Raw genomic sequence first — 72,089 nt, 5'->3', positions numbered from 1 at the left:
ACTCACAGTACACATTTTTTGAGACTTTTCTATTTTCTTGTTTTTAAGATTTTCCACTGAACGATTTGGATTAAGGTCTATAACATTTCGTGCTGTGTACATGAAAAATCTCAGACAGGTCTCAGTTAATTTAGAAAGTTTATTTTGCCAAAGATGAGGATGCACACTCATGACGTAGCCTCAGGAGACCCTGATGGTAGGTACACATTTTGGTTTTATACAATTTAAGGAGAAGAGACATCAATCAACATATGTAAGATGAACATTGGTTCAGTCTGAAAAGATAAGAAAACTTGATGCTAAGAGGGGGCTTCCAGAGCATAGGTTGATAAGAGACAAATGGTTGCATTCTTTCGAGTTTCTGATTAGCCTCTCCAAAGGAGGCAATCAGGTATGCATTTATCTCAGTGAGCAGAGGGTGACTGAATAGAATGGGAGTCAGGTTTGCCCTAAGCAGTTCTCAGCATGACTTTTCCCTTTAGTTTAGTGAGTTTGGGGGTCCAAGATATTTTCTTTTCACATTTTCCCCTTTCTCTTTTTAAAAATCTTTTGAAGAAAACATTTTAGAAGAAAACGAGTCTTTTGTCTCAGTTTTCATCTGATTCTCATGGCTAGGATCATTTATTCCTAAACCCTTAGTTTCACATGCCAACCTCTTCAGCGATAGTCCCTGGGTCTTGAAGGGTTGAAAAGCTTTCATTTCCAACTCTGTGTCCCAGGAACGCCCTTTATTTTGATTGGCATCCTCTATCAGACCTGAAGATGAGGCTTTAATTGTTGTCTGTGTTTAAGATTTAGCAGACTTTGGTGTCCTTTTTAGACCCAGGAGTCAAAGCCCTGGAACTCAATGTCACAGGGACTTTAAAAGCACATACAGGAAGATAAATGGATGTAATAACCTTAATTTTTTCTTTAAAAAAATTAAATCTCATTTTTCCCTAAGCAAACCAAATTTAATGATAATAAAATAGGAATTATTCTGATAAAACATAAAATATGTTAAGCCAGCTACCAAAAGGCAACAGAAAAGACTTTCTGCAGTGCGCAGAATATTGTGTTGGAAGAAGACATTTCCTTTAGACCTTTAAAAATACATTGTTAGCATCAAGCCACAAAAAAAAAAAAAAAAAAAAAAAAAAAAAAAAAAAAAAAAAAAAAAACAAGAAAAAAATAGAACCTGAGGAATGAAAAAAACTTAAATGAGCTGAAAATGAGTTGAATGGAAATGTTAGTATTTTGTGCCTTTTAAAGGGAAAGAGAAAACTGAAACCAGCGAGATGCAATAAAAGTTGTATTTTGGATTAAAATTTAAAAAAAAAAAAACTTCTTATAATTTATTAAGAGTAAATTAATTCCTTAAGAAAATTTTATTGTTCTAATCAATTCTTTATTGTGTGTATATATATATACACACACACACATATATATATATTCTTTTGTTTTTTTCTGTTTTTGTTTTTGTTTTACATCAAACTCAGTCTCTAGGAAGACCATTATAATTTCCCTTTAATCCTAGACAACTTGATCATACAAAAGGTTTTTTTTTTGGCCGAGTGGTCTGGCTCACGCCTGTAATGCCAGCACTTCGGGAGGCCGAGGCGGGCGGATAACCTGAGGTCAGGAGTTCGAGACCAGCCTGGCCAACATGGTGAAATCCAGTCTCTACTAAAAACACAAAAATTAGCTGGGCGTGGTGGTGGGCACCTGTAATCCTAGTTTTTCGTTTGTTTGTTTGTTTGTTTTTAAAATAAATCTTCTTATTGTGATTTACACAGATCGTTCGTTATCTGCATGGACTCTCTGGTTTGTCCTGAACATTCCTTTTTCTTAAACAACCAATCATTTTATTCTGTGACTCAATTTACCATACAAGAGTCTTTCTCTCACTTGGCATACATCTTTAATCTCCCTCTAGCACCACCAGGCATTTTCTGTCTGTACCTTATGATGTAAATTTTGCTATTTGATTTTCACCTGAGTTGTTTCCTTTAATATGCAAATTTAAGGCCATTAGCTGACAACTACCTAGGGTTCTGAAACAGGTTATCAATAATCTGAAAGTCTAAGATAGAAGAAAAAAAGGTTTTTATAAATTTATAAGCTGTACTTCTATCTGAATGCCTAATATGTCTACGTATTTATGTATTGTGTAAACAATCTTTCACTACCAAAAATATATAAAAGAGCTCTAATTAAATGGCTTAAGAAAATAAAAGCATTTGAATCAAATACTTTATCAGGGGAAATAAAAGACTAGTCAAATGCTTTTTTTCAAGTAAAAGTAAATTAAGTAAAATCTTTCACAAATAAGCTAACTTTAAAATTATTGGTAAAGTAATATTAGAAATATCTTAAGAACTGCCAATACACTTTTGTTTGCATTTATTAATCAAGCACTTTCATACTTATCTCTGCCAAATGCTATTATAAGGTGTCAAAATTTGGTGCAGGGGATACAAAACTATAAACCCAGCCTGATAGAATGATCTTTGCTTATGTAATTTTTAATAAATAAGACATAGATATTGGTTTAATAAAAATACTTAAATCTTGAATTTAGTAAGATTACCATAACTTCTAATCTTGTGGCTTCAGGTGGTCTAGTACACATGCAGTAAGGTTTGTTTTGGGAAAGGACTGTTATCATCTTTGTTTCAGAGATATACTATAAACTAAGTTCCTCCCAAAAGTTAGTTCAGCCTGCACTCAGGAATGAACAAGGACAGCTGGGAGATTAGAAGCAAGATGGAGTCAGGTCAAATCTTTTTCACTGTCCCAGTTATAATTTTGTAATGGCAGTTCCATAACATTAAATAACGACAATCACAGTTTTTATAAATAATGTAGGTAATCAGGGCCGAGTGCAGTGGCCCACGCCTGTAATCACAGCACTTTGGGAGGCCAAGCAGGGCAGATTACCTGAGGTCAGGAGTTCCAGACCAGCCTGACCAACATGGTGAAACCCTGTCTCTACTAAAAATACAAAAATTAGCTGGGCATGGTGGTGGGTGCCTGTAATCCCAGCTACTCAGGAGACTGAGGAAGGAGAATCACTTGAACCCAGGATGTGGAAGTTGCAGTGAGCTGAGATCATGCCACTGCACTCCAGCCTTGGTGACAGAGCAAAACTCCATCTCAAAAAAAAAAAATAAAATAAAATAATAATAATATAGGTAAGCAATAAAAATAAAATAATTAGTAAACATAATAGGATTAATACTTGTAGACATACTTGTCATAATTTTAAATCTAAAGCTATATCAAATTAAATAATAGATATTTCTTTATTTGAGTATTTTCCAATATAAAGGTATTTGTAGAAAAATATTTTCTTTTTGAGACAGAGTCTCACTCTATCGCCCAGGTGGGAGTGCAGTGGAGTGATCTCTGCTCACTGCAAACTCCGCCACCTGGGTTCAAGCGATTCTCCTGCCTCAGCCTCCCAAGTAGCTGGAATTACAGGTGTCCATCACTGCGTCTGGCTGATTTTTGTATTTTTAGTAGAGACGGGGTTTCATCATTTTGGCCAGACTGATGTTGAACTCCTGACCTTGTGATCCTCCCGCCTCGGCCTCCCAAAGTCCTGGGATTACAGGCGTGAGCCACTGCCCCCGGCCGAAAATATTCTTTCTAAAAAAAAAAAAAAGTGTCCTTTTAAAAAAAGGTCATGTATAAAACAAAGTATAAGGAATCAGAAAATAATAGAGATGTAAAGAAAGTTAAAAAAAGAAAGAGGCGGGTTTTTTTTGGTAAAAAAGCTTAAAGAGAAATAATTTCATATGAGTAATATAATTTCATAGAGGAAGATTAAAGATGGATGCCAAATCAAACATAAAATTACATAAATTTATCATAGGATTGTATAAGGAGACCAGTTTACTTAGATAGGAACTACCTATCTTTTAATTGGATCTCTAACTCTGGTCAGAGCCCATACTGAATCCTGGGTCTCCAAAAAGGGAGAATTATCATGAGGTTAGACCATGTGATTCTTCTACAGTGCACTTAATTTTTTTTTTTTTTTAGACAAAGACATTTCTAAGTTCCTAAACCACACTCTTCCTTAAAATCCCAAGAGTAGCCTCTGTCGCAATAACTATTTCAGCAAAAACAACAACAACAACAACAAAATAAACAGGTAACTCAATACAAAAGCAGTTTAAGAGCTGAGATGAACTTGTCTGTTTACATTCTTGGGGTTCCATAAGGAAAAACAGGTTTCTCTCTCAAAAGGAATCTGGTGCTTTCTCCATTTTCTTTAAGGAACCCCAGGCTATTATAAACTGTTATATGTCCCCCATGCGGCAGAAGGCGCAAGAGAAAGGAGAGCCAGCAGAAGTAAATGAAAAGGAAACAGAATTTAGTCAACTGAGAAGAAAAAAAAACTTTTACTCAAAAAAAAAAAAAAAAGACAAGATCCTAGGAGAAAAACCAAAAACAAAAACATGAAGGCCTTTTAAATGCAAAGACACACATGTTGATGTTAGCTTTTAATTAAGCTGAGTTTTAACCACTGAGCTCCTTTAAAAAAATCTTTTAAAATCTCGTTATCATATTTCAGCTAGGATGAATTGCTGCCATTTAAGTACAGCCATTGCTCTTTCAGTTTGGCCTGGCTAGCAAAAAGGTGGCCTTGTTATGTAAATAAAGCTTCTTAGTAGTCAAAATCAAAATTGTTTCCTTTTTTTTTTCCTTTTGTCCTCCGTTTTCTTCCTTCACCACACCTCCTTTTGTGTGTGTGTGTGCGTGTGAGATTTAGCTACTTCAGAGGCCCTGTTCCCCATAATTTGGAATTTACTTCGGGTTTGATCAAGTTTAACAGTGTTGATCAAACCCAATGGGAAAAAACCAAAACAACAACAAAAACAGAAACAACAATAACGACAAAAAACCAAAAAAACAGTTAAGCAAAACAAATGATCACACAATTTCTATGATTACTGAGTGCTCTAACGGTAAGGAGAGATTAAGACCAGCTGGTTGTTAATCTTAAGTTTGGCCAAGACAAACCCCAATTCAGTTACTTATCTAGGGATGGAACTCAGGCTGAAGACTGGTCTCTACCATCCTAGAAGCAGGAAAAACAAAACAAAACCCTCATCTTCCCTGTTGGCAGCAAGTTCAAACTCCATAAAGGAGTTACCTGCCCTTAATCATCATGGAAGCAGGAAAAACTTTGCCTTCCTCATGTTGGAAAAAAGTAATATTCCAAAGGGGGGAAAAAAAAAAGAGTTATATAGCAAAATAAACTTTAGATCTTGACCAAATTTGGGGAGATCAGGGATTCTCTGGGTGGGTGGGTGGGGGTGCTTCCAGGCCTCAGCAAATTGTCCTGTTAGTTTGAGCCATAAGGATAGTTCAAGATGGTACCAAGCACTGACGAGAAATTTGTCAAAAGTCAGAGGCATCTCCACTCAGAATCCCTTCATGGTTACCAAAATGCGAATTGTGAATATCTGAAACAGGTCTCAGATAATTAGGAAGTTTATTTTGCCAAGGCTGAGGACACTTGCTCATGTCACAGCTTCAGAAGGTCGTGACAACACGTGGCCAAGGTGGTCAGGACACAGTTTGCTTTTATACATTTTAGGGAGACATGAGACATCAATCAACACATGTAAGAAGAACATTGGTTCAGTCTGGAAAGGCAGGACTAGTCCAAGCAGGGAGGGTGCTTCCGGGTCATAGGTAGATAAAAGACAAATGATAACATTCTTCTGGGTTTCTGATTAGCCTCTCCAAAGGAGGCAATCAGGTATGCATTTATTTACGTGAGCAGAGGATGATTTTGATTAGCATGGGAGGCAGGTTTGCCCTAAGTAGTTCCCAGTTTGACCTTTCCCTTTAGTTTAGTGATTTTGGGGGCCCAAGATATTTTCCTTTCACCGTATTAATAGAATTGCACTTACTTGGTAATAAGTCAGAAGAGAAAAATGTAGGTCATTCCGGGCGCAGTGGCTCATGCCGGTAATCCCAGCACTTTGGGAGGCTGAGGCGGGCAGATAACGAGGTCAGGAGATGGAGACCATCCTGGCTAACACGGTGAAACTCCATCTCTACTAAAAATACAAAACAAAATTAGCCGGGCGTGGTCGCGGGCGCCTGTAGACCCAGCTACTTGGGAGGCTGAAGCGGGAGAATGGCATGAACCCAGGAGGCGGAGCTTGCAGTGAGCCAAGATCACGCCACTGCACTCCAGCCTGGGCGATAGAGTGAGACTCCGTCTCACTAAATAAATAAATAAATAAATAAATAAATAAATAAATATTATTTATTCACTAGCCATCTTGGTACTCTGGCTATAAGAAAAAGGTGACTTCAGTGCTCCCTCAAATCTGCAATAATTATTATTTCAATAAAAGAGATTAATAGATGAATGAGCATGTTAGGTTTGGAATCCTGGGGTGGGAAAATAATAGCCTTTTTCCTGGGTTTGTATACATTGTATAGATAGTCAGGATTTTTTGTTATAACACATGGTTTGAAAAAGTCAATTTCTTTTAATACATATGTGTTCCTAGAAATTACAGTGCTATAAAAATCGTGCAGTGAAAACCACAGAGCTCATGTGACAAATGTGGTGAGGCATGCAATGCAAATCTCTTCCTAACCCCTGTATTTCCATGAGTCTTGCAGTATTCAACTGCACAATTTGGATAGTGAAGTGATTTTTAGTAACACATACCATGTTATAGTGTTATAGAAGAAATGATTACCTGTACATTATACATACTTAATAATTATATCTAATAATTATATTAGTTTATGGAATACCTGTGTTGTTAAATCAACAAAACAAACCTGAATTAAAAGGACAGCAAAATTATGGCAATAGAAAACTGACAATGGACTCTTTACTCTTTTCATCTTATCTCAGTTCTTTTCTCAAAGCTAGGTCTAGGTAGAAGAGACTGGTTAACATCTCCTCCCCAAAGCTATCCCTTAGGGTTGTCTTTAAAAATGAAGACAGCCATTCAAATGTATGTTAAATGTAAACAAAAATACTTTTAGAAGCTGTCAGGCCTCTGAGCCCAAGCCTGCACATATACATCCACATGTACTGAAGTAACTGAAGAATCACAAAAGAAGTGAAAATGGCCAGTTCCTGACTTAACTGATGACATTAATCTTGTGAAATTCCTTCTCCTGGACAATGAGTCTGGAAGCTCCCGCCGAGCACCTTGTGACCCCTGCCCCTGCCTGCCAGAGAACAACCCCTTTGACTGTAATTTTCCACTACCTACACAAATCCTATAAAACTGCCCCACCCCTATCTCCCCTTGCTGACTATTTTCAGACTCAGCCCACCTGCACCCAGGTGATTAAAAAGCTTTATTGCTCACACAAATCCTGTTGATGGTCTCTTCACACGGAGGGACAGGCGGGCGGGCATGACAGAAACCTTTGCTATTTTTATTGGCCTGTAATATACAAGAGGGTGACAGAGTTCAGCATGAAGCTTAAAATGTAAGTAAAAGAGAGTGCTTAATGCAAAAGCAGCTCTAAAGAAAACTCCCCCACAATGCTTTTTCATCCAACAATTCCTCTTGTGTGCCTGGATCTTTACTAATAAAGATTGTAGTCATAATTGTAGTAGTACAGAATTAATTTGGCTGATAGCTTGCAACAATTGTTTGTGTATTTACCATTTTAAAATTTTTGTCAATTTCTCTTCTTTTTACAATAGTTGAATAGTTTGTCTATTCCACAGAAAGCAGAAGGCAGCTGATATATCGCTGTCTGGTTTCCTTCCTACCTTCCTTCTTTCTCTCCCTCACTCTTTCCTTCCCTCCCTCCCTTTCTTCCTTTCTTCCATTTTAAAACTCATGACTTGCATTTTTCTATTTAATATTTTATATAATGTTTGGCAACCCTGATTTCAACTGCTAAATTTAATCTCTGTTCCCTAAGTAGGCAGTTGCAATAAATTTTAGAATACTACCAGTACAACTGACAATCATCTCATTATTTTTCTTGAAAGATCACACTTCAGATAATCTTGTTACCTATAAAGGACAGTTTATTGTCAAATGTATAGTGCCTGGGGATGTTTATGATTTTAAACATGTTTCCATCCTGCTATTTTTCTGACAGCCTTGGTTCTGTCTTTACTGTGCTGAAAATAAACCCTGCATAGTAAGAAGTTTGTGCAGTCTTGGTAGTCCACTGAGGAGTGGGGATTACTTTAACTATAGCCCTAGATTTCTTACAGTAAAAGGAATGTTTTCCAAAATTTGCAGACTGGACCATAGTTAAAAACAACTTACAGCTTGTCACTGGAAAATCTACCATTTACAAGATTTATTGTGTAGTATTAAATCTCATAGTAATGGTTTTATATAGCCCAATTTTCTTAAGTCAAAGTATATGATATATTGCTTTGTAATTCCACAATCAACAGATGAAGCTATCTGCAGTAATTCCATATAGTGTTAATGATAATAAGAGCCATAAACTGAAAGCCCTTTTTGTATGGATAAGAGGAATAAGAGTTTAACTTCTATATATATATATTCCTTCATGTTTTACCTGACTCAGATATCCTCATGAATCATACAGATTGCAGCATGCTGAGTGTGTTTTGCAAGATGCATATATGAGGTGATGATTAATGTTTAATCCCTTTCAAAATCACTAATAAGATCTGCTGGGTACAGTTGCTGGATCTGTTTATTTTACCAGATACGTACATGGGTACTCTGAAATGACTCACTGTCTACCTTTAGATTTCTAGAACAGTCTCTGCTTCCTGACCTCTTTTTTCCTGCTCCTGTGCCCTTGCAACAGACAGAACAAACACAATCTCTCTCTCTTTCTCTTTATACTTGGATTATATGTTAATTTAATTTAAATTAAATTAATTTTAGGAACACAAATGTTCCCTATTGTTAGTTGTAATAATCTCATTGTCACACTAGACTAGTTGTTATAGAACTCTCATTTTGGTTTCAGATATTTCATTTTTTCCTGCTAAAATTAATGTTTTTTTCCTTTGTCTATGATTCACATCCTGATAATATTTTTGCCTCTATGAAACCAACCTGCTAATAATATGTTAAAGAAATTATTTTGTGTTGCAATTTATACTTAAAACCATTTCCACATTCAACGTTAACTAACTTTATATATATACTTATCCAAAGATACTGTTTCTGAGTGTCCCATTTTTAAATGATTTTTGTTCTTTCTCTTTCCCACCTGTTCCTTGTCTTGCCTTTAATAATGGAACAATATTCTACTTTCCTTCTTTCTGCCACGTAACCCCTTGCACAATGTTTCCCTTATCTAATTATGTGTTTGTTTAGAAGTTCTAGAGAGTAAATATTGAAGCAATTCAGGCCACTATGGAATTCTCCCTGACTTGGAGATTACTTCAAGATTGCAGGTAATTTGCAGCCTGGTTATACCCAAGATGGCACCAGCCCATTCACCAGATGGGTCAATAATCCAAGGTAAGTTGTCAGAGCAAGTCATGTAGACTGGCACCTCCTTGCCTCTCCTGCATGTCCCCACATACCACACTACCCTTTTTAAGCCCCTGCATTCTGTCTAAAATTTGAAATGGTTTATTTAGAGCAGGACCCTGGACTATTTCCCCCTGCTAGCTTTGGAAAATAAAGCCACTGTTCTTTCATAGCATTTTGTCCTTGTTGACTGACTTTGCAAGCAACAAACAGCCAAGCCTGCACCTGGATACAATATATCCATTTTTATTATATTCTAGCTATACTGTGGATATAAGTCTTTATTAAGGAACAAAAGGAAAAAGTGTATCATATGTTCATGGTAGAAAAAGTAGATAATGTAAATTTTTTCTTCTGGACTTGTCATCAGGATTCTAATTTTTAGATTTAGTTTGATAATTGCTTGGCCTTTGAAAAATTATATGCACTTGGTTTGTTTTCATTTTCTTAAGTCAAAACAAGGAAATAAAATCACATTTGCTTTCCAGGAAAAGATAATATTTAAGTGGTTGTTTAGTGTTTTGTGTCTTTGGGGGTGGGAGGGGGTGTGCGGAATACACAAACACACACACACACAGACACACACACACAGTCTATATATACTCTTATTGGAGCCATCACTATATTTTGAAAAAATGTAATAATCCATTGAAGCTTAAAATTAAAATTTTGATTAAGCTAAGAGCTATTTTTGTAGAAAAATAATAAAGCCTCAAATAGTAAACTCATTTGAGGCAAGTGGCATTTATTTCTGTGTATGTATAGGAAATACCATAAATGTCAATGGGATGTAATCTACTCTGAGAGACAAGTTATATTTTCCAAATTTCTACATATCAGCGTTACTCAGTGAAATTGAAAGACCATGGCCAGTGATTGAATTATGGTACTGCTCCTTACTAAGCTGCATGATTTTGGCCAAGTTATTTAACCTCTAGAGTATCAGTCTTGTACTCTGTAAAATGGGATTTTTAAAAATAAGCTAGGCATCTATCTAGCACAGTGATTGCCTTGCTCTGTGTGCATGGTAAAATAGCCAATAATAATATTAAGATTTGTGTTCAATATCAAAAAATAGGAGATATTCAGGGATCAAAAGGAGACAAGTAAAAGGGACCTTTCTCATTTCTCCAACTTTTTCTCAGGATTCCTAGATTTAAGATGTACTAGGAAAATAGTCATTAGTGAGAAAGAAGCAAATGAAGAATTAACTCTGTATGTGTATTCTCAAGCATCTTGTTTTGGCTCTGCCATCCATCTTAAGTGAGCTTTCACAATCAAAGTAGAAGAGCATCAGACTTAGACACTGTTAAGAAATTCACTGCTGTTTCTGAACATCTTGTATTTCTGAACCTTCTGCTATGAGATTAAATTATGTTTCATTTTTGACAGTGAGATTAAATTTTGACAGTTATTAATGAATCAGAGGAATTAAATATCAGGACAAAATAGTGGGTGTTGGAAAAAGGCAAATTCGTGTCTAGGAAAAATTGTACAGCAGTAGAAACAGTCCAGAACTTGGGAGAAAAAAATCAGTAATGCAAATGGTAATTTAGTAGTGATCATTCTTGTTAACAAATTCAAGAAATAACACTATTCTCACAGGAGAAAGTTTATACAAAATTTACTCCCCAAATAAAAATGGATGAAAGAAAAGACTCCCAGCCTTGTCTGAACATTCAGACATACAAGAAAATCAAATAACAAAACAAATAAATAAATAAATATAAAGAAAAGGAAAAGAAACACAAAGACACAAAGTTTATTGAACAGTGGAAAAGTTACATAAAAAACAAAATGATAAGAAATTTGACAAGTGTTGAGTGTGCCACTGGGACTTGAAACGTTACTAAGAATGGGGGTGAAATTAATATTGAATTTAAAGTACAGGAATAACAGGAGTTCTTACTTTTCTTATTAGTTGTTACATAGATTCCTACCATTAAGAATCAAACTTAGCTTTCCAAGTTAGAACCATGAGATATGTCTTGACTTAAGCTTGATCTGTGCATGTATAATGTTAATACATATAATTAACTGCAGTATAAAGTCATTCTTCTGTATGACTATTTCTCTCTTGATTATCAACAAAAATTTTTCCCCCAGAGGAAAATCACTAATCCATAGAGCCTGAAATGTAAGTATTCTGGAGTTGAAACATGACTAAGATCATATGTAAAATTCCACTGAGTATGTAATCAAAGAAATCAACAGATAATTTACAAACACAAAGAAAAAATCATAATTTAACAAAAAAGAAATTATTTGCTGCAATTGCTTAATTATTAGCAATTACATAAATGCAAATTAACATCATTTTAAGGTAGCTTTACATGCTTATTAAACCACTAAGATATATAAAAAATATAAAATTTATACAAATCAATTTTAACCAACTGAACCTTAAAGTTCAGCATTCCTTAAATCTCCCCTTAGGACCAATTCCAAGGAATGGAATTGCTGTGTCAAAGATCACGGACATGTTTAAAGCTTCTTGAACTTATGTTGAGCCCAGAAAGGTTTGAATTCTAACCAGCCTTGGGTATTTTCATACTTTTCTCACTTTGACAGCATTATGGATGGATAATCTTGTTTTAGTTTGCATTTCTTTGGGACTAGTTCTTGAGCTTGAGCAGCCTTGAAGACAATTAGACATGGTCTCTGCACTTGGGGAGCTTACCCAGATAACTTGGAGGCAAGTCAGCAAATGTTAAGAGAAACATCATTTCAATATAATGTAATATATACTTCCTATTTTTTACTGCTGCTCTCCCTGCTTCTGGAGGAGAAAGGGTCACAAGGATACTATGAAACAGACCCATCCCAATCTGACAGCAAAATGTTAATTGAAAATCTATTTGCTAAAGAATTCCAAGAGATATGCAAATACTGAACATGACTCTATTGACATTTCAACATGACTTTGCTTCACTGTTTTTTTTGTTTTTTTTGTTTTTGAAGTTCTCAGGTTGTACTTTCCCTGATGCATCATGACTAAACCCTATGAAGGGTGGGTTGTAGTGGGGCTGTGAATAGCAGTCAAGTGAGAAATATTAGATGGTGAGAGTGAGGCTCGTGATCAGGCATTAACCACCCTGGACTTCTCTAGGAGGTGAGCAATGGCCAGCCGCAGTGGCAGTTGCAGTAGCTGTAGAACATCCCAGGCTTTGAAATGCCAATTACTAGTAATCTCTACTAGGAATCTCTAGTACTAGAATCTGTAGTAGTAGTGGGCTTTTGCTGAACAACCTATCGACATGGCCTTTTCTCTACATCTATTGCCCCATTACATTCACACAACTCTGTGATACAGTGATTATCCCCATTATTAAACATGAGAGAACAGAGGTTCAGAAAGACCAAATATTTTGCCTCCACTGCAGAGTGAGTTATACAATTGGGATTTAAAGCCACTTTCATATGACTTACAAAGCCTTTTTCTAGCATGTAGCAGTTACTAGGAGTAAAATAGACAACCTAGGTAAATCAGACTGTCATCTTTGCTCAGACTGTAAGAATTGTACCTTCATTTTCCTCTCCTTTTCCTAGCTATAGAAATCTAATTTTTGGATTTTGTTTTTAATGGCTTTAAAGACAAACCTTTTTTTTTTTTTTTGCAAAGACTTTGACTCACTCTGAGTTCCAAATTATTTTATTTTTGTGGCAACCGTGAAGGTAAAATTAGAGTGATGAGACCTGAATTAATCAGAGCAGGAAACCTTTGTTAACTAGATCATTGTTCTTATGATAATCTGCATCTCTGGAGGTTCTTGTAGTAAAGCGATGTCTGCAGCACTGAGCTGAAATGACAGTTTGCAATGTGTACTCTGCTAAAGGTTGCCTAGCAATAATTTATTAGAGATAATAATAAAACCTCGTTGTTCCCTTTTAAAGGATTTCAAGTTTTCAGATGATAATAAATGTAATAAAAGGTAGATTGATATAAGCATCTTAACCTTACATATTAGGCTTAATAAAATGAATAGTCATATAGAGATGATTCAAACGTCTCCCTCATTATAATACTGCCTGAAATGACTACATTACAGACGATAAAGAAATGGCACACGGAAATGTGAAATCCTCAAACTCAATACTGTTTTCTAATATCCCGAGACTGGGGTGCACGGTGTTCTAATCTGTGACGGCCTCCCTAAGGAAGGTTTTAAAGTATATCGATGCTGGCCCCAACCTGAGAAATTCTGCAGCCATAGATAATTTTTTAAAGCACCCCAGATGACGTTAACGCAGGGTTGAATACCACAGCAGTAACTCACATAAAGCGTTATGTAATTTTTGGTCATCAATGGATGCCGCCTAATTGTGTGCTGTAAAGCAACGCAGACTCACTTGCTCTCCGGAAAAATTAGTTACCTCTGGGCTGTTGCCTGAAAAAAATCTTGAGTGTCCCAGGCTTTGAAGAGAAAGGGAGCAGCAGTAGTGCGGCCTGAAGGTATTGCCCTCTCGTGGTGGCTTCTTTAATAACAACGTAATGTGGTGCTGCTATAGCTACACCCTTTTTGGAGAAGAAGATTTACTTTTAAAAGACTAAACTTTAAAATTCTAACAGGATTTTCTGGTTGACATTATTATTTAAGCGTTCTTTTTTATTTCATCATGATTAAATTATAAACTCAGGTCATTGCATTCAAGTACAGTCCTCCCATGTTAACCGTGTGGGGTTGGTTCCAGGACCCCAGTGGATAGCAAAACCCTTGGATGCTCAAGTCCCTGATATAAAATGGAATAGTATTTGCGTATAGTCTGCACACCTCTCCTTGTATATTTTATATCATATCCAGATTACTTATAGTATCTAATATAATTTAAGTGCCATACACATAGTTGTTTATATTGTATTGAGTTTTGTTTGTATTAGTTTGTATTGTCGTTTCGTTGTATTCTTAATTTCTATTTCATTCCAAGTATTTTCTCTCTGCTATTGGTTGAATCTACAGATGTGGAACCAATGAATATAGAGGGCAACTGTATATAATTCCTGTCTCCTGATTGAAACAATTTGGGGTCCTCACCTTCTTTGCCCTTATTGAAAGCCAAACGAATCAAATATTTGTTACAATGAATCTCAAGTGGCTGGTTTGCTTTTCTTTCTGTTTTGTATGACATGACACCATTTTTGGGGTGAATTAAACATTATAACTTTCTTCTTGGCATTTTTATCTTTTCTCCTCATGCTAATTATTTGTTTTGTTTTCGTTTTACTTTGACTCTGGGATACCTTTCTATGTGAACACCTTTTAAAATGAATTTCAAAATCCATTGGGACAAGGTAGTTCAATTATTAAAGTAGAAAAAATTTCTGTTCTGGTTACTTTTGTGACATAGTCATGGCCTAAATCTCAATTTCCAAACAGAAACAGATACACACAAGTGCAAGTTTCTGGTAAATTACATTTGTTGCTAATTTAAGACGATGAAGCAAAATTAGAAAGATTCTTATTAAATGATGGTATTATGGCTCTGAACATAATCTGAGCACGTAATTCAAGTGGGCATTTCAGTTTCTTGGAAATGAGTTTCATGTGTGTGAGCAATTGGAAATTTCCTCCTCCTGTTATTCAGGCTCTTGAGGGCCAGACTTGAAGAAAATGACATCTGCATGGGGACTTAGGACATCATAATCTGTCATTTTGTTACTATGTTTTGCCTGCCTTAATTTTTCTCATTACTTCAGCTGAAATCTTTACATAATTCATTGTAATTTCATTTAGTGTTAAAACTTGAGATATTGATGGAGACTGTTTGTCAGCTGCTGTATTCTGCATTAGAGATGGGTCTATTCAAAGGGATGTGTAAACAAGAGATCCAACACACAAGAAGGCATCTAAAAAATCTTCAAGGTGACAGAGACTAGTGATAGAAATTCCTTAGACAGCCACTATATAGCAGGCCTAGAGAACAACCAGAATTACAGGAAGAGATAAAAAGGCTCTGGGTGAGAGGTCTTCAGAGCAGCGATAAGAAGAAGATACAAAAATTGTGTCGGAATGTATTGAGGGGATATTTATATAATCAAGGAAAGGTGTTTGTCGAGCTGAAAAATGTATAATACATGAAAGTCAAGACAATCTCTAACTGAAAAGAAAACAAAAAAATCCAGCCTTCTCCAGGGAAGGAAACATAACCAAAAAATAAACTATAAGTTTATGTTGAGACTAGCCTTTAGCACAGTCAATATAACATAAACAGTGAGCTGATTATGAAACAATAATGATCTAATATAACTAATGTTGAAGATAAGGAGAACTATGCTTATATGTAAGGATGTGGTGCTGGGTAAGTGAAAGAAAGTTGAATCCTTCTCTTCTATAAGAGGAAGTCATTAGATAACATTTGCATCAGGCAGAATCCAATCAGGAGACAGAAACACCCTGTATTTAAGCAAAGAAAATTTAGCATAATTTTTTACTAGTTTATAAAGTTGTTAGCCATGTAATTAACTGAAAGATTCAAAAGCAAATTGTATAATATCATGAAAGTAGAAAATAGAAGATGTAGCTATCCCCGTGGAGCTGATGAAACAAAAGGAAGAGGCTGAATGTTTAAAACTTCAGTGTTTTGAGAAGAGTGCCTTAACTGAAACTCAGCCCTCTGAAGAAGAGGACACCTCTGCTAGTGTTGGTATTCGTGAACTCAGTGTAGCCTTTGTGGCAGCTGTGAAAGTGGACTAATCAAATCTCCCTTCAAGAGAGTACTTACTAATGGGAGCACTGTTAGCTCGCAGGCCCTAGCTTGAGACATCTTCAGTAGAAAGTAGAATCAGACTAAGATGTAGCTCTGAGAAAGTCCTAGGCTGCCCCACAGAGGGCTTTCGTTCAAAGGGTGCTCGTAGGGGGTCCTGAGCTGGTCAGAAATTATGAATTCTTGTATTGCTGTCATGTTCAATCATTGGCTGGGGGCTTCTCAGTAATTCCACATCCTACAGCATTACATTACAGTACCTTTCTAGATGTTGAGTACTCAAGTGGATATATGTGTCTGGTGTTCGTGGGAGGAACATGAAGTGAAGATAGAAATGTGGTAGTTGTCAGCACATGGATGATGTTTAGCATCATGGGACTGGGCTTAGATATAGAAGAGAGATGAGTATCGAGCTCTGAGATAGAGCAACTATATATGAGGGAAATCAGGACAGCATGATTTCAGCAAGCCAGGGGAAAAATGGAGTGGTTCACTCTGTCAAATGCTGGTAAGAGGTGGCATTACATAAAGGAAAATAAATGATCAATGAGTCAGTTGGGAAGGGATTGAAGGAGAATATAGACCATTCATTGCAGAAAATTTGCTGTAAAGATAATTAATTGGGAGATACCTGGAGAGGGACATGAGGCCAAAGATATTTTGTTTTGTTTTGTTTTTTTGCCTGGCATAATCTTGGCTCTACAAAATCAACAACAAAAAAAATGGGTAACTATGTGAGATGATGGACATGTTAATTTGCTTCACTACAGTAACCGTTTTACTATCTATAAATATATGTATGCCATAACTTATGCCTTAAATATGCACAATAAAATTTATTTTTTTAAGTAAAATGATCCTAGAACAAGAGAACAAGTTTGGATGCTGATGGGAATGGCCCAGCAAGAGGGATAAATATGTGATACAAAGGAGAGAAAAAGATGGCTGCAAAGGAGCCATGTGTGGTGGCCCTTGCCTGTGATCCCAGCACTTCTGGATGCTGAGGCAGAAGAATCACTTGAGCGCAGGAGTTTAAGACCAGCCTGGATGATATAGTGAGACCCCATCTCTTAAAAAATAATAGTGGCAAGATCGTACCCTTGACTTAGTAGCAGTATACAAGTGGAACGGTTGTTCTAATTTGGGGTAAGAAACTCTTTCACTGTAATAGACAAGTCAGAGTATATTAAAACAGATGCAGCAAATGGGAAGATATGATATGGAAAACTTGTGTATGCTTTCCTCTGATTCTTGTTAAGTAGAAAGCAAAAAGGAGGTTTTGGAGATTTTAGGAAAGAGGAAATTGGGAATTATCTAGGGAAATCTAGAAAATTGCAGAACTGTTCAAGGGTACCTGTTTTGCATTGTCTTTCAAAGATCATTTTGCAGAGGTGAAATTGAAATTTGGAAGGTCAAATGCCTTATCCAAGATCAAACAGCTAGGCAATCGTTGGATTTCCACTCAAATTCAGTTCCCTTGACTCTTATTCCAGAGCTCTTTCTCATCAAACATTTCTGTGTATTTCACTTGTGTTTTCAAAATGGTATTTTCTTTCCAAATGCTCAAGCTTCTGCTTAAAATATATCTTTTGATGTGGAGGAGGACTTCTCCCAATCCACTGCTCTTAAGTATGGGCAGTCTTGCAAAAACAAGAAATTCTTCTCTAAGGAGTGATTCTGTAAGCAGAAACTCAATAACTTGACTTTCTAATGCATTACAAACACAAAGTAGCCCATAGACATTGGAATTAGAATGCATTCTGAAACAGATGAGTGGGCTGATATACTTTATGGGTGGTGAGTTTGACAGTTATTGATTACTACTAAATCATGTGTGAAGGACAGCAGGATGTAAGATAAAAAAAATTCAAATATATGTAATTTCAAATATATTCACTGCCTCACCAGTATTCTGTGTTTTGAAAAGATATGTTCTAAAAATGCCAGGTAGTGCATGTGAAATAGTCCACACTGGGCTTGCAATGATTCAGAGGAATAGAGTAGGTGAATATATTTTAGTGTGACAAAAGACTTTAGAAATTACATAATACCCTATCCTTATTTAACATTGAGATTTATGAAGTCCACAAAATTATGAACATTAGGGAAGGTCACAAAAGCTAATTAGGAAATAAGCCAGAGCTAAAAGCTTGAGTTCAGTACTCTTATTTCAATGTTCTTAGCACAATGTGCAATGTTTTGAAAAAAAAATGAAATGCATGTTTAGCTACCTGTATGTACGTGTATGCATATGTATGTAGCTCAGAGGCTATGAATACCAGGGTGTTGTGCTGACAACATTGTTCGAATGACTGTTTTGTACCATGTTAGCTGTGCTATTGAGACTGGAATACTTACCTTCTCTGAGCATTGGTTTTCTCATCCATTAGTTGGGGGGTTGGTCATTAATATGGTTTGGCTCTGTGTCCCCATCCAAATCTCTTCTTAAATTGTAATCTGCACGTGTTGGGAGAGGAGCCTCGCGCGAGATGATTGTATCATGGGGGTGGTTTCCTCCATTCTGTTCTGATAATAGTGAGTGAGTTCTCATAAGATCTGATGGTTTTATAAGTTTTTGACAGTTCCCCCTTCACGCACTCGCTTTCTTTCTCCTGCTGCCTTGTGAAAAAGATGCTTGCTTCCTCTTCCCCTTCCACCATGATTGTAAGTTTCCTGAGGCCTCCCCAGCCATGTGGAACTCTGAGTCAAGTAAACCTCTTTTCTTTATAAATTACCCAGTCTCAGGCAGTTCTTTATTCCACTGTGAAAATGAACTAATACAGTCATATCTAATTTGTAGGCTTGCTGCAAAAATGCAATGAGATTATGTAAAGGCTTCTAGCTTGTTATGGGCAAATTTTAGTGTGCTCAGTAAATGTTTGTACCATTGTTTTTCTTTTCCTTTTTCTATTTTGTGTTGAAAGGATAGATTAGGCAGGAGTTATCAGATGTATAGTGAAGCAGACATTCTATTCGTTTTGTCAAGGTATGTCTGTGGAAAGGTCGTTCCCCCCCCCCCCCCCCCACTTAAAGGCAGATTCTCCTAAAGAGTAGAAAAATCTACTAGTTTTTTTTATTTCCTCCCTTAGTAGGTATCCAGCCAATGAGAGAAATATCTGAGGGAGTGAATAACTGAAAGTGTAGCAAGAACATGAATGACCTTTTTATAACAAGAAGTAAATGGCAATCCTGATTGACCATGAAAATCATGTGAAAAACTTAAAAGATAATATTCCTGGCATCAACTTCAAGAATTGCTATCTCTGGGGGTGGGGCCAAGGAATCTGTACATAATCTTCAGTTATTCTGGAGAAAGTGTGCTTCTTATGCAGCAAATAGACATGTAAATGTGCTTATTGATGGCCAACTTTGGTTGGGTAAAGACTGTTGAATTCATTTATTTTACAAGTTTTAAAGTGTTCAGAAGCCTATGGGCAGCACATTACAAATCCTCTGACTTCTTTCTCATGTGCAAACTGAAGAATTTCAAAAAATGGCACACTGATTTTTTCCCAGTTTTCTTAAAGCAGAAATACTGTGTTCTTTTCAAGACAAGCTAAGAGAAATTAATATATTCCCTGAATATTGCATTCGAATGAATGACATTTTATCATAATGTGCTAACTTGAATACTTGGTATTCAATACTTGAATCAAACTAATTCTTCCGGTGCAATGATTCTTTTTTAAAAGTTCATTTATTTTACAAATACTTGTTACAATGTTCAGACACATATGTATAGTAACCACTTGATTGAAATTAAAGTGAAGGTTAATAAATAATGGGGAATTTAGACTTAGAATGAAGATTTTCTTTTCCCTGCATTCTATTCAGGTAAAACCTGAAAAGTCAAGGCATATGTATAAGATTCTAGTCCCTCAACTCCTCTCCTCTCCCCAGTGTTAGCCTATTTTATTAGCCTCTTCCCAGCTTCATTTCCATATCTTTTCTGTCTGGACCGCGTATTTTATCGCTTTACATTTCCTGTAACACCTTTAATTCTCTCGTCTTTTTGTCCTACTGAGCACCTTCTGGAATAATCTGATATTGACTGAATACTTTTGAGTCGTCATGTAATTGAATATCTTAGTTTTGAAATATATTTTAAAGCTTTTCTCCTTAGTCTTTTTTATTTATTTATTTATTTATTATTATTATTATACTTTAAGTTCTAGGGTACATGTGCACAACGTGCAGGTTTGTTACATATGTATACTTGTGCCATGTTGGTGTGCTGCACCCATCAACTCGTCAGCACCCATCAACTCGTCATTTACATCAGGTATAACTCCCAATGCAATCCCTCCCCCCTCCCCCCTCCCCATGATAGGCCCTGGTGTGTGATGTCCCCCTTCCCGAGTCCAAGTGATCTCATTGTCCAGTTCCCACCTATGAGTGAGAACATGCGGTGTTTGGTTTTCTGTTCTTGTGATAGTTTGCTAAGAATGATGGTTTCCAGCTGCATCCATGTCCCTACAAAGGACACAAACTCATCCTTTTTTATGGCTGTATAGTATTCCATGGTGTATATGTGCCACATTTTCTTAATTCAGTCTGTCGCTGATGGACATTTGGGTTGATTCCAAGTATTTGCTATTGTGAATAGTGCCGCAATAAACATACGTGTGCATGTGTCTTTATAGCAGTATGATTTATAATCCTTTGGGTGTATACCCAGTAATGGTATGGCTGGGTCATATGGTACATCCAGTTCTAGATCCTTGAGGAATCGCCATACTGTTTTCCATAATGGTTGAACTAGTTTACAATCCCACCAACAGTGTAAAAGTGTTCCTATTTCTCCACATCCTCTCCAGCACCTGTTGTTTCCTGACTTTTTAATGATCGCCATTCTAACTGGTGTGAGATGGTATCTCATTGTGGTTTTGATTTGCATTTCTCTGATGGCCAGTGATGATGAGCATTTTTTCATGTGTCTGTTGGCTGTATGAATGTCTTCTTTTGAGAAATGTCTGTTCATATCCTTTGCCCACTTTTTGATGGGGTTGTTTGTTTTTTTCTTGTAAATTTGTTTGAGTTCTTTGTAGGTTCTGGATATTAGCCCTTTGTCAGATGAGTAGATTGCAAAAATTTTCTCCCATTCTGTAGGTTGCCTGTTCACTCTGATGGTAGTTTCTTTTGCTGTGCAGAAGCTCTTTAGTTTAATGAGATCCCATTTGTCAATTTTGGCTTTTGCTGCCGTTGCTTTTGGTGTTTTAGACATGAAGTCTTTGCACATGCCTATGTCCTGAATGGTACTACCTAGGTTTTCCTCTAGGGTTTTTATGGTATTAGGTCTAACATTTAAGTCTGTAATCCATCTTGAATTAATTTTCGTATAAGGAGTAAGGAAAGGATCCAGTTTCAGCTTTCTACTTATGGCTAGCCAATTTTCCCAGCACCATTTATTAAATAGGGAATCCTTTCCCCATTTTTTGTTTTTCTCAGGTTTGTCAAAGATCAGATGGCTGTAGATGTGTGGTATTATTTCTGAGGACTCGGTTCTGTTCCATTGATCTATATCTCTGTTTTGGTACCAGTACCATGCTGTTTTGGTTACTGTAGCCTTGTAGTATAGTTTGAAGTCACGTAACATGATGCCTCCAGCTTTGTTCTTTTGACTTAGGATTGTCTTGGAGATGTGGGCTCTTTTTTGGTTCCATATGAACTTTAAAGCAGTTTTTTCCAATTCTGTGAAGAAACTCTTAAGATATAGCCTTGAAATATACTTTTGTAATATTTTTCCTCCCTCTAGGCACTCCCTTGCACTGTGACCCTATGACCAACATGTGGATGCTTATCTAACTATATGTTTGATTGATAATTCCAGGAGCTATTCTTGAAACAAGCCAGGCATGGAGACCCAGCTGCAGAACTCTCCTCCACCTAGAGATAACCTCAAGGTGGTTCATCGACAATGCATCTGCAGTCGAGGTGGTGCCAGCTGGTACTTTAAATGCACAATAACTCAAGAAAGCCATCAGAACAAGACATGCAGACCAGTACCCATACCAAACTTCCCTTTTTAAATCTCTTCATTCAGTCTAAAGATTTGAAATGATTTTTGGAGGCTTGAGACTAGCCATCTCCTCATCCACTACCATTGAAATAAAGCTGCTTTTCTTCAACCACGCCTCACCTCTTGTGTATTGGACTTTTTGAGCAGTGAGAAGCTAGTCATAAATTTTAGATCCAGAAAGGGAGATAGAGAGAGAAAAAAAATCCTTCTATTGGAAGGATAGGAAATAGACTGATGTTTGTAAATGTAAGCAAGACTTTCTCAATAAGAAATTTGGTTTGGCTCTAGTACTCCCTAAGTAAATGACATTATGCATATTTCTTAACCTTTCTGGGCTGTTTTTTTTTTTTTTTTTCAATTTCTGTAAAGTGCTATTAGCAATATATATCACAAATGTACTATGAGCATATATTCAGTGGGATGGGGGCATGTTTCAGTCACTTGGTATGTGAGATTTACCATTTTTAGCACCTACATGCTAAGTATAATATCGCTTCTTCCTTAACAACTGTACTTAAATTGTTCTTAAGAAGGTCATCCATAATTGCTAATTGTCAATGCCAATGACTTGTTTTTATTCCTCATATAACTTGACCTATCTGCAGCATTCGACACTGTTGATTCTCTTTTCCTTCAAAAATATTTCCCTTCAGTTTTCATATGTGGTACTGCTTTTTATTTTCCTCTTATCACTCTGAGTATACTTTTTAATTAACTTTGCTGGTTATTTCTCACTGCAAATTCCTTAACATTTGGAGTTTCCCAGGAGTTTCATCACCAGGTTCTCTGATCATCTATATATATTGTTCCTGGATTATCCTAACTGTTCTCATTGCTATCACCAACAAAGTAATGGCTCTTCAAACACCAGCTCATACATTCTACTAAGTAATCCAACAGCCTACTTTACATCTTCAACCAAATATTTCAAGATATCTTGACTTAACATGTCTAAAACAGAAAAGATTATCTTCTGTACCAAGTATGATCTTCTGCTATATTAAGTGTCATTATCCATTTAGTCTCATGAGCTACAAACCCCAGACTAAGCTTAGTTTTATTTTCTTTCATTCTAACTCTTATCACCAACTATTGTGTCTTCTACCTGAAATGCCACACAATATGAAAATAGAGACTTTCCCTCCTAAGTTTCAGTGTTATTTTCTTTAAGACCTATAGAATATATAAAAGTTTAGATAGCAAATTATATCAATGTGAAAAGAAATGGAAAAACAGAAATGGTCAAATAGACGGGAAGCAGTAGAGTTATATTTTATACTATACGTATCTATACATATTAAATTTTTATACATGAATTAAAGTTTAAAACTAAAAAATTAACCATGAAATACCTAAAAGAATACATAAGCACAAATTTATTTGATCTTAAGATACAGAAGGAATTTCTAAGCATAAAACCAAAGAAAAATATGTATAATTTTTTTTTTTTAGATGGAAATTTCACTCTTGTTGCCCAGGCTGGAGTGCAATGGGGCGATCTTAGCTCACTGCAACCTCTGCCTCCCGGGTTCAAGCGATTCTTCTGCCTCAGCCTCCCGAGTAGCTGGGATTACAGGCATGTGCCACCACGCCTGGCTAATTTTGTATTTTTAGTAGAGATGGGATTTCTCTACATTGGTCAGGTTGGTCTCGAACTCCCTACCTCAGGTGATCCACCCACCTCGGCCTTTCCAAGTGCTGGGATTACAGGTGTGAGCCACCATGCCTGGCCCTAACATTTTAATTTAAGCTTTTAAAACTGTTGTGATAATCACTAAAGAAAAGTTAAATGGTAGTAAAACTGGAAATAATTTGGGATTTTCTGGGTTTATTTATTTATTTATTTTGAGACAGAGTCTCGCTCTGTCACCCAGGATGGAATGCAGTGGCACGATATTGGCTCATTGCAACCTTCACCTCCTGGGTTCAAGCTATTCTCCTGCCTCAGTCTCCTGAATAGCTAGGATTATAAGCGTGCACCACCACACCCGGCAAATTTTTGTATTATTAGTAAAGATGGGGTTTCACCATGTTGGTCAGGCTGGTCTCAAACTCCTGACCTTGTGATCCGCCCACCTTGGTCTCCCAAAGTGCTGAGATTACAGGCATGAGCCACCGCGCCCAGCCTTAAACATGGAAATATTTTATACTTGTAAGACAGATATATGACTAATATCCTTAATTATTAAAATAAATCTTTCCAATCTACATATCTAAAGATCTAAAAATGAATACATCATTGGAAAATATGGGACCAATATCTTGGGCAAAATTATACATTTAAGTAAGTAACAAATACAGGAACGTTATTTATTTCATTAGTTATGAAAGATATTGCTAGCTGTTTACCAACACCCATTTCCCTCTTTTTCTTGAGCACAGAGGTAGCTTTCACTCCTAGCATCCTCTGAAGCTAAGTATGGCTATGTAACTAAGTTCTTTTCTACGGAATGTGAGCAGAAAATGATGTTTGTCCCTTTAAGTCAGTAGCAGTCTTTTATCAGTGTCAACATCCAGTTTACTTGCATATGTTTTACTTTGTTTCAATTTAGTTTAACCCATGAATACCTTTTCTTTTATAATCTTTTCTCTTTATGTCTGATTGGTGTGGCAAAATCCAGAATAAATTTATAAGCTATGCATTCAAGATGCCAGGTCCACAAGATTGTGGGAGCCTGAGTCCTTGAAATCATACATAAAGAACATGTATGCAGTGACTAGGAACCACATTCTGTGCTATTTTGTGAATGAAAAATTAACATCCATTATCTTTGAAACATTATACATTGTCAGTTCTACCTTTTTTCCCTGAAGCCTAAATGATGGAATTATATGCGATTATTGAGCATTATTTTTTGAGAAATATAAGGATATTATCAACATAACAATGCTTACAAATCTCAAGTTCCTAAATCTTCATGCAAAACACTAAATTAAAAAATAATACCAGATTTATAGGACTAAAGATTAGTAGAAATTTTGCCAAAATATGAATAATGCTTATCTTTTTGGATAGTAGGATGGAGTGGTTTTCTTATTAGACTGGTCCAAAAGTAATTGTGGGTTCTGCCATTAAAAGTAATTGCAAAAACCGCAATTTTTTTTGAACCAATCTAACATTTTACTCCCCTGCATTTTGTAAGTTGTTTACAATGAGCATGTTATTAAAATGAACGCAGAAGCATTCAAGTCATGTGCATTAATTCATTGAAATTTCTGAACAGAAGAGAGATAATCAACTTTGGTATCCGAAGCATACTGCATTTCCTCACTTGAGAGAAAATATTTAAAAACAAAGTAGAAAGCCAAAATATCAGTTCAACATCTGATATTTGCAGAAGTAAATAGCAAATGGTGAATATACTGTATTTCTGCAAACATTTCATCATTTGGACTGTTGTTTGAAATTTTCTGAGTGTTTTGTCTATAGACATACTAAGATAGTTGTTAATGTCTTTCTTTGGTGAGCTAAATGTTTAATAAATTTTAGACTCAATGGGATTGTATGTCTGCTAAATTAAAGGAAATGTTTAGAAGGAAAGATGGGAAAAAGAATGAAAGCCATCTAACTGAATTCCAATAAAAATCTACACTGTTAGTTAACTCAGACTATTGGTATGCTGTCCTCCTGGAAATTCATGGGACCTGAGCATGTTTCAAAATAATGTCTTTCAGCACAACTACGTCATCTAAGATTAGAGTATGCAATAAATTTGTCAAGTTTATTGAAGTTTCAGTTCTCTCCAACACCAACAGACATTTCTTTGAAATATACAATGGCCTATGAAAGTGACCTAATCAGTGATGCCGCATCATCATAGTAAAGGGATAAAAGTTTCTGCTTCTGTTTCTAATATACATGCTGTCCACTGTAGGTAGAGGTCACTTTGCTATCAAGGGCAACATAAAACAGGAAACACTCCAGTGAGGTTGAAAAATATTCCCCCTGCTTCCGGTGTAAAAGTTTGTGCCCCCAACTGATCTGAAGACTTAGAGATATTGTATGCTGATTCTGTAAGAGAAAGGACCATTTCGTCAAATGAGAAGATTCAAAGACCTTCAAAAGAACATCCAGAAACTCATGTAAGCACTCTTATTACTTAGTATCAAATGATCTTGACTTTGCACACAACAGCATAATCCAGAATTTATGTAATTCATCTTGTATTCAACACCTATTTATTTTGGTTGTGCTATGTTTATCTACTGAAGTTACCCCAAATATGGTACTTTAAGATTAAAATCTCTTTTAAAAAGTGAAATACTAAACTAATACAAAAAGTAACGATATGGTTTGGATCTGTGTCACCATTAAATCTTATGTTGAATTGTAATCCCCAGTGTTAGAGGTGTGTCCTCGTGGGGAGGTGATTGTATCAAGGGAGTGGATTTCTCATGAATGGTTTAGCACCACCCCCTTGGTGCTGTTCTTGTGACAGTGAGTGACGTCTCACAAGATCTGGCTTTTTAAAAGTGTGTGGCACCTCCCCACATATCCCCCCCCCCCTTGCTCTGGCTTTCACCATGTGACATGCCTACTGCCCATTTGCCTTCCACCATAATTGGAAGCTTCCTGAGGCCTCCTCAGAAGCAGATGCCACTACACATCCTATACAGCCTGGAGAACTGTGAGCAAATTAAACCTATTTACTTTAATAAATTACTCTGTAACAGATATTTCTTTATAGCCCTATAAGAACAGCCTAATACAAGTAGCAAGTGGCATTTTAATTAAGTACACATTCAAAGTTCAAATTGATAATATACAATTATTAGAAAGTCAACCAGTAAAAATAGTGATGCTATTGTGATACATACCAAAATTCTAAATCCAAACCTATCACCAATGGGTGATGGAAGCAGTCTTCTATCAGTGTCAGCATCCATTTTATTTGTGTATATTTCACTTTTCTCAAAATTATTTACATAATCCTCATTCACACAAATAAGTTGTAACAAATGTTAACAGCGTTTTAACAATTATCTGCAAATATCAGTTGAATTGATTTTAAACTTAAAGTTTTCAAAGCTAAATCTCTAACAATTTAAAGAGAGTACATGATAGTCGTTAAAAGCATGGTGATTTTAGCAGAAAGATTAAGTGGACTTAAACCCAACCCTACTTTATTATTTACTATCTCTACAATCAGAGGCAATCCAATTAACTTTCCCAAGTCTCATTTTTTTTTCAGCAGCAACATAGAAATAAAAATAATATATACCTTACGGTGATATAAAGATATAATGACTAATTCATGGAAAACACTGAGGATAGTGCTTGATATATAGTAAACCCTAGATAAATAATATCCTAATCATTTTATGTGTAACAATCACACTTGCATTTCTTGTCTTACATATTTCAGCTACAAACCATGTTAAAATTTATTTTTAACTGCACAACGATTACATGTGATAAGAACATGTAGCCTGTACCCAGAAGACGAACTAAGACTTACCTGTCATTTACCTGTGTATGATGCACATATGCCATGATAGTGTGCCTACTTGAACAATTTTATAATGAATGCATATTAAAAGACTACATACAGAAAAAATGACTAGTGCAGAACTCTCATCTTCCTTGTACATTTATTCCAAGGGACAATAGAAGTACACAAACATGAATTGACCAAGAGCATATATAAATGCCTTGATAATCTCTAGTGCATTTAAATTATGTATATACAAACAACAAGCGATTCATTCAAGCATGCTTTTTATTATAGGTTTCAAGTGGATAAAATTTAATTTCTAAAGGGTGTGTTAAAAGAAAATGTTTACAAGACCTGTGATGTGTAATCCTGTTTTAAAGTCATTGATGTACTCAAATAATGTACCTTTAATAAGTTCATTGGTACAGAGCAAGCATTCAATAGATGTTTGTTGAGATAATTGCTTTTTCACGGTCATTCAGCCTTCATCTTGTACTCAAAGCTTCAGTTGTACTATTAGAAAGATTAACAACAAGGTGACACTTTGTAGAATCCAGAGTGCTTTAGGTAAAAAGGAAATTATTTACTAATGTATCTGAAATTTCAGGTGTTTGTTGACTCAGACAGGTAAGAGTGACTTTAGGGCTCGAACATTGTAATTAACTTTCAATTCTATGGCTATGTTCAAATCAGTCTCAGGTTTTGTGTGGTGTCAAGATGCTGTCAACAGTTCAGGACCTATATTCTCCTAGATTCAAATCTAGTGAGCAAAGAGCTTACACTTTTCTTAGAAGTCCTAACAAAAGTCTTATGGACTTTTATGAAATTCCATGGTCATATCTGAACTAACTCTGGCCAGGAGTATGGGAAGATTTTGTTAGACAGGACTAAATAATATGCAAACCCAAAAGTCAAGGAATGAGTCAAATTTACTCAGAGTAAAATTTGGCTCTGGAATGAGAGTGAATGAGAGCCGGAGAGCCCAATACAATGAATGTTTGCTAAAATTAGTAATTCATACTGATTTGGTAAAACAATTTCCAGGGATGAATTTATGGATGTTGGTAGCCTGCTTTAAATGGTTGAACGTGTTCATAGTTCTATGTCAGACTTCTGCTACAAGTACAATTTTACAGTAGCTCAGAGCATAAATTGCAGATTTCTTTGTTTCTAATAATGGTACTCCATTATTTCCACTGCCTTTGAAAACATTTGTATCTAGAGACCTTATTCAAGCTCTTATCACTGAGCAGCATTGCCCTTAACAACTGTATTAAAAATGGTTCATTCTCTTAAGGATGACCTGAGTCAAGTTGTAGGAGTAGACTGTGAATAACATTTTCTCGGTTTCCCAGAGGTGAGTACATCATTACAAGTTTAAATGACGGGAAGGAGTCCTGTAGAATTATTAAAGTGGAAATGCCTGAAGACTTGCCTAACCCACTTTTATTCAATCTCAAATTGAGATGAACAATACAATCAATAATGCATGCATTCTAGACACTGCTTTATCTACTTTTTTCTAATTTCCTTCCTTCCTTCTTTCCTTCCTTCCTTCCTTCCTTCCTTCCTTCCTTCCTTCCTTCCGTCCTTCCTCCCTCCCTCCCTCCCTCCCTCCCTCTCTCTCTCTCTCTCTTTCTTTCTTTCTTTCTTTCTTTCTTTCTTTCTTTCTTTCTTTCTTTCTTTCTTTCTTTCTTTCTTTCTTTCTTTTTCTTTCTTTCTTTTTCTTTCCTTCCTTCCTTCCTTCCTTCCTTCCTTCCTTCCTTCCTTCCTTCCTTCCTTCCTTCCTTCCTTCCTTCCTTCTTTCTTTCTTTCTTGGAGTCTCACCCTGTCACCCAGGCTGGGGTGCAATGGTGCGATCTTGGCTCACTGCAACCTCCGCCTCCTGGGTTCAAGCTATTCTGTCTCAGCCTCCTGAGTAGCTGGGATTACAGGCACGTGCCACCACGCCTGGTTAAATTTTGTATCTTTTAGTAGAGACAGGGTTTCACCATGTTGGTCAGGCTGGTCTCAAACTCCTGACCTCGTGATCCACCTGTCTTGGCCTCCCAAAGTTCTAGGATTACAGGTGTGAGCCACTACACCTGGCCTTTTTCCTCATTTCTTAAACCATAAGTATTAAGTTTCTCTAATGTATGAAATAATTAAAATAAAGTTGCCTCTGATTTACAAACACTAATGTGTGAATGGACCCATGGCAAGTAATTTCCTTCAGTGTGATTTGATACCAGTAAGGTCATTAGAAACTTCTCATTGAGAGCTATCTAGGTTTGAATTTTCCCCTTCTGTAGCAGAACTTGTCGTCAATGATATTTGTTTTATCCTCTGATAAAGAATATTCTTTAGGCCAATGGTTTCAAAAAATATCATGCGTAAGAATCATCTGAGTGCTTGTAAAACATGTATTTCTGGACTTCACTCTCAGAGGTGGTTCAGTGACTCTGGGGTGAGTCCCAGGAATCTGAAATTTTTTATAACTATTTCAAGTGATTATGAAAATATAGTCCAATGGTGATACTCCATAAAATACTGCTCTAGAGCTATCTGATGCTTATTTTTCAGCAACACCTTCTCTCAGGAATATGAGCCAAGCACTAGCTTTTCACTGACTGCAGCAGTTACAGAAGAAGAGTTAGCTAATGTTCTTGCTCTCCTGAGCATAAGAGAGAATTTTATGGATCTGCTCTTGGTAGTTAAATGAGCATGTTGATTAAGGGTGAAGAGGGTGAGAGGAGGACTAATGCTACAAATATAATATTGTGCTATGGTTTAACCTTGGAAGATTTTTCTTTTAAAGTTTTTGTTGTTAAATATTATGCAACTTTTAGATAAGATTTTTTTTCCCTAATATTTTCAGTCTTGAATATACTTGTTTTCCAGGTAGCATGATGAGTACCTTGATGGTAGCATATAGCATGATGGGTGCTTTCAGATTTATCTAATTTTTTATAACTCTATGAAGTGGGAACTGTTATATGCTCATGTTACAGATGAAGAGAGAGTGAGGCACAGAAAAATTAAGTAATTTCCCAGGGTTATACGGTCTATAGTTATGGACACTAGAAAGATGTACAACCAGCTTCTGGTTCCCAGCAGGGTGCGTAAAGGTGATTGGGGATGGCACCAGGTAAGAGCTGGGATAGCAGCACCGATGACTATCTTCTGTTGAGCACAAATTACCTCATTTGATGTAGCATCACTATCTGAAGGACAACCTGAGCTCAGTGTGAAGGAAAAGGATCTTGGTAATTACTACTCTTAGGATTTGATACGTATTACAAAGTTCTATTACAGTCCTGGATACAGTGATGGCTAAAGTTAAATTCAGAAGATTACTTTGCCTTTAATTATCATGAAGAAGAAAACTAAACAAAGAAGGTCCACATTAACTGATACCACTCCTATGATTCATAGAAATAGCAAAGTCTTAGCTGGGCATGGTGGCTCACGCCTGTAATCCCAACACTTTGGGAGGCTGAGGTGGGTGGACCACTTGAGGTCAGGAGTTCAAGACCAATCTGACCAACATGGTGAAAACCTGTCTCTACTGAAAATACAAAAATCACACAGTAGTGGTCGCAGGCGCCTGTAGTCCCAGCTACTCGGGAGGCTGAGGCAGGAGAATGGCATGGCATGAACCCAGGAGGCAGAGCTTGCAGTAAGCCAAGATTGTGCCATTGCATTCCAGTCTGGGCGACAGAGTGGGACTTCATCTCAAAAAAAAAAAAAAAAAAAAAAAGAAATAGCAAAGTCTTCCCATTTTTTTGTGTGTTTGTTTATTTCAAGGTAACAATTGTAATATTACTTGTGTAGTAGATTTTGAAAGGACACATGGCTAGACAAAAATCAGAGCACATTTTGTAATACAATTCTAAAATGTACAGGAAATGTAATTTCTATCAAATTAAGATTGAGGAATACTGAGAATTTTGGGTTTTTACGGATATAATATGGTTTGGATGTGGGTTCACACCCAAATTTCGTATCAAATTATAATCCCCAATGTTGGAGGAGGGGCCTGGTGGAGAGTGATTGGTTTATGGGAGCAGATTTCCCCTTTGCTGTTCTCTTGATAGAGAGGTCTCACAACATCTGGTTGTTTAAAAGTGTGTAGGCCAGGCACGGTGTCCCACACCTCTAATCCCAGCACTTTGGGAGGCCGAGGTGGGTGGATCACGAGATCAAGAGATCAAGACCATCCTGACCAACATGGTGAAATCCCGTCTCTACTAAAAATATAAAAATTAGCCAGGTGTGGTGGTGTGTGCCTGTAGTCCCAGCTACTTGGGAGGCTAAGGCAGGAGAATCATTTGAACCTGGGAGGTAGAAGTTTCAGTGAGCCAAGGTCATGCCACTGCACTCCAGCCTGGAGACAGAGCAAGACTCCATCTCAAAAAGAATGTAAAGTGTAATAATAATAATAATAATAGTAATAATAATAATAATAAAGTGTGTAGCATCTCCTCCTTCACTTTCTTTCTCCTGCTCCAACCATGTAAGATGTGCCTGCTTCCCCTTCTACCAATATTTCAAGTTTCCTGAGACCTCCCAGCCATGTCTCTTGTACAGCTTCCAGTACCATAAGCCAATTAAAGCTCGTTTCTTTATAAATTACCCAGTTTTGGGTGTTTCTTTATAGCAGGGTAAGAATGAAATAATACAGAAAATTGGTACCTAGGAGTGGGGCATTGATGTAAATATACCTGAAAATGTGAAAATGACGTTGGAACTGGGTAATAGGCAGAGGTTGGAAAAGTTTGGAGGACTTAGGAGAAGAAAAAGATAAAGGAATGCTTGTGACTTCCTGGAGACAGGTTAAATTGCGGAGACCAAAATGCTGATAGGGATATGAAAAATGAAGTCCAGGCTGAGTTGCCCTCAGATGGAAATGAAGGACTTATTTGGAACTGGAGCAAAGGTCACTTTTGCTATACTTCAGCAAAAAGGTTGGAAGCATCATGCCCTTGCCCTAGAAATCTGTGGAACTTTGAACTTAAGAGAGATGATTTAGAGTATCTGGCAAAAGAAATTATTAAGCAGCAAAGCATTCAAGATCTGACTTGGCTGCTTCTGGAAGTCTATGCTCATATTTGTGAGAAAAAAAAAAAAAGATGTAAAACTGGAAGTCATATTTAAAAAGAAAGCAGAGCATAAAAGTTTGAAAAACGTACAGCCTGGCCATGTGGTAGAAAAGAAAATCCCATTTTTATAGGAAAAGTTCAAGCCAGCAGCATAGATTTGCATAAGCAAAAAGGAGCCAGAAGTTAATAGGAAAGATAATGAAGAAAATGCCTTGAAGTCTCTGCTGCAGCCCTTCCTGTCACAGGCAACAGAACAGAATAAATAACTCAGAAATAAATCCACACAGTTACAACCAACTCATTTTCAACAAAGGTGCTAAGAGCACACATTGGGGAAAGACAGTCTCTTTAATAAATGATGATGGGTAAACTGGATATCCACACACAGAAGAATGAAACTAGGTCCCCATCCTTTACCATAGACAAAGATCAACTCAAAATGGATTAAAGACTTAAATGTAAGACCTGAAACTATGAAAGTATTAAAAGAAAACATTGGGGAAATGTAACAGAACATTACTCTGGGCAAAGATTTGTTAAGTAATACCTCAAAAGCTCAGGCAATAAAAGCAAAAATGATCACATGGGAGAGATTACATAAAGCTAAAAAGCTTTTGCACAGCAAAGGAAGCATCCACAAAGTGAAGGGACAAACAACATGGGAGAAAACATGTGAAAACTACCCATCTGACAAGGGACAAAAACCAGGATATGTAAGAAACTCAAGCAACTCAATAACAAAAGCACAATAATCCAATTTTAAAATGGGAAAACGAATAGAATAGAGACTTCTCCAAAGAAGACATACAAATGAACAACAGATCTGTTTACAAAATGCTCAGCATTAGTAATCACCAGGGAAATTCAAATCAAAACTACAGTGAGATGTCATTTCACCCCAACTAAAATGGCTATTATCAAAAAGACAAAATATAACAAATAATAGTAAGCATGCAAAAAAAAAGGGGGAGCATTTGTGCACTGTCAGTAGAAATGTAGAATAACATAGCCATTGTGAGAAACAGTATGAAGTTTCCTCAGAAAACCAAAAATAGAATTACCATATGATCCAGCGATCTCACTAGTAGGTATATATTCAAAAAGAAAAGAAATCGCATATTGAAGAGATATCTGCACTTTCATGTTTATTGAAGCACTACTCACCATAACCAAGATACTGAACCAACCTAAGTGTTCATTAGCAAATAAATAGATAAAAATGTCGTATATATTCACAGTCAAATATTATTTAGCCCTAAAAAACAATGAAATACTTTCATTTGCCACAACATGGATGAAACTTGAAGGCATTATGTGAAGTGCAATAAGCCAGACATAGAAATACAAATATTTCATGTTTTCACTCATTTGTGGTAGCTAAAAAAGTGGATGTCATGGAGGTAAAGAGTAGAAAAGTGGTTACTAGAGGAGGGGAAGGAAATGAGGGAGTGGTGGATAAAGAGAAATTGGTTAATAGGTACAAAATATATTTAGATAGAAGGAATAATTTCAAATATTAAATAGTACAGTTAGGAAATTATAGTTAACAATAATGTATTGTATATTTCAAAATAGCTAGAAGAGAATTGCAATGTTCCTTATGTAAAGAAAAATGTTTGGGGTGATAGACATCTAAAATATTCTGATTTTTGTTCAAAGTTGAAGTAGGATTTCATTTAGTTTATGTACTTATTGTTTTAAGTTGAATTGTGCTTTAATTTTCCTTTTTTTAATATTTTATTTTGTATTTCAATAGCTTTAGGGGTACAAATAGTTTTTGGTTACATGGATGAGTTGTGTGCTGGTGAAGTCTAAGATTTTAGTATACCCATCACTTGAGTAGTATACATTGCACCCAATAGGTATTCATTAATGCCTCACCTCCCTCTCCTCCTCCCCGCTTCTGAGTCTTCAATGTCCGTTATACCACTTTGTATGCCTTTGTGTACCCACAGCTTAGTAGCTTAGCTACCACTTATAAGTGAGGATGATGGGGAACATGGTGAGACCAGTGAATTCCATAAGCCTGAGCCCATTGCCTTACTCTTTATCTGTAAAATGAGTGCCTTTACCATGACGGCGCATAAGGCATTTTATGAGCCCATGGATGGTAGTCTTGGAAGATGCCTTGTGTGGAGAATAGGCAAACCCATATCCAGAGTAACTGTCTATTCTGGTGAGGAAAACCCACTGCCCTTTCCATGAAGGAGGATGTCCAATATAATCAACCTGCCACCATGTAGCTGGCTGATCACCCAAGGAATGGCGCCATATTGAGGGCTCAGTGTTGGTCTCTGCTGTTACCAAATTAGGCAATCAGCAGTGGTCATAGCCAGGTCAGCCTTGGTGAGTGGAACTTTATGTTGCCGAGCCCATGTGCAACCTCCATCCCTGCCACCATGGCTGCTTTATGTATGGACCCACTGGGTGATGACAGGGGTGGATGGGGAAACAGGATGAGTGGTTTTCACAGAATGAGTCATCCTATTCACTTGAATATTAAAATCCTCCTCTTCTGAGGTCATCCGTTGGTGAGCATTTACATGGGATACAAATACATTCACAGTTTTTGACCACTCAGAGAGGTCCATCCACATACCTCTTTCCCAAATTTCTTTATCACCACTTCCAATTATGCCGCTTCCAAGTCCCTGTCCATCCAGCCAAACCATTGGCTACAGCCCATGAATCAGCATATAATTGCACACCTGGCCATTTCTCCTTCCATGCAAAGTGCACAACCAAGTGAACTGCTCAAAGTTCTGCCCACTGGGAAGATTTTCTTTTACCACTGTGCTTCAGGGATGTCCTAGAAAGGGGCTGTCCAATTTTGGGTGCTGCTTACATATCATGCAGGGCCATCTGTCAACACGTGAACATGTGAGAACGTTTGTTATTTGATTTTCAATTCCTGAGTTATTTCACTTAGAATAATGGCCTCTATTTCCTCCCCAGTGTTGGAGGAGAGGCCTGGTGGGATGTTATTGGATATTGGGTGCAGATTTCTCCCTTGCTATTCTCATGATAGTGAGTGAGTTCTCACAAGAGTTGGTTGTTTAAAAGTGTTTAGCATCTCCCCTTCACTCTCTTCCTCCTGCTTCAGCCATGTAAGACATGCCTGCTTCCCCTTCTGCAATGACTGAAAGTTTCCTGAAGTCACCCCAGCCATGCTTTACGTATAGCCCGTGGAACCATGAGCCAATTAAACCTTTTTTTATTTTAAATAAATTACCCAATTCCAGGTATTTTTTTATAGTAGTGAGAGAATGGACTAATACAGGAAAAAAGACACACTTCTGATAGTTTTATGTTTGGGGCCTTTGAGATGTTCAGAAAGTGTAAGGCAGACTTAAACACACTTCTTATCCATAAAATGCAATTTGTAATAATACATACCTTATAGCAGCTTTCCCCAACCTTTTCAACCCCAGGGACTAGTTTCATGGAAGAATATTTTGCCATGTACCAGGGGTAGGGCATGGTTTTGGGATGATTCAAGTACATTGTATTTATTGTATACTTTATCTCTATGATTATTACATTGTAATATATAATGAAATAATCACATGGTGAGCTGTAACTCACCAAATTATATATGGTGGGTTGTAACTCACCAAATGTGTAATCAGTTGGAGCCCTGAGCTTGTTTTCCTAAAACTAGACAGTCCCTTGTGGGATGCATAGATTGTGAAGATTTTCTCCCACTCTTCAGGTTGTCTGTTTACTCTGTTTCTTTTGCTATACAGAAACTCTTTGGTTTAATTAAGTCCCACCTATTTTTCTTTGTTTTTGTTGCATTTGCTTTTGGTTTCTTGGTCATGAATTCTTTAACTAAACCAATGTCTAGAAGGGTTTTTCTGAGGTTATCTTCTATAATTTTTACAGTTGCAGGTCTTAGAATTAAGTCATTGATTCATCTGGAGTTGATTTTTGTATAAGGTGAGAGATGAGGATCCAGTTTCCTGCTCTTACATATGGCTTGTCAATTATCCCAGCACCATTTGTTGAACAGGGTGTCTTCTCCACACTTTATGCTTTTGTTTGCTTTGTCAAAGATCAGTTGGCTGTAAGTAGTTAGGTTTATTTCTGGGTTCTCTATTCTGTTCCATTGGTCTATGTGCCTATTTTTATACCAGTACCATGCTGTTTTGGTGACTGTGACGTTAAACAGTACAATTTGAAGTCAAGTAAGGTGATACTTCCAGATTTGTTCTTTTTGCTTAGTCCTGCTTCGGCTATGTGTTTTTGTTTTCTTTTGGTTCCCCATAAATATTAGGATTTTTTTTTTCTATACATGTGACCAAGGACTAATACCCAGAATCTACAAGGAACTCAAACATATTAGTAAGAAAATAACTAACAATCCCATTAAAAAACGGGCTAAGGACATGCACAGACAATTCTCAAAAGAAGATATACAGATGGCCAACAAACATATGAAAAATGTTCAACATTACTAAGGATCAGGGAAATGAAAATCAAAACCACAATGCGATACCACCTTACTCCTGCAAGAATAGCCATAATCCAAAAATCAAAAAATAATAGTTGGTGCAGATGCAGTGAAAAGGGACCACTTCTACGCTGCTGGTGGGAATGTGAACTATTACAAGCACCATGGAAAACAGTGTGGAGATTCCTTAAAGAACTGAAAGTAGAACTACCATTTGATCCACCAATTCCACTACTGGGTATCTACCCAGAGGGAAAGAAGTCATTATATGAAAAAGATACTTGCACACGCATGTTTATAGCAGCACAATTTGCAATTGTAAAAATATGCAACTAGCCAAAATGCACATCAATCAATGAGTAGATACAGAAATTGTGGCATATATGTATGATAGAGTACTACTCAACCATAAAAAAAAAAAAAAATAATGGCTTTTGCAGCAACTGGATAAAACTGGAGACTATTAGTCTTAGTAAAGTAAGTTAGGAATAGTAAATCAAATATTTTATGTTCTCACTCATTAATGAGAGCTAAGCTATGAGGATGCAAAATCATAAGAATGACACAATGGACTTTGGACACTCAGGGGAAATGGTGAGAGGGAGATGAGGGATAAAAGACTACCAGTTGGGTTCAGTGTATACTGCTTGGGTGATGGGTTCACCAAAATCTCACAAATCACCACTAAAGAACTTACTTATGTAACCAAACACCACCTGTTCGCTAAAAACCTATAGAAACAAAATAAAAAAAGAAAGAAACTAGATGGTCCCATCTAGGGGTGATGGGAGACGGAGACAGATGATCAGGTATTAGATTCTCATAAGGAGTTTGCAACCTAGATCGCTTTCATGCACAGTTCACAATACGGTTCAGGCTCCTATTGTGAAAATCTAATGCCACCACTGTTCCGAGAGGAGGCGGGACTCAGGCAGTCATGCGAGTGATGGGGAGCAACTGTAAATACAGATAAAGCTTTACTCACTCTCCCGCTGCTCATCTCTTGCTGTGCAGCCTGGATCCTAACAGGCCATAAACGGCTACTGGTCCGTGTCCTGGGGGTTGGAGACCCCTGACTTATAGGATAGTTGTGAGGACTGAAAGTAATAATTATGTAGTCAAAGACCTAGCATGGTGCATTCTAAGTAGGAAATAATCACTAAGTGTTGGCCAGAAAATTCTAAAGGCCAGAAAATTCTAAAGCCTAAATCAAAGCCAAAGCTAATAAACAAAAAGCAAGCAAACAAAAACCCAAGCTCCCCTATTTTTTTTCTTTTCATTGTTATTTTCCTTTCATGGAGCATGCATACCTTCAGAAACTGAAGCAGGTGCTTGTTAATTTTAGAGGTGTATAGTGAAAGTGAAAGAGTGAAAGAGCATATTAGGACATCTATTCTCATTCTCTGTTTTATTCAGCTCAAAGTTCACTTTAATGTCTTTTACGGACCGAAATCTCTTTGTACATGCAACTTTTATTTTGAGAAAGGGTCTTGCTCTGTTGCCCAGGCTGGAGTTCTCTCGTATGATCATAGTTCACCGTAACCTTGAAGTCCTGGGTTCAAGCACTCCTCCTGCCTCAGTCTTTTTAGTAGCCAGGAATACAGGTGCATGACACCACACCTGGCTAATTTTGGGGAGAGATGAGATCTCACTACATTGCTTAGGTTGACTTTGAACTCTTGGCCTCAAGAGATCTTCCTGCCTTGGCCTCCCCAAATGCAGGCCTCCCCAAATGCAACCACATCTTGACTGTACATGTAATTTTAAAGATAGCCAAACAGGTGTATGTGTAAAATGATTCCTTAAGGGAAACAATTCATGAAAAGATGTATGTAACAAAGAACTCTGACTTTGTATATCAGATTTGGTGAACATATAAAAATAGTAACTATAAAAAACTACAAAAAATAACTCGATAAATAACAGAAAATTACTTCCCTACTTATTTGCAGAAGAGAATTGAGTTTAAAATGTTCTCTGTAATTGTTTTAATCTAGTCTTATGACCTATTTGTCCCCCTACCCCCCCAAAAAAAGCTTACTAGTTTCTTTTGTATTTTCATACTGTTAGCAAAGCAGGAACCTAGCAGAACCAGAATGACACCATTTTAAAATCTCCATCTTCAAATTAGCAAGGCACGTTCTTTGCCAATTATGACCTGTGGTCGTAAGATATTTAGAGTTGAGGAAATAGCCTAAGGATACCTACAAGGACACACTCTGACAATAGCAAATAGTCCAGATGTCACAATACCCATAAAAAAATGCTTTCAAAAATAATTATAGTTATGGTTTGATGTACTTACACACTAAAATGTCCAGGATAATTTTCTTTAAATTAATAAAGTAATCCATTTAGCCATGTTGTCAGCCCACTTGCACGTAGACACAGATTAGTTTAGTCTTTACATAGACAAGATCCCTATATAAGAAAAACTCAACACAAAGATCGTGCATTTCTCCACCTGCTTTCTGAGGATACCCTACTCTGTAAAGGAGTAGCTTTTAATAAACTGTCTCTTCTCACTGAACTCTGTGATTCACCTTGAATTCCTTCTCGTGTGAGATCCAAAAACCCTTTCCTGGGGTGTGGATCAAGACCCCGTTTCTGGGAACAGTTGTACAATCCTGATGTGTCAACATTTAATGAGAAATTATTCTAATTAATGTATTTGGCTACTTTTTTCCTGCACAGAAAATATTGGTTTAATTAGATTCCACAAATTAAAATAAACTTAATTACAGTAACTTATAATAACCACCAGATTCTCTGAAAGAGCAGCTATTTCCCATCAGAGCTCTACTGACTATTAAATATTCCTGAAGATAATATTAGCTCAAGAGCCCTTGATTTTGACACTTGATTTTTCCAAATGCTTACAGTAACCACTCAGAAAAGGTTATGATGTTGATACTTTCATTTTAGTTTCTTATGCCCTCATTTTGATCTTTTTTTTTAAATCTGGAAAATGTTATAGAGTATTTACCACTACAGTTTACTTTCTGTTTAAGAAATGTGGTTGATATCTCAGCTGAAAATGAAAAAAAAATTAGACTTTTAATTTAATTACCCCATTGGAACATGTTTACAAAAGCACATTCTTCTAATTTTATGGCATAAGAGAACAATAACTTTCTTAGTTTTTAGGAGACATAGAAAAACCATGTATACTATGTGGAGGAGATTTGATGTACTTGAACCTGTAAGCCCAGACACCAATAAATTTTTTGGTAGTGTCATAATGTATTACAGTTGGCAGTGCTGTCCCAGGCTGTATTACTTATTGGTAGTAATTAATGAAGATACAAAGAAATACTTATTTTTTCTTATTTAACAAACATGACAATAAATGACTTATAATATAATTGATGATGAAGTGCATCTATATTTCATTATAATTTTTATAATTGTTAGCTTTCTATAGTCAATAACCACTGAACACACATAATAAATGACATTGTTGTCTTCCAGCTATTTAAAACATCCAGTGTTGCCAATGCTGTAATTTCTATTAAATTGAGAAATACTTTTGGTTAAAAAGTCATATATAAAAGACATGACATCACTTATGCTGACCACTCAATAAGGTAACATTAAAATGTATCAAAGAAGGAAATGGTGAGTAAAGAAATCATAGGTTCCCTTGACAATTATGAAACAGATTGTTTATCATTTTTTGGATACTGCAAATGCTAAGACTTAACTGATTTCTCTGTGGAAAATTGTCTTTGAGGGTTAACTGATAATAAAGATTAAACCTGCTGAGCCTGATAAGATAAATTTAGTATTTTTAAGCATTACTATTCCACTTGACTAAAATAATGGATTATAATTTCAAGACAAATGACATATAAGAAAGTCATGATGCCATCTTTATGTTAGATGAATATCACTTGTTATTTTTTGATTCGTTTCATCAAAAACATGTGAAACCGAAGGAAACAAAATTTTCACTGTATGTCTTAATATAATTAGTCATTTACGTATCTGAGCTTAAAACCCATAGATTAACATTTTTGATTTAGTCTAGATTTAATAATAGTATTATACATTTTCCTAGTTCAATAAAAAATATAGTTTAAATACCATTATTACATAAATGAATTTTTTAAAAGTATGATTCTTGAAACATTTTTCTTGTATTAATTACATCAAAGTAGATTTGAGGGTACCTATTACAATGCAAATTTCTGAGACCTAGCCTAAACTTGAGTCAAAATCCTTGGGGATTGGAACTATATAACTATTTTGACAGGACTTCCAGGTAGTTTACATGTATGCTACAACATGAGACCACTGCTTTAGTAATTTTAATTCATGCACGTGAGTATCTTGTCTAAAATTTATAAAGTGAAATGGATAAAAGAAGAAATACTATGTATGTTGCTGCTGTCAGATTTGTCAGTTAGCCCAAAATATGAATATAAAATAATGCTCAAAAATATGTTGGCTCTTTCAAAGACAAAGAAGAAAATGAAATTCAAGAAGAAAAAAATTGAGGTAAAAGAAGATCAAAAAGCAAAGCGTAAGGAATTTAGACAGAAGCTCAGGAAAAATAAGCCAGGCATAGAAAGACAAGTACTGAATGTTCTCACTTGTATGTGGAAGCTAGAAAAGCTGTTCTCATTGAAATAGAGAGTACAATAGTATTTACCAGAGGCTGGGAAAGGTAAGGGGTAGGAGGATACAGCCGGAAGTTGGCTAACAGACACAAAATTGTAGATAGATAGGAATAATTTTTTTAGGGTTTTATAGCACTGTAAGGTGAAAATAATTAACTACAATGAATGTATATGTTCAAAAACTAGAAGAGAGGGTTTTTAATGTTTCCAACACAAGGAAATGATAAATGTGTCAGGTGATAGATATCTTAATTACCCTGTTTGATAATTACACATTGCAAACACATATTGAAATACCACACTGTACCCCATAAATGTGTACAATTATCTTGTCAATTAAAAGTATAATAAAGGTTAAAAAAGAAATAGCAGGGAAAATGTGTAGGAAAAGACAGGTATTTAAAAGGGAAGAAAGAAGATTAAACGATACATTTCTGTCTTTAAGTATAGAATTTAACAGTACAGAAATAGCATCTTGAGTGTCAGTGAGCTGAAACACTGAACAAACTTGTAAGCTTGTAAATGAGGTTTCTAGATTCCTCATATTAGAGATGCTTACAATCAGATGGGCATAGATGCATGTTAGAGAAGATCTTAAGTGGAGAAGTACACTTAGGAGGTTAAGGGTTGAGTTAAAAAGTTTTACTCTTTCCAATTGAATTCAAGAGTTTATCATAGTAAACTAGCAACTGGTTGTGGTTGTTTCTGTTGTGTGCCCAGTAGGGACTGAAGTTCTGTGAAGAATGGGAAGGATGTAGTATCCCTGTTTATTAAGATACTTCATGGCATCCTGGTAAAGGACATGTATAAATAAAACAAACAGAGAACAAGACAAGTCAGTGAATAATCAGGCCTTGGGTTATATGGGAGTAGTTGTCACTTTAGACTATAACAAAACTTACCAGATGACATAAGTTGAAAAACATACTGTGGATGTTAGACTTCCTTTTAGGGTTGGCTTGATTCAGAGGTCATATGGACAGGAACTTGTGTTACATATTCAGCCTGATCAAATTGTATGATCCTGGGCATGCTATTAAAGTTCTCTGTACTTCACTTTATCTGTAAAATTTCATTAATAAGTAACAAGACCAAACTCATTGAGTTTCACTGTAAAGAGTAAATGCTATGTTTCTTAGTCAGTTTGGTCTGTTCTAACAGAATACTGTAGGCGAAATGGCTTAAAAATTAACATTTATTTCTCACAATTTTGGAGGCTGGTAAGTCCAAAATCATAGTGCCAGCAAATCTGGTGTCTGGTGAGGGCACTTTTCCTCATTTACAGATGGTCATTTTCTCGTTCATATGATGGAGAATAGAGAGAAGAAACATGCTTTTTCTCATCTCTTTTTGTAAGGGCACCAATGCCTTAATGAGAGTCTCACCCTCATGACCTAATTACTTCTCAAAGGTCCTATCTCCAAATATCATCACATTAGGGATTAAGATTTCAACATATGAAATTTTTGGGGTCACAAACATTCATCCCATAACAATATCATGATATCATGATGATTGTCATAGTAAGCAATAAATAAATGGTAGTGCATTTTTTTCTACTCCAATTCAAAACTTTTTTTCTAGATATATGTAGGAAAATGACACAGATGGAGTGTTTGAGGGTAAATTATGTGGTAATGTTAGAAGATATTTATTCTCTATATGAATAATCTATTAAGACATGAGGATAACTTATAGCTATATATAGATGCATAAAAATAAGAACAGGTAAAATTTGTGGATCACTTACTGTGTGCCAGGCACTAACGTGGGAACTTTATATATGTTTTACTTTTAATAAGCAAAATGGGCTACATAATAAAGGGAGTTGAAATAAATATTGGGTAATGTCAACATGAGACAAAAGTTGATACTGGACTATGTGAAAAAATAGTACAGTTAGTAAAACAAAAATTTAAATCATTCATTCTGATATAAATATTTCAAAGTATCCTTTGAAGAATACATGAATATTTAATACTAATTCAATTTTCTAATATAATTTTACCACATATCTGCTGTTACAAAAGGGGAAAAGTAACTAAACTCAAATACATAGTGGAGAAGTCACAAATGACTAAATGGAAACAATTACCTTATTTAAAAGTCAAGACATTTTTCCCAGTACAGTTTATCTTTGCAATAAAGCAACAAGTATCTAATAAGGTTAAAATAATGAGATTCAACCTATTTTTCTAACGAATAAATCACAAAAAAGCTATGTCAAAATTAGACCTATTCAGGCAATGGTATTTGTTCTTTTTTCTGAAAAGTCCTAATGAGAGGGTAACTGGTAATTGGACAATTGCTATTGGAATAAGTTGGCAGGTAGTGCTATTTGGGTGTTACAGATTTATTTCCTAAAGTGGAGACTATTTCATAAATTTTTTCCCTTACCCTTAAACCTTTCTCTGAGTTAACACTGATGATGATAGAAATGATTTGTTTCATTGAAGACTTCTCCCAGAGAGGTCAAAAGCTGATCACTCAAATAGCCTTGAGAAACCTACTAATGTCTCCAGAAGGTTGCTCTGACAGAATGGATGACACCAATGCCATGGTGTCAAGCCAAGGTAAGAACAACTTGCTGTTAACATAATTATTCCATGATAGAAATATCGAATTACATAAAGTCACAGTCTCCTGAAGCAGTTATTGCTGAAGCACTTTTATTTCATTTTGAAACTGCCTTAGATATCAATTGACCCTGACAGTATGATAAAAGCTAGCTTAGGTCATATTCTTAATACCCACTATATTAGATAAGGAAATATGTATATTTTCTTCCAACATGTTGCTAATCATTGGATTCAGTGTATGTGTACAGAGGAACATGCTATAAAAGTATCAGTAGTAACATTTATGTTGTCAATTACTCCTTGTTATTTAAAAAAGTCTAGCAGCCAAGTACTCTATATAGGAAATACAAATAATGTCATAAACCTCTGTGAACAATATGTCTCCTTGATAATAGGAGTGAATTAATAGATTTGTGATGCTGCATGTCAGATAAACTTATGACACTAATACTATAGCTATTATTTTGTTTATGTCTTTGTTGATGATAAGGTAATTGTGTTTTGGGTTGAGTTTATGATAGTGCCTGTTTCTTTAAGAAACCATTTTGACCCAGTGAGACTGAAAATAATTTACAGAAGAACACATGAAAACTATTTGTAATCGTTCTTTTTTGTGGTATTTAAAGTCAAAATGTCACCCTTAAAAGTCTGAATTATTCTTTCAGACAGACAAATAGTTAAATAGTATGATCTGCCATTTTGAGGTGACTATCATTAACAGGACCATCAGCATCTAAGAACTTTTCTCTCTCCTAGACCTGGACAATTTGTTTTTGATCTGATAATTTTTGTACTGAGGCCACTCAATAACTTACCAATAATGACCATCCTGAGGCGTCTGGTGTTGGATTATCTGATGAGTAAGAAGAATGGAATTGCATATAGACTTGAACCTGGCAGAAGTTACAGCCATTTTATGCCATAGATATTTCTTTGCCCCTCTGATATTTCTAACATGATTGCAGAAGTCAGTCAGTGACAGATGACTTTTTCCATCCAGTGAAAAACACCTTTGTAATATTTTCATGTCCACAGAGACCACTATAACAGAAAGAGATATTACAGGGATTATTTCTGGCAATATAAGGCAGCCCAGAGGAATTCTTAAGTGGTATCAACCCCCCTAATGTGAAAATCTTAGACAAGCAGATATTACAGATATAGAGAAAAATTGTAACAGCAGTAGCAAATTTTAGAGCAAAATAGAAGACCGAGTTCAGAAGTTGAGATTAATTTCTAATTAAGACATGACATAAAGACTGAGTCTGTACTATCTATTCACTCATGGGGACTTAATGAGCATGTTACAGTATGTATTTTCCTTTAAAAATAGTTGATTTGACTTATAACAAAGGGATTATTCAGATCTAGGATTATACATTGGTGTTTGATTATTATAATATATCAAAAAAGCTAATTAAGCCTGAGTTTGTGGAACACAGACTGTCTTTCTCTTTGTACTTATTGATGGATGTTAAACCTTTGAATATTTCACTTTGCTGTTGATATTGTGGTAGGCAAAATAATATTCTGTCCAAAGGTATCCATACTGTAATCACTTGAATCTATAAATCTATAAATATCTGACCTTACATGGCAAAGGGGAATTAAAGTTGCAGATGGAATTCAGATTGCTTTTCTGCTGACCTAAAAATAGGGAGGTTATCTTCGGTCAGTCCATGGGCTCAATGTAATCACAAGTAGAAGAGGAAGGCAGAAGAAGTGGTCAGAGTGATGTTATGTGAGAAGGACTAGACCTCCCATCCATAGCTTGGAAGATGGAGGAAGGAAGCCATAAGTCAAGCATTGTGGATGCTCTCTAGAAGCCGGAAAAATCGGGAACGAATTTTTCTCTACAGCCCCCACAAAAAAAACATAGCCCTGCCAACATCATGATTTTGGCATAGTGAGTCCGTGTCGAACTTCTGACCTACAGAACTTTAATAAATACATTTGTGATAATTTAAGGCACTAAGTTTGTGGAAAACTAACACAGCCATGTTGTGAAAACAACCAAAACCAACTTACGTTTCCTTTTCGTTTTAGTTCTTCATTAGTTTAATATGCCTTTCAAATATTGCCATAGAGTTGAATATTTTTAGCATTGGTTTTAGTAGTGGTGACTTTTGTTTACCTTTTTAATCTATAGAATATTTGTGAGCTAAATTAGTAAAGCTAAATTGAAAAGAAGCTTTGCTTTTGGACTGGTATTTTTCTTGCAAAAACAACTTAAATAAGATATTTAGAGTCTTTAAATAAGGATTTCTCTACCTGGGCACTACTGACTTTTTGGGCCAGGTAATTATTTGTTGTGGGAAATTATCCTGTACGTTGTTTGATATTTGTTAGTATCTCTGGCCTCTACCCACTAGATGTCAGTAGCATCATCCCTCCTCATGCCTCCTTTCTCCCTGAACCTATGACAACCAAAAACTATCTCCAGACATTGACAAATATCTCTGGGGAGCAAAATCTCCCCTCCTCACTGAGAACCACTGCTTAAGGTGAAGTAGCTAATATAAGAACAAAATGAGCAGAGCTTTCATAAATTGGTAATGGCTGTTAAACATTCAGAACACTTTTAAAACAGTCATTAACATGTCAGTAATTTATATTCCAATTATACTAAAATTGTGATTTTTAAATTTAGAAGTTTTGCAGTACTGCTTATACTTTATACTCTCCAGATAGCAGCAATCAATTCTGAGTGTGAAGTGTGATTTTTTTTTTTTCCTCATGGACACTTAATGGTTTTGTGTGATTGTCAGATGGGAATGGCACTAAAGCGTTCTAACCAAAACTTCGTGGTGAAAACTGCTGAAATCTCTTTCCCAGCTTACCGCTGGTTAACAGAGGAATACAAAGAAGTCATTAATTTCACTCTCTCCCACTTTTCCCATACTACAATTATATAATATACCTTATTCTTAAAGCTATTATTTTTTACTGGCATGTTTTACTGATAGGGCATTGATTCCTAAGAAATCAATAAGCACAAACATTACTGGAAATCTAAAGTACACTCTGAATAATTGTGGGGTATCAAGGCCTAAGGCTTGATCGGAAAATACATATAGGAATGCTTATAACATTATCCGTCATTAAGATTTTTAAGAAAAGCTATGATTCTAATATTTAATTTTTTACCTGAGTCTATTTCATTTATTTATTTATTTAGTTAGTTAGTTAGTTAGTTAGTTATTTTGAGACGGATTCTCACTCTGTTACCCAGGCTGGAGTGCAGTGGTGCAACCTCAGCTCACTGCAACCTCTGCCTCCCGGGTTCAAGCAGTTCTCTCCCTCAGCCTCCTGAGTAGCTGGGATTACAGGTGCCAGCCACCACACCCGGCTAGTTTTTGTATTTTTAGTAGAGGCAGGGTTTCACCATCTTGGTCAGGCTGGACTTGAACTCCTGACCTTATAATCCACCCGCCTCGGCCTCTCAAAGTGCTGGATTACAGGCGTGAGCCACCACACACGGCCTCCCTGAAACTATTTTAATAGCACTTACAGAACTCATTCAGTAATTGAATACTGAATTTGGAATTTGCCTATGTACTTTAACTCACATCACAGAGGAACCTTGAGCTGATCTTCTCTTTTCCCTAGTCATGAAAAATAAGGCTGGGCGAGGTGGCTCATGCCTGTAATCCCAGCACTTTGGGAGGCCGAGGCAGGCAGATCACGAGGTCAGGAGATCAAGACTATCTTGGCCAACATGGTGAAACCCTGCCTCTACTAAAAATGCAAAAATTAGCCGGGCGTGGCAGCATGCACCTGTAGTCCCACCTACTCAGGAGGCTGAGGCAGGAGAATCGCTTGAACCCGGGAGGCAGAAAAATGCGTCAGTGGCCATTTGTTTTGTGATGTGGCCATTGATTTACATCACTTTTAAAAAGAGTATCTCACCTCAAAGTCTGTATTAATTATCTATTTGTTGAATAACAGATTACATAAATTTAGCAGCATAAGATATTGAAAATATTTAATGTCGCACATAATTTATACAGGTCAGGAATTTGGGAGTTGTTTAGTGGGGTGATTTTGGCTGAGGATCTCTCATCAAGCCTCACTTAGTCAAGGTGTTAACTTGGGCCATAATCATCAGAAGGCTTGACTTAGACTGTGGAATCACCTTGTAAGAAGGCTTACTCACATGTCTGGAAAACCTATGCTAACTGTTGGCGATAGGCAACCTGGATCTTTTTTAGGACTGCTAGTATATTCTCATGGCATGGCAATTGGTTTTTACAAAATGAGTGATCCAAGAGAGATCAAGGAGAAAGACACTCTGCTTTTTTTGACCTAGTATCAGATGTCACATGCTGTCATTTCTGCAATATTCGATTGGCTACAGTGTGTTACTGCAAGTCCTCTGAGAAACAGAGAGAACTAGCGGAGGCTGGGAGAACTGACAGTCCGTGAGATCACTGACAGACTATGCTAGTCTGACTCTGAGTGAAGGAAAGAGGGAAAGGTAGGGGGAGATCAGGTAGAAGTGTTTTAGATTGCAGTGCGATTCTTAGGAAAGTTTGGCAAGGCTGGTCTCCCAGGAACAGGCCCGCTTTAGTGTCTCAGTTGAACTCAGTCATTGACTGGGAGAAGCCTGTGAGAAGTGTGTCTTTGCCATAAACATCTTGATGAATTTCAGAGCACAGTAGATGGAGCTATTAACAATGCAGCCTACAAGAGGTCTACAAGATGTTTTCTTGTGGTCGACACAGTCAACCTTTTACTCCACACAGCTTTACTTCTTCACAAAATTTTGAGAAGCAGCTTTCCTATAGTTCTTGTTAACCTCACTTTCTGAGGAGAAACTTAGAACAAGGAGGTTATTGGGACAAACACTTGTGCCCAACCCTGCAGTTGATCTTAGGGACACAGTTGGAACTCATCCCCTCCCTCCTCTGCTCTCCATTCTAAATCCCCCTCACCCTCAGCTATCACTTTGCAAGGTCTTAGTGGTGGGATCCAAACCTTTGATCTCAAGGATTTTGAACCCTTAATAATGATGTTCTTCTTAACCTGCAGTGTTTGCACTTGTCTGTTCTGTTAAAATGGGTCAAGGATTTGAAAGGAGGTACTGAGGAGTCACCCGGGTTTCTCATGTTATATCCCTCTTTGTTCCCATTGTACAAAAGCCTTATAGCTTAGGTTCAATTACACCTGCCAGTATAGTCTCATCTTTTTGACTGCTGGTCCCTGGGAACAAGTAAATGTGCTCTGGTGGCAGCTGCCGTTTGTAGCTCAATGACACATTGAGAGAATGCCCCCTTAGAGGGGAACAGGATCTCCAATCCTGCAGAACTCAGAGTTTGCTCAATGGGGACAAGAATCAAAGGGTCTCCAATTGGGCCATAGGGAGTGATGGTAAGTTAGGTCACTCCAGATTCTATCCTTTGGTTCTAGAACCCATGTGTTTTTCCTGTTAGGGACACAATATCATAGAGGGGTGTCTGATTTAATGAATACACTGCATCTTGAAGGATAGCATTCATCCTTTCAAAGTTCTGCCTCTGATTTCATGCTTCATTTACATCTTTAGAAACCCAGTCCATAATTTTATGAAGTTACCTAGTTCTGGAAATTATGGTATGTTGATCACACTACTCTACCTCTTTCACTGTGAAATAGGTCCTCTGGTTATATGCAATGGTATATGAGCTTTCTTGCCTGTGGAGCAGGTATTCTATAAGCCTGTAGATAGGCTGAGGCTCTGTGAGCTGGAAAGGAGTACCCATACCCAGAATAACTTCTATTTCTTTGAAGACAACCTACTGGTCCTTCCAAGGGGCCTGATGTATTCAACTTGGTTTCCTTCAGGAATAATGCCATATGGGAAGCTCAGTGTTGGTTCCCTTTGCTGACTTGGACATTTAGAGGAGGCAGCAGTAGTTAGATTAGCTTTGCTAAGTGGGAGTTTATGTTGTTGGGTCCATATACAATTCCACCACTGTGGCATCCACATTCATGTGCTCATTGTGCCAGTTCTGGGCTGGCTGATGACATCAAATGAATCCTTTTGAGTATTTCATCATTCAGTGTCTTTCTATGGTGGTTGCTTTCTGGTGAGCATTAATGAGTGATTCAAAAAAGTCTTCATACTCCATGTCCTCACATATGTGTTCATTTAACTGCCTCTATTAACTAAATTCATGACTTCCTGTGAGTAAATCCGCTTTAGTTGCCTATATAATGTTGCTAGTTATTATAGTAATTGTGACCTCGTGGCTTCTGGAGATTAAGTCCCAATCCTAGTCCTATATATGTTGAAACATGCGAGTGCTTCTTTAAAAGTGTAAGCCTTCTGGGGAATAATAACATGAAGCATCTATTAGTCATACACAACTTATTGTGAATTAGTATCTCTTCCTAGTACCATCTTCAGAACTGGGTACTGAGAAAAGAAAATTCTGATGGTTAGAGTGGGATAAATGGAGGTGGAGAACTGTGTAGGAAAATATAATAATGGAATCTGGAACACCTATTATGGAGAAAAACCTGATAATTTGCTTGCCTCTGGACAATCAGGACATTCAAATAAATAAGCAAAATGGGTACTTGGAAGTGAAGACATCAGGAAGGGAAAGTGACTGGAAAGGGATGGGAAAAAATATGATAACAAACTTCACAATTTGGGCCATAAGTTTACCACACTTTTGGGGTTTCTATTTTTGACCAATAACTGTAAGTGATAATTTTTCAATAAGATATTTCCTTGCAGAAAAGGATAAACTGTTTCTGGTAATCTCTCTGTATATTGGGTTCAAATTTGATAAAGTGGAAGAGGTACATGGTTAGGTAAATTTCCTGTGTTTCTACTGATTATATGGCCTTGAAGCAAATGACACTGTTGAGTCTCTGTGAGCCTTAGTTTACACAACTATTAAATTGGAACATAAATACCTAACTTGCATAGTTACTATGAGGATTAGAAGAGATAATAAATGCTTATAAAACACCTGGCACATAGGACATGTATTTTAGTGTTTGACTGTTTGAAGACTGGGTTCAAATCCTGTGTCTGCCGCTTAGCTGTGTGACCCTGATAAGTTTTCTAACCTCTGAGCCTCAATTTCCTCATCTTTAAAATGGAGAAATAAATAATACTTAGATTTAGTATTTGTTTTTGATTGAGTGAAATAATGCATCAAAATCTTTAGTGTAATACCTGACATACAGTACATTCTTAATACACATTTATAGTTATTTCATGTATTTCATGTCTTTAAAAAGTAGCTATTATTGGTTTCCATAACATCAATTTTAGGTCCTTTTAGGCTACTTCTTGTGTCCAATAAACTCTAAAATGGTCAAACAAAAATAAACTTGTAAAATTCAGCAATCTAAGGGTAGAATACAATTAATTTCAGTGGTAGGTACATTCAGAAACTTTTCTTTAGGAAATACATTTCTAAATTCATGTTGCAGCTATCAGCTTTCATATACTCTTAGTGATGATATTACTTTAACAGGGCACACTATTCTCTATCTATGTAGACACTACAACTGTTAAACAAGAAACATACATTAGCTGCTTAAAATATTGAACTATGAGTTAGAAAAACCTGGGTTCTGACCCTAGCTATATTATTTATTAGTCACGCAATCTTTTGCAAGTCACATAGTATCTCTGAGCTTATTTCCTCACTTATATAAAAGAAAACAATTATCCTTGCCCTAGCTAAGATTGAATGAAGTATTTGCGAAAACACCTTGTGAATGTAAGATAGTGCTTGAATTATTATTAATTATGTGCACAAGCTTGAGGAAAACAGTCAACAAGAAACTATATTTTACATGTCAATGCAATAAACTATAAATACATTTAGAATCCAAATCTTTCAGGTACTAAAGTACTGAAATTTGAGAATCTCGTTTGCCACTATATAAAAAACTCATCTCTGGCTTCCAAATTCCCATGAGGAAGAGGCTGTTACAACAGTGAAATGTCTTTTCTGGCCTTTCTCATTTTTGACTCACATCTAAATACCAAAGACAAAATAAAAGGAAAAAAACCCCCACACACATGCAGGTTTTCCTGTAGAACTAACGTGTGAAAAGCACTGTCTGCGTTTGATGTGTGCCAAAAGCAAATTTGAACAGTTGAGGGAAGAATCAAGATTAGGTGCCACTGGGTGTTTGCCCTATTTTCAGGGTGGCTACACACCAAGTGAGTTTTATTCTCCATTGCCTTGACACCTTTGAGTTTAAACCAGTCTACCATGAGCTTTTGGCACACTCAAAGTGCCTCTAGGCAGTTTCCTTATGCAACACATTGTTTTTTTCTTTCTTTTGACAATAAACATGATTTCCCAAGTGACACAATTACTATACTCCAAATGTATAGAAATAATAATATTTCCCCCCAGAAACCCGCATCTGTGTGAAATTAAAATGTGTTACATAGGAGGATCAGTTATTTAGCCAGACAAATGCAGAAATATGTATTTCTTAAAGCAAATAACATTTGATTCCTGCTGTCAATTTCCTGGATTCTGCCTATCATTTTGGCTGAGTGTTGGCACTTCAAAACCGAGAGCAAATGAAACCCATGTCTATTCTGCCATTGACATGCATTGGCAGGTGTCTTTTTGACAGGTGTCATTCTGCTCTTTCTATATAAAGGTATTTCCTGTTCCTTCTGGGCATTTTCCCTCTGGTATTTTTCTCAGTAACTTCTCGTTTTCTTTTCATGGCCAATTTTTTGAAGACTATGTTATTTCTGATTGGCTTCTTTCTCTGAGGGAAGAGTAGGGAAAGCATGACCTGCTGGAATATCATTTTTATAACAGCATGCCATCTGTGGGCCATAGATGGAGTATAGGTGATGGAGTTGCTGACCGGACTTGAAGAGAGAGGTACTTTTTGGGATCTAGAAGAGAGAAAGGTCCTGGCCCCTTTAGTAGTAATTCTTCTTTAGTAAGGAAATGGCAGGCAAGTTTTTTTTTTTTTTTTTTTTTTTATTGCTGTGGCTTTCTAATGTTGGCTTCCCTGGAGTTTGCTTCTTCAGATTTGCTTCCTGTGGGGCCAAGCTAAAACCTCCCCTTGCCATTTCCAGAATAGCTATGTTGTTCTGCAACAGAAGCTAGGACATGTGTAGACCATCAATGTGGTTTCTTAATCCAGGTTCACTGGCACTACGGTAAATAGAAATCTCTCTATGAGTCTGATGGTCTGATGACATTATTGTAGTTTTGATGAGTTTTTTGTTCTGTTTTTGTTTTGTTTTGTTTTGTGTGTGTGTTTTGTTTTGTTTTGTTTTGTTTTGAGACAGAGTCTCACACTGTTGCCTGGGCTGACTGGGTTGGAGTGCAACGGCGCGATCTCGGGTCACCGCAACCTCCGCCTCCTGAGTTCAAGCGATTCTCCTGCTTCAGCCTTCCAAGTAGCTGGGATTGCAGGCGCCCGCCACCACTCCCGGCTAATTCTTTTGTATTTTTAGTAGAGACGGGGGTTTCACTATATTGGCCAGGCTGGCCTTGAACTCCTGACCCCGTGATCCATCCGCCTCGGCCTCCTAAAGTGCTAGTATTACAGGTGTGAGCCACTGAGCCAGGCCTGTTCTGTTTTTTACATAAGCATTTTAACAGGAAAATCAGAGGGAACATATCAGGCATTACTATCTGGCCATTTTAACCTGGCATTAAGAACTACTTAAGTGTTACTTCCCATTTTTTTATTCATTGTTTGCTTTTTTTTTTAGAAATTAGAGTGCACCTTGCCGGGCGTGGTGGCTCACGCCTGTAATCCCAGCACTTTGGGAGGCCGAGGCAGGCGGATCATGAGGTCAGGAGATCCAGACCATCCTGGCTAACATGGTGAAACCCCGTCTCTACTAAAAATACAAAAAATTAGCCAGGCGTGTTGGCAGTCGCCTGTAGTCCCAGCTACTCAGGAGGCTGAGGCAGGAGAATAGCATGAACCCAGGAGGCAGAGCTTGCAGTGAGCCGAGATTGCGCCACTGCACTCCAGCCTGGGCGACAGAGCGAGATTCTGCCTCAAAAAAAAAAAAAAAAAAAAAGAAAGAAAGAAAGAAATTATAGTGCACATTAATACCTATTCTGTATTTCCCCTGAGGTAATGTGTTTTCACTCCTAAACAGAATTGAGCCTGCCATGTGAGCAGCTTCTTACTGGTATACTGCCACCCACAGCAACTTTCACTTGCTTTGGAGATTATCATCACTGCTCGACGAAGAGTAAGAACAAAGGAAACTGAGATTTAGGTTCAGTAATCTGGCTTCCTTGTTATAAACTCCATGAGAATGGGCACCCTTTATTTCTTCATCATTTCTGCTTTGCCAGCATTAGCATAGTATCTGACATATGATAAACATGTAATAAATATGTTGAAAGAATTCCTTGTGTTTCTGAAAATTGTATCTGTGGCCCAAAGATTACAGTGAGGCTCTGGAGGCTGTGTGTGTTTAGGGGGGGAAAAGTTTCTATAAAGAGGGCTTCTTCCCCATTAAAAAGTGTACAAAAGAATGCCTCAAAAATAATGTCTGAAAACTATGTCTTAAAAAATAAAAATAAGCCTCAAAAAAAGTCTCAGAAGAAGACATACATGCAGCCAACAATCATGGGAAAAAAAGCTCAATACACTGATCATTAGAGAAATGCAAATTAAAACAGTAATGTGATACCATCTCACAACAGTCAGAATGGCTATTATTAAAAAGTCAAAAAATAACAGATGCTGGTGAGGTTGTGGAGAAAAAGGAATGAGCATACACCATTGGTGGGAGTGTGTATTAGTTCAACCATTGTGGAAGACAGTGTGGTAATTCCTCAAAGACCTAAAGACAGAACTACCATTAGACTCAGCAATCCCATTATTGAGTATATACCCAAAGGAATATAAATTGTTCAATTATAAAGACACATCCATGCGTATGTTCATTGCAGCACTATTCACAATAGCAAAGACATGGAATCAACCCAAATGCCCATCAATGATAGACTGGATAAAGCAAATGTGGGACATATACACCATGGAATGCTATGCAGTCATAAAAAAGAATGAGATCATGTTCTTTGAAGGGACATGAATGGATCTAGACGCCATTATCCTTAGCAAACTATCACAGGAATAGAAAACCAAATACCGCATGTTCCCACTTAGAAGTGAGAGCCAAATGATGAGAACACATAGACACAGTGGGGAACAACACACACCGAAGCCTAGCTGAGGGAGAATGGTGGGAGGAGGTGGAAGATCAGGAAAAATAACTAATGGGTACTATGCTTAATAGCTGGATGATGAAATAATCTGTACAACAAACCCCCATGACACACATTTACCTATGTAACAAGCCTACACATGTACCCCTGAACTTAAAACAAAAGTTTTAAGAAACATTTACCATGTAATAGAAAACATTAGAGCATAGGTCATGTGAGCTGAGACTCTCGAGACAGACTGAGTCAAGCTCAGGCTCTCCTGTGCCTTTCCTGCAGGGCTTTTGGATCAGATTCAAAATTGGACTACGAGATTGGTAATAGCACCTATTTCTTGAATATTGGGAAGATTTTATGAACTGATAACATTTAAAGCATATAGTAAACAAAAAAAGGAAAATAAGTTCTTATTAAGTGGCAGAGTGGAGGTAGAGATATCTACATGTAAATCTAGGCTTTTCAACTTCCTTTCTTTTGAAGCTTCAGATCTGCAAATTTGATATTAGGAAAGCAAGACCACCTAACTTGACAGTTTAACTTCAGCTTACCATTTCACTCTTTTCACAAATTTGTTGCTAGGACTTGAGACCTTCCTTAGCCTTCTCTACCCCAAAAAAGTCTGACCCATGGGATTTTGTGCAGACAGTTTATTATTGAAAGTGATTCCAAGGAAGAAGAGCAGGAGACTGAGACAAATGGAGTAAGGCATCTGGTTTAAAACAAACAAACAAAAACACTAGTATAAGCAGGGAACAAAATATATACAGCAACACTAATTTATTAAACCTTGAATGTGTGTATCTATGTGTATATCTGAGAATGGTGGAGTAAATAGAACACTCAAGGATATTCGGAGTGACCAAGTTAAAGGAGAAGGTACAACTCAGAGTTAGTTTTGTTAGTGGTAAACAGCATTGGTTATGGGGAACAAGGCTAAAACATAGGCTAAAGTGAGCTGTGACTTAATGTTCCTTGTGGAAATTATCATTCTCCACACATTTCACCCTTTATTTTATCTCTTCTTTTCCACACTCCTGTCTTCTGTCTTCTAAAACAGACACACACACACACACACAAGCATGTGCACACGCACACCCAGTTTTGCAGGTGCCCAGAAAAACCAAAGTAAAAGGCAAGTCTCATTACAAGGTTGCTACTTTATTTCCCTTGAGTCAGTTTGAGTTTTCCTTTACCTCTGGGATTGGAGCATTATCTTAGTTTTGTTATTGGTTAATCTGACCCAGAATTTTAAAGGCAAAATCTCTGCTTTGTTCTACACTGTACATCAATAAGATGTGGGTGCATTTTCAAATCTTGCCCAATCCTTAGAGAATGTGTTCTCATTATTTTCAACAGGGTTTTTTGAGTGATATTTAAAATGTCAATAATTCAGTCCAACTAACATTTAATAAGTGCCCATTATAATCGGTGAATTAACCTTAAGGAAAAAAAAAAGAAGATGCCATGCCAATAATGAAAGTGCAAAGAAAGGAAACAAGGCTGATTTTGAGGTTTCTAAATTGACTTACTAGGTGGATAGAAATGATATTACGATATGGAGTAAAGAAGAGGTTTGTTAGTGGAAATACTTAGTTTGATTTTGAAATTTGTTACTCTGAGTTGCCACAAGACAGCAAAGTTGCCTGTCTAGTTGTTATTGGTGGCTATTGATAATGTTGTGGATTTAGCAGAGAAATATACATGTTAGGGATTTAGAAATCATTGGTATATATATGATAGTTCCAGTTATAGACATAAACGAGAAGGTCCAGAGAGATTGTACAGAATTAGGAGATAAGAGGTCTGAGAATGGAACCTTGGGGGAACACTTAAGGGGAAGTAAGGGAAAAAAGAATAAATGAAAGAAACCAATGAATCTATTACAAAGCTATGAGGAAAGCCGAGATCAAGTGGTATCATAAAAGCCAAGGAAAGAAAGTTTTTCTAGGAGAACAAAGTCAACAGGATCAAATGCCAGTGAGAGGGAAAATAAAGTGGAGAGATAACTAAAAAGAGACCATTTAATTTGTACATCCAAGCAAAGATTTCAGTAGAATTGTGAAGGTGGCAGTCAGATGACTGTGGGTTGAAGAGTGAGTGAAAAGTCAGCTTGTCTTTCAAAAAGTTTAATGTTACAGTAAGGAGAAATATGACAGAGAATTGGAATTGAGAAAGGCTTGGTCATTTTTGTTGATGGTTTTGTTTTGTTTTGTTTTAACATAACAAATACTTCAGCATGTTTGGATAGAGAGGTAAGAAAGAAAAGAAAGAGAAAATAAAATTTGTATTGTGTGGGAAAGGATGAGATGAGGCATAAGGTGGAGGAATTTGTCGTGGCAAGACACAGGGACATTGTCCACTGGGGCAAGAAGGAGATTAGTTTTTAAGTGAATTGAGAAATTATAGGAGGTATAGGAAAGTAAAGAGATCGTACGAGGTATAGGTATGAAGGCACAAACACATCTACTATTATCTCTTTTCTTTTTGTAGTAGAGACCAAGTGTGTGCCAAGTAGTAAATATGTTTTAATTTTTAAATTGTTTTCTAAAAGTCATTGTGATAATTTATAACTAAACTAGTAAGAAATCATAGAAACTATTGATTCTTATATGACTGGTTGTTTCACATTTTGGTAACTTCTAATTGCCTTTCTCTCTGAGAAACTTTAGAAAGCACAAATTTTCTCAATATTTTCACGGGATGCTCCTTCATTTTAATTAAATAGAACTGGATTTGAAGTACACCATATTTTAAATTTTTAATAATATTTCAGTAAATGATACTTATTACATAAAATTTACCACACCAAAAAAGCATACCTTTGAGAGTATATATAATGCTCTTCATGAAATGGAATGTTCTAAAATTTGCGTAGATACCGTGTTTCAAAGAAGGATTTTAATGACACAAGAAAGTCAATATAGTATTGAAAATGATAATTGTTCAGCTAAATCAATGTAGTTTGGATTGTTTGCCTCCATCAGAACCCTAGTTATAAAATTTCAGTACTTTTCCTTCTTCATTCTCACGTATCTAATGCTTTCTTCTTAAAACTCTTCTATTTGAAAAGCTGGTTTTATAACTTTGTTGTCACTCATTACATGTTTACCCATCATGTTTCTTAAACTACTCACACAACTTTCAAAATGTTTTCCTTCATAATACTTGTTCTTAACATGAGTCCAACCAACAAATAACTTCTAAAATTTCTGCTCTTTCACATAATTGAAATCTCAGGTAAAACCTCTTGCTTATAACAAGAAAAAATAGATGGAAGGGTTGGATAGAAATACTATGCATTTGCAGAAAAAAAACATCATTGCATTTCAAAGCAGGTGTCTTTTCATAGATGGATTTAACTACTTCTTTCTCCAAATGACATCTGTTTCACTTGTAGCAACTTATTATAGCCCATGCTTTTCAATTGCAACATTTATTGCATAAATAAAAATTGATAAGTGTATTAGCCCATTCTCATGCGCTAACAAAGACATACTTGAGACTCACTAATTTATAAAGGAAAGAAATTTAATTGACTCACAGTTCAGCATGGCTGGGGAGGCCTCAGGAAACTTACAATCATAGCAGAAGGGGAAGCAAACACATCTTTCTTCACATGGTGGCAGCAAGGAGAAGTACCAAGTGAAGGCAGGGAAACCCCTTATAAAATCATCAGATCTCGTGAGAACCATCAAGAGAACAGCATGGAGGTAACTGCCACCATGATTCAATTACCTTCCACCAGGTCCCTCCCATGAAATGTGGGGATTATGAGAACTACAGTTCAAGATGATAATAGGACACAACCAAACTATATTATTCCGCTCCCGGCCCCTACCAAATCTCATGTCCTTATATTTCAAAACACAACCATGCCTTCCCAACAGTCCCCCAAAGTCTTAAGCCATTCCAGCATTAACTCAAAAGTTCAAGTCTAAAGTCTCATCTGAGACAAGGCAAATCTGTTCCATCTATGAGCCTTTAAAATCAAAAGCAAGTTAGTTACTTCCTAGACACAATGGGGGTTCAGGCATTGGGTAAACACACCAGTTCCGAATGAGAGAATTTCAATATTTAGCTGAGAGGAACTTGAAAAACCTAGAACTTTCATAAAAGATGGCAATCAGGCTATAATATATATTGTTACTCTTATTTGGTCTTGCAAAAAGCTAAAAAGAATTATTTTTGCTTGTTTCTTTTCTATATTTTACAAAAGGTATGTTAAAAATCATGTAGTTATTTACATTAGTTTTTCATAGACTAAATTTCAATTATGGAAAAACAACACTAATAGAAAACACCAAGACTCATTTTAACCACAAGCTTAAATTTCTACAAAAGCAAAAATACAAATAATACACATAAACATACATAAATATGTGTACTAGAACAACTTCAGACTGTAAATGAAAATTTATAGTATCCAAGAATCTAAGTGGAGTTATGCGCTTTTATTACAATGACCTACCGTATTTTTGAATGAATATGTAAGCCAACATTCAATTTCCTGTTTTTTAAAAAAAGTAATAACTTTTACTTTAGGTTTGGGGGTATATGTGGTTTTTGTTACATGGTTATCTCATGTCATGAGGGTTTGCTGTGCAGATTATTTCATCGCCCAGGTATTAAGCCTAGTGCCCAATAGTTATTTTTTCTAAACCTCTCCTTCCTCCTACTTTCTACCTTCAGGTAGGCCCCAGTGTGTTGTTTCTCTTTCTGTGTCCATGTGTTCTCATCACTCAGCTCCCACTTGTAAGTGGGAACATGCAATGTTTGGTTTTCTATTCCTGCATGAGTTGGCTGAGGATAATAGCTTCCAACTCCATCCATGTCCCTCCAAAAGACACTATCTCATTCCTTTTTATGGCTGCATAGTATTCCACAGTGTATATGTGTCACATTTTCTTTTCTTTTTTTTTTTTTTGAGATGGAGTCTCGCTCAGTTGCCCAGGCTGGAGTGCAGTGGCGCTATCTCGGCTCACTGCAAGCTCTGCCTCCCGGGTTCACGCCATTCTCCTGCCTCAGCCTCCCAAGTAGCTGGGACTATAGGCACCCACCGCCACGCCTGGCTAATTTTTTGCATTTTTAGTAGAGATGGGGTTTCACCGTGTTAGCCAGGATGGTCTCGATCTCTTGACCTCATGATCCGCCCGCCTCGGCCTCCCAAAGTGCTGGGATTACAGGCATGGGCCACCGTGCCTGGCCTATGTATCATATTTTCTTTATCCAGTCTATCATTGATGGGCATTTAGGTTGATTCCATCTTTGCAATTGTGAATACTGTTTCAATGAACGTATGTGTGCATGTGTCTTTATAATAGAATGATTTATGTTCTTTTGTGTATATACCCAGTAATGAGATTGCTGGGTCGAGTAGTATTTCTATCTTTAGGTCTCTGGGGAATTGGCACACTGTCCATCCGTTAGTTGTGGGAGTGATCACCTCAAGCTTTCTTGAGAATAAGACAGGTACTAAAAAAGCATATCAATAAATAAAAGTGATACATTTATTATATTAAAAAATGTTTGCCATCATTTGCTTAGAGTATACTGTTGTCTTATTCTTCTATTTATCAATCTAGTACATTCTTGATGTCTGCCAGCCTCTTTTCTTTCTTATGTCCTTTCATTCTGGACATCCTTCAGTGTTTAATCTTGGATATTTTAACAATTCAGCTATTTCATCTCTCAAAAAGGTTTAAACTACCACCTGTCAGCAAAAATTTAAACTTTGGCTTTGATCATTGACTCTTGTCCTAAATAGCTAGCTTACCCTCAATATTTTACAGCTCTTCAGCGTGGCATATTTATGTGTACTCTATTAGTTTGTACCTTGATTAATTTTTGAACTTTTCCTTGAGTAAGCCTACATTTTAAAGGCCATTCTCATCTCAAGGGAAGAGGCAGTTTTCCATTTCTTTTGCACCTTTCCAAAGCTCCTAGTAATGTGCTATTATTATGGACATCTAATAAAGGTGTTGAAAAGCAAAAAGACAGATGCTGGCGAGGATGTGGAGACATAGGAATGCTTTTACACTGTTGGTCGGAGTGTAAATTAATTCAACCATTGTGGAAGACTGGCGATTCTTCAAGGATCTAGAGCTGGAAATACCATTTGACCCAGTGATCCCATTACTTAGTATATACTCAAAGGATTATAAATCATTCTACTATAAAGACATATGCACATGTATGTTTATTGCAGCACTATTCACAATAGCAAAGACTTGGGACCAACTCAAATGCCCATCAATGATAGACTGGATAAAGAAAATGTGGCACATATACACCATGGAATACTATGCAGCCATAAAAAAGAATGAATTTATGTCCTTTGCAGGGACATGGATGAAGCTGGAAGTCATTATTCTCAGGAAACTAACACAGGAACAGAAAACCAAACACCGCATCTTCTCACTCATAAGTGGGAGTTGAACAATGAGAACACATGGACACAGGGAAGGGAACGACACACACTGGAGCCTGTCGGGGGGTGAGGGGCAAGGGTAGGGAGAGCATTAGGACAAATACCTAGTGCATGCGGGACTTAAAACCTAGATGATGGATTGGTAGATGCGGCAAACCACCATGGCACATGCATACCTATATAACAAACCTGCACATTCTGCACATGTATCCCAGAACTTTAAGTAAAATTAAAAAAAAAAAAAAATGAAAGCAAACAGATTGCTTAATCTGAGTTTTACTCCATCTTTTCTGAGTTTCAATCATGTGCACAGCACTGTCAATATAGCGATTAATAAGACGGTTCTTCATGGAACTCACAGTTTGGAAATGGGAGACAGATACATAAACAAATTCAATCAATTTGCTAAGGGACGTAATACAAGGTACAGAGGTAACTTAGAGCGAGTAGTGAATGCCTATTAGGAAGTGAGGAGATGAGACTCAAGTATCTTCTGATATTTTAGAAATAAGAAAAGTAAAGTATCCATTTGATAGGCAGTCGGATGGTAAAGAAGGACAGACAAAAGGGCTGCACAACATGTTTCTGAATAATTGAGAGCCTCCTGTAATATATTTTCTGACATGAAGTAGTTCTTTACACCAATGATGAAGCTCTCTTTTCAGAGTTGACTTGAACTACATCAGAGTCCTTGGGAGGTTATTTTATTCCCCTTGCAAATGGGTTTCAGCTGAGTTTCATTGACTACAATACACTGAGATGAAAATTTAAAATATATAATGAAAATTAACATTTTACTAATTTTATTTCGTGGAGTTCATCTTTGAGCATATTAAAATATCAATAATCATTTTTTGCCCAAAGTCAGATATTCTGGCATTGCAGTCTAATTTGAACCTCCTGGCAAACCTAGTACTACTTAGCTTCAGGAAAACTAACTGAAAACTAATTTCTGTTACCACTGCGCCCTTTGAAGTTTTAATTTAAATGGAAATGTGAGGATTACAGAAATCTTGCATATTTTTGGTTGTTGTTTCAATTGGCAAACAGTAAAAAAAGTCTATGTAGATAATCATAATTTTTGGTAAGTCTTACATAAATGCAGAAGAAGGAAATTATAAACTATAAAACCAAAGCTCGTCTTGATGCCTAAAGAGCCAAGAAACTTTTTTTAATTACATTTTTTTTGCCTGAGAAAAATAGTTTAAATATTTCCTAGGTTTGCTAGGCTTAAAAATGACAGCTCTGTTTTTAGACATTTAATTGCTCCTTGGAAATAATTATTTGTGCAAATAAAGTTTCTGTACCAGTCTGCAAATTTTTGCTGCCCTCTGTTGGCTTGCTGAGAAATCTATAAACTGTCTTCTAATGATAAAGGAAAAATGAAACTTGAACAGAACTGAATGGAGTTTTAGGGATCATTCAGTTCAACATCTGACCTCCACATGCAATCACTTACACATTTAAATTACTTTAAAAAAAAGCAAGAAACTACCAGAAGCACAGATGTATGTGTGTAGATATTTAACGGCATTTTCAAAATCTCCTTTTTTCTTTCTTTCTTTCTTTTTTTTTTTTTTTTTTTTTTTGAGACGGAGTCTCTCTCTGTCGCCCAGGCTGGAGTGCAGTGGCCAGACCTCAGCTCACTGCAAACTCCGCCTCCCGGGTTCACACCATTCTCCTGCCTCAGCCTCCCGAGTAGCTGGGACTACAGGCGCCCGCCACCTCGCCCAGCTAGTTTTTTGTATTTTTTTTAGTAGAGATGGGGTTTCACCGTGTTAGCCAGGATAGTCTCGATCTCCTGACCTCGTGATCCGCCCCCTCGGCCTCCCAAAGTGCTGGGATTACAGGCTTAAGCCACCGCGCCCTGCCCCTCTTCTTTTTTTGTTTTTAAGGTAAGGTCTTGCTCTGTTACCAAGGCTGGAGTGCAGTGAGCATGATCTTGGCTCACCGCAACCTCTGCCTCCCATGTTCAAGTGATTCTCATGCCTCAGCCTCCCGAGTAGCTGGGACTACAGGCATGCGCCACCACGTCCAGCTAATTTATATATTTTTAGTAGAGACAGGTTTTACTATGCTGGTCAGGCTGAGCTGGAACTCCTAACATAAAATTATCCACCCGCCTCAGGCTCCCAAATGCATTTTCAAAATTTTATTCATGGTGCTGTCATCCATTTTAAAGCAAGCAATACTTCGGGCAAATAAATGACAGACCAAGTCAGAATGTATTTTTTTCCCCCAAATTTAAACACTCTAAAATACATTTAAATCATCCCTGAGTATATGTATACAAACTAACAGCCCATACTTTTAACATAATCCACCTTGTGGACAAAACAAAACAGATCACAGTCCTTTCCCACTTGGCAGACATTAAATGAAGGGCATGAGCTGGGTACAGTGACCCATGCTTGTAATCCCAGCACTGTGGGAGGCCGAGGGGGGTGGATCACTTGAGGCCAGGAGTTCAAGACCAGCCTGACCAACATGGTGAAACCCCTTGTCTCTACTAAAAATACAAAAAATTAGCCAGGTGTGTTGGCAGGTGCCTGTAATCACAGCTACTATGGAGGCTGAGCCAGGAGAATCACTTGAACCTGGGAGATCATGCCATTGCACTCCAGCCTGGGCAACAGAGTGAGACTCTGTCTCAAAAAAAAAAAAAAATAAAAAAATAAAATAAAATAAAATAAAATAAAATAAAATAAATGAAGGGTGTATTAGTTTGTTCTCACACTGCTAATAAAGGCATACCCAAGACTGGGTACTATAAAAAGGAAAGAAGTTTAAGGGACTCACAGTTTCAAATGGCTGGGGAGGCCTCACAATCATGGCAGAAGGCAAATGAGAAGCAAAGTCACATCTTACATGGCAGCAGGCAAGAGAGCTTATTCAGGGGAACTCCCATGTATGAAACCATCAGATCTCATGAGACTTAGTCACTACCATAAGAACAGTATGGGGTAAATTGCCCCCATGATTCAATTCCCTCCACGTGGCCCCACCCTTGACACATGGGGATTATTACACTTAAGGTGAGATTTGGATGGGGACACAGCCAAACCATATCAAAGGGGATGATTGCTCCCTTCATAAATTGGTCTTTGGACTCATTTTCTTCTCTGTCTATACCTTGCTCCCTTCGATTTTGACAGTGAATAAAATAAGAAAATTTGTCTGTGCATTATAGGCATGGTGAACATGCTCCAAGGAAAATGACAGGTCAAAGAGGCAGTAGCAAAGGACATTTCTGATGGCCTCAATCATTCCTTGATTGTATTTAGAATTTGAAGAACACACTCCCCATTCCCCACTTTTGCCACTCTTTCTTCCCAGCTTAGCCCTTTTGAATGTTGTGATTTATAACGAAACCATGCTTTTGGCTTTCTAGTCATTTGCCTTTTCAGAAAGATTTGTTTCAACAAGTGAATTCACCAAGTGAAAGTTTTTCCTATAAATATCTCTGTCAGAAATAAACGTACTATATAAATCACATGCAAATTGAAAAATCTGAACTATCTCCAATAAACATGTAAATGTAACGAGAAAAATTCATGATCTTCTACATCATTATCCCTGTTCTAGAGCCTCTGAACAAAATGAAAGTGTGCAGGAAAATGGCTTTCAGACCAGACCCACTGTTCCTCTTACAGTACATGCTATATGGATCATTCACATAATAAGTTACAATATGTTGTAGCAATTCAGCGCAGCACACTTTGCTGATATTTGTACCATGATTGTACTAAGAAAACGTTATTATAAAATATTCACATGCGTATAAACCAATTGGAAAGCCAGAGCTCTGCTCAGAATTAGACTGTCATATTTTATTCCTACTCTTATTTTAACCTTGAAGAAATAGAAAAAATAATTATGCTCTGTATACTTAAATGACAGATACTGTTTTTATACTGTATGATATATTAAGTAATTTATTTCCTCAAAGAAATATTTGCTTCATTTATATTGTTCACATATTGGGTTTAAATACACTTTCATTTTTATGTGTAGTGGTTTCTATGGAAAAGCAGAAGTGAGATACATAAAAGAAGAAAAACTGAATAGCTGGGAGAACCCAGAGTGGCAGCAATTTTATAGTAGAAGAAGGAAACTCATAAATATCAGAACAGATGATTAGAAGTCTGTGTATAAGAGTGGGTTGAAGTAATGCAGTTTTAAAACCATGAATTTTTGGCATATGTTTAGATAAATCACTGGGGCAGAAATTAGAGGAGAAAAGTGAAATCCCATCTACCACTAAACATTTTGTTTTAATTAGTGCCTTATGATATAACCACAGAGGGTGGATAATAGTGAGGAATCCTACTGGCCTAATGATAAAAGGTGCTAGGCAAATGATTCGTCTTAATCTTGGTTAGTGACTTTAATATTACACCATTTGCTATGTATGCAACCTAGGAAAAGAGAACTGAGAACCCCAAAGTAATTTGTTTGAAAGATTTATAACTATGTGAGACAGTCAGAATAGTAAGAAGATTTTTCCCCTGAAGAGAACATCCAGTATACAAACGTTTTCATGGGCTGTTTTGCTTAAAGGAGTAAATAGGCACTCTAAGAGTTAGAAGGAAAATAAGTATAGAAACATATCCTCATCAGTAACTCTAAGTGCTCCATTGAAAATTCAAGGATACATGTCCTTAAAAGAAAAAGAGTGTTTTGCTTGTTTTGTTTTTTGTTGTCTGATAGAGTATTCATGTATTGCAGGTTATTATACTATTTGAGACAATAAAAGAATGGATCCTCTGTTTTAACTCATTAAATGAGAACAACAATTCTGAACACTATTTTTTTCTTGGCTTGATCCCTGAGTTTCATGTGTATATCCATACTTTCATAGGTTTATTGAGCTTATGTTGTGTGTAAATCATAAATGCATGAAAGCACATATATAAACACATATGTCCACATATACTCATATGGACACATACTTTCTTAGAGACCCAAAACAAAGCACAGAAAGAGAAATCATTTACAGGGATATTGATAAATAGCTTATGTTTGTTAAAAAATTAATTTAGAAAAGTAATGCATGATTTCTTTAAAATAATTCAAGCACCATATTTGTGAGGTAAAAAAATGTGCAAAGTCATCTGTCACCTTCTCCTCATCATAATAAGAAATTTCTGTTTGTGATCCAATGTGTATCCTTCGAGAACTCTCTTTTGCTCTCGCTGTGTCTCTCATATCATATATTAGGGGCATGTTTGCATGTACTGTTTGTGAAAGAGACAGAGAGAGAGAAAGAGTGAGAGAGAACATCTATTCTGCTACTTGGTACTTTAGTAATTTACCTTGAGCATCTAACTATTTTAATACATATAGATCTACAAAATTATTTTTAAAGTGCATAATATAAAAAAATTGATAGATAATTTCCTTTAAAAAAGTTTTAAAGGAAACTTTAAGATGTGCAGCACAATTTAAGGTGTACAACACAATCTATGTGTGTATACACACACACACACACGCATTATACAATGTCCTTCAGGTTCATCCGTATTGTGACAAATGATAGGATTTTCTTCCTTTCTATTATTTTATTATTATTATATTTGCTTTTCTTCTTTCATATGTATACATGTGTACACACATTGGGGAATGAATAATGAAGCTAATCAATAAATCTATCATCTCACGTACTTTTTGTGATGAGAACATTTAAAATTTACTTTGCTATGCAATTTTCAAGTATATAACAACTATTATTTACTACAGTCATCATTCTGTACAATAGATCTCCAGAGCATATTCCTTCCATCTAACTGACACTTTGAACCCTTAAATCAACAGCTCTTCAACTTACCTACCCTCCACCAGACCCTGGTAATCAACATTTTACTCTATCTCTATGAGTTTGACTATTTTTGATTCTATATATAAGTGAGATGTGGCATCTGTCTTTCTGTGTCTGACTTATTTTACTTAAAAATAATATCCTTCGGGTTCATTTGTGTTGTGACAAATGACAGGATTTCCCTCTTTTTATTATTTTACGATTATTTTTTCTTTTTGTCTTTCTTTTTACGATTGAATAGTATTTCAGTGTCTGGATTACCACATTTTTAAGCCATTCATCCTTTAATGAACACTTAGGTTGATTCCATGTCTCAGCTATTGTGAATAATGCTGCTATGAATATGGGAATGCAGACATCTCTTTGACATTCTCATTTTATTTCCTTTTAATCATTTCTTATTGACGTAGAATCAGGTTGTTTCCAATCTATCACTATTACAAACAATATTTTAAAAACCCAGTTTTATATATATATATATTATATATATATATGTATATAATTGTGAATGTTTGCAAGCTTTTCTGTAGAACAGATTCTTAAAAGTGCTCTGTGAAGTCAAATGGTAAGCACAAATTATTTCCAAAGAACTTCACCTAATATCTAGTGCACCCAGACAAACATTAACCTTGTGATTACAGAATCTATAAGGGGTACTTGTTACCCTTGTTTGTCCATCTTGGGAATCAGAATCTTGTTTGCAATAGTCAGGAGGTCAACCCAGCTCATTATTGGGCACAACAAAAGCATATATGACCTTTTTGAAGAGAAAATAATTGTTTAATTGAATTTGACTGTCTCTATGAATACTACATAATTCTCCTTTATCTATATCAACTCTCTCTGTGTGTGTGCAAAATAATTGTTTATTTCAGTTTGGCTGTCTCCATGCATATTATATAGTTCTCTGCACTGTTTTTGAGATATATTAGCCATGTCATGTGATTAATGCAATAGTTTTTAGCTTGATTGCTTCTGTGTTCTTTTTCAATAACTGCTTATTTTTACTGACTTCCATGCCATTCTGGCCATACTGGGATTGTTATGTATTTGCATAGAGGTCTTTAATCTGTTTCTACTTATGAGTTTACATGAAAATTTTTTTAAATAAAATCTTTCTCAAAGTACTTTGACCTGAGGCTCTGCTTCTATCCAACGTGATATGCCCAACACACTACGCCCAACACAACTTTCCACTTTATTCATTCACCTGGGAATGACGGTTCCAGCATGGCTCTATTTAAACACTTTGTAGTGTGTGAAATCTGTATTTTATCAGTATTTCAGTACTGTAGTGATGAGAGGAGTATTTTAACCACTTTTGAGTTGAGGGCAAGGGGACTTAGACTGATTGGGGTCTGAATTGTGCCACAGCACATTCTTTATAATACCATTAACAACCTTCTGCATACAGCTATCTGTCACTTCAGCCCTGTCACCATCTGCACCACCCAGGTCTATCAACATTATCTCACACTCACCAAGCCACGTTAGCAGGCACAGTGTCCTACACATAATAGGCATTCAAATGTTTGTTTAATAAGTGAATGATTTTATCAATCCTACTAACAGATTATTCTACAAAGAAGTTTGCTAAAACCTTGAAATATGCCATATTGTCATTTCACTTTGGAGAATTTGGAAGGAACTGATACAAATTAAACATGCCACCTCAAAACTTTGTGTTTTAGAAATCTGCCATATAACCTTACTTTTCTCCCACAGATATGAAATGCTGGAGGCCATTATAAACTGGTCATTCACCATTAACAGCACCCTGCTATTGTTTTTCACTGTGCTCTTAGTATTCTCTTAGCTTTTTGTTGTCAGAGGAATGAATGGTTAGTATTTTAGCACAGTGGTTATAATCAGTATTATTAGGTATTTAGCATTAGTCACTATAAATATTCTATCATCCATTAAAATATGGGAGAATTATATCCTGTAGAAAAGATCAACACTTAAAACATTGACCTTTTCAGTGTTCTAATATATCACATCTATTCTGGTTTCCCCTGAGTGCCTACTCTGAGTAACCTATAGGGAGCAAGTGAAGTGGCCAGTCATTCTAAATACAAAATATTTGAAGGTCAACTATAAAAATAGTCAATTAATGCCAGGACATAAATCATCATAAGCAGAGAAGACTAGTTATCAAAAAAGAATTCATCCTCAGTCACTTTAATGAGAACAAAAAATGGCAGGGAGGTAACCTCTTTTGATTCATGTAGTGCCTAGAGATCCGTGGACTGCCTGAGGTAGCATTGGAGCTATTATAGATGTTATTCTATTGCAGATGAGTGATGATGCCTTGGACTCAGGATTGGTGTGTGACATTTCTGTTTTCTTCTCTGTCCCATCACTTTTGATTAAAGTCAAATGAAAGATCATTTCAGTAAGAATGCTTAGAGTTCAGTAAGAATGCATGTTGATTCATGCATTCTTACTGAACTCTAAGCATTCTTACTGAAATGAAACTGCCTAATTTCAGTGTCTAATAAGACACTGAAAAGTGTCTGCCTCATTAAATATTATAACATTTCCCAAATTTTCAAAGAAGAGTAAGATAAGCCAAGGCCTTCTGTAAGCGTGGACCCTTTCTAAAGCTTTTTCTTATACTTTGAATGCCTTATTCTTTTTTTTTCTTTTTTTTTTTTAATGGAGTCTCGCTCTATCGCCCAGGCTGGAGTGCAGTGGTGCGATCTCGGCTCACTGCAAGCTCTGCCTCCTGAGTTCATGCCATTCTCCTGCCCCAGCCCCCCGAGTAGCTGGGACTACAGGCACCCGCCACCTCGCACCACTAATGTTTTGTATATTTAGTAGAGACAGGGTTTCACCGTGTTAGCCAGGATGGTCTCGATCTCTTGACCTCGTGATCCACCCACCTCGGCCTCCCAAAGTGCTGGGATTGCAGGCGTGAACCACCGCGCCCAGTTGCCTTATTCTTTTTATACCATGATCCTATTCATCTTTGAAGTGAAGTTCTCTGTCACTAATGGTCAGTCATAATCAAACTAGAGAAAGTTAAGGAACATATTCATATTATCTACAAATTGGCTATAACTTGAAATAAGTAACATGACAGACAGTTACACTGAGAAATGGGTCATCTGTCCCCTCTTTAGCTCTCACTGTTAGTTATACAAAAATTAGTTTAGATGAGAGATCCAAATCCTCAAATTCTAAATGAATACATGCATAGCTGCCATTCAATCCACTAAATTTTTTCGGAGTGTTATACATTAGGGTAACATAGGCCAACAGTAGAACTCCAAATATTAATCTTGTCTTCTCTGGATTCATGAGCTAGAGCATATATAAACCTGACAACCTCTCTATTCTATTCATTTATCACACAATCTTGTTTGAGGCCTGTTTTTCTTTTCTCATGGTTCCTCATTGAGCCTCACTTGACTTTCCAGAAGTAGGATTTTAAAAGTAAATAAGCCATGTCTTTCTTCCCTAACATCTAGGATAAGCTGCTAATTTTACTCTTCCTTTCACTGTATTGACAAAACAAAAAAGCCAAACTCTATAAAATATTTGAAGAGATTTTTTTCTGAGCCAAATTTGAGGACCATGGCCCATGATACAGCCTCAGGAGGTCCTGAGAACATGTGCCCAAGGTGGCTAGGTTGCAGGTTGGTTTTATACGTTTTAGGGAGACATAAGACATCAATCAATATATGTGAGGTACACATTGGATAGGTCCAGAAAGGCACAATGACTTGAAGTAGTACCTTAAAAGTCAAGGGTGGACTCAAAGATTTTTTGATTGGCAATTGGTTGAAAAAGTTAACTTATCATCTAAAGGCCTGGAATCAAGAAAAGGGAGTGCCTGGGTTAAGATAAGACTCTGTGGAGACCAAGGATTTTATTATATTGATGAAGTCTCATAGGTAGCTACCCTTAGAGGCAATAGATGGCAAATGTTTCCTATTCATACCCTGAAAAGGTGTCAGACACTCTGGAACAGAGCTACTAAGGGAAGGGGAGTCTCTATAGAATGCACAAGAGATAGCCATGCAGGACCAGTCTTAAAGATGTCAATGAAATACATTTGGGATAAAATACTCTGATGTTCTTCAGGGCCTGCTATTTGTCACGTGATGCTATACTACAGTCAGTTTGGAATTTTGGTATCTTATTGGTACAAAGAGTCTGTTTTGTGAATCTTAAGATTTCTGTTTAAATGTTAATGCTGGTCTGTTGTGTCTGAATGCCAAAGGGAGGAAAATATAATGAGGCATATCTGACTCTCCTTCCAAACATGACCTGAACTCATATTTCAGGATTTCTTTGGATC

This window comes from Theropithecus gelada, chromosome X, assembly GCF_003255815.1.
Source record: "Theropithecus gelada isolate Dixy chromosome X, Tgel_1.0, whole genome shotgun sequence".
Taxonomy (NCBI): domain Eukaryota; kingdom Metazoa; phylum Chordata; class Mammalia; order Primates; family Cercopithecidae; genus Theropithecus; species Theropithecus gelada.
The sequence above is the reverse complement of the archived record's forward strand: the minus strand, read 5'-3'. Positions refer to the sequence as shown.